The sequence below is a fragment of the Oncorhynchus kisutch genome, unplaced genomic scaffold (genome assembly GCF_002021735.2).
Source record: "Oncorhynchus kisutch isolate 150728-3 unplaced genomic scaffold, Okis_V2 scaffold1297, whole genome shotgun sequence".
Lineage (NCBI taxonomy): Eukaryota > Metazoa > Chordata > Actinopteri > Salmoniformes > Salmonidae > Oncorhynchus > Oncorhynchus kisutch.
Window position 1 is genome coordinate 1 of NW_022263242.1, and position 69,696 is coordinate 69,696.

General features: G+C 45.8%; 4 protein-coding genes and 1 pseudogene across 18 annotated transcripts; 3 read left to right on the forward strand and 2 right to left on the reverse strand.

Annotated features, from left to right (window-relative positions):
- Nucleotides 1-16,341: 16,341 nt before the first annotated feature.
- LOC116365834 (uncharacterized) lies at nt 16,342-45,300 on the reverse strand. 10 transcript variants are annotated; one of them, XM_031818213.1, is made up of 19 exons: nt 44,761-45,300; nt 43,903-43,961; nt 43,201-43,391; nt 42,497-42,553; nt 42,119-42,253; nt 41,711-41,914; nt 33,036-33,188; nt 31,748-31,806; nt 29,559-29,762; nt 24,855-24,937; nt 23,974-24,166; nt 23,596-23,883; nt 23,328-23,446; nt 22,896-22,932; nt 22,373-22,647; nt 17,651-21,258; nt 17,153-17,406; nt 16,725-16,812; nt 16,342-16,582 (listed from the first exon to the last, which is right to left on the reverse strand). In XM_031818213.1, the coding sequence occupies exons 7-19, from the start codon at nt 33,103-33,105 to the stop codon at nt 16,407-16,409; spliced, it is 5,454 nt and encodes a 1,817-aa protein (XP_031674073.1). In that variant the 5' UTR covers nt 33,106-33,188; nt 41,711-41,914; nt 42,119-42,253; nt 42,497-42,553; nt 43,201-43,391; nt 43,903-43,961; nt 44,761-45,300; the 3' UTR covers nt 16,342-16,406. The 10 variants fall into 10 exon arrangements, with proteins under 10 accessions (XP_031674073.1, XP_031674075.1, XP_031674072.1 ...); XM_031818215.1 differs by having other exon boundaries at nt 24,031-24,166; nt 42,119-42,553; XM_031818212.1 differs by having other exon boundaries at nt 42,119-42,553.
- On the forward strand, nt 33,657-35,006 carry LOC116365836 (polysialoglycoprotein-like). Its single transcript, XM_031818222.1, has 4 exons — nt 33,657-33,789; nt 33,964-34,029; nt 34,182-34,265; nt 34,401-35,006. Exons 1-4 carry the CDS (start codon nt 33,690-33,692, stop codon nt 34,916-34,918), a joined length of 768 nt encoding a protein of 255 aa, XP_031674082.1. The 5' UTR covers nt 33,657-33,689; the 3' UTR covers nt 34,919-35,006.
- An 81-nt stretch (nt 45,301-45,381) lies between the features above and the next one.
- Nucleotides 45,382-48,056, forward strand: LOC116365835 (polysialoglycoprotein-like; annotated as a pseudogene). Its single transcript, XR_004208195.1, has 5 exons — nt 45,382-45,514; nt 45,689-45,754; nt 45,907-45,990; nt 46,126-47,041; nt 47,227-48,056. The product of XR_004208195.1 is annotated as a polysialoglycoprotein-like (transcript).
- Nucleotides 48,057-54,457: 6,401 nt separating this feature from the next.
- Nucleotides 54,458-61,770, reverse strand: LOC116365838 (serine/threonine-protein phosphatase 6 regulatory ankyrin repeat subunit A-like). 5 transcript variants are annotated; one of them, XM_031818228.1, is made up of 6 exons: nt 61,231-61,770; nt 60,373-60,431; nt 59,671-59,861; nt 55,867-55,923; nt 55,489-55,623; nt 54,458-55,284 (listed from the first exon to the last, which is right to left on the reverse strand). In XM_031818228.1, exons 2-5 carry the CDS (start codon nt 60,405-60,407, stop codon nt 55,613-55,615), a joined length of 294 nt encoding a protein of 97 aa, XP_031674088.1. In that variant the 5' UTR covers nt 60,408-60,431; nt 61,231-61,770; the 3' UTR covers nt 54,458-55,284; nt 55,489-55,612. The 5 variants fall into 5 exon arrangements, with proteins under 5 accessions (XP_031674088.1, XP_031674087.1, XP_031674085.1 ...); XM_031818227.1 differs by lacking the exon at nt 54,458-55,284 and having other exon boundaries at nt 55,291-55,923; XM_031818225.1 differs by lacking the exons at nt 54,458-55,284; nt 55,489-55,623; nt 55,867-55,923; nt 59,671-59,861 and adding exons at nt 57,558-57,964; nt 58,181-58,384.
- Nucleotides 61,771-61,851: 81 nt separating this feature from the next.
- On the forward strand, nt 61,852-69,553 carry LOC116365837 (polysialoglycoprotein-like). Its single transcript, XM_031818223.1, has 6 exons — nt 61,852-61,984; nt 62,159-62,224; nt 62,377-62,460; nt 62,596-63,103; nt 63,248-64,099; nt 69,153-69,553. Exons 1-6 carry the CDS (start codon nt 61,885-61,887, stop codon nt 69,463-69,465), a joined length of 1,923 nt encoding a protein of 640 aa, XP_031674083.1. The 5' UTR covers nt 61,852-61,884; the 3' UTR covers nt 69,466-69,553.
- The last annotated feature ends 143 nt before the right edge of the window (nt 69,554-69,696 follow it).

The window sequence follows — 69,696 nt, forward strand, 5'->3', positions numbered from 1 at the left end:
AGAATTTGATTATTAGGAACATTTCCAGAGGCACTCGAATTGAGAACTTCAAGGTTTCCCCAGGGGTCGTGGAGAGGAGAGACGCAATCTCCTTTCTACAGGATTCCCAAAATTCTGGATCTACCCCCTCCCGCGCACCCCCGTGGATTGAAGGGCCTATCGCACCCTACGGAGGCGGCTGCCTGGCCAGGTTGCACCCAGGGCATTTGTCATAAATGTCTACGGTACCAGGACACTGTTCGCATCCTCTGCTGCTGCCCGAGCAAGTACGGAGATGCCAGAATCATGATCTTTCCGGATTTTTCTCCAACACTAAACAGAGAAGATGACTTTCTCCCCACTAAAGACTCCTCCTGCGTCAGGCTGGCTTGCATAACGGCCTGCCAGCCTGACACACATTGGTGCTCAGGACTTCCGGCGCCGACAGAGATGGCCGCCTCGCTTCGCGTTCCTAGGAACTATGCAGTTTTTGTTTTTGTTTTTTTACGTGTTATTTCTTACATTAGTACCCCAGGTCATCAGAACTACTGAATATAAGATCAGCGTCAACTCACCATCAGTACGACCAAGAATATGTTTTTCCGCGACGCGGATCCTGTGTTCTGCCTTACAAACAGACAAGGGAGTGGATTCCATGCAGCGACCCAAAAAATGACTCAGAAAAGAGGAAAACGAGGTGTTCTTCTGGTCAGACTCCGGAACGGGCACACCGTGCACCACTCCCTAGCATTCTTCTTGCCAATGTCCAGTCTCTTGACAACAAGGTTGATGAAATCCGAGCAAGGGTAGCATTCCAGAGGGACATCAGAGACTGCAACGTTCTTTGCTTCACAACGGAAACATGGCTCACGGGAGAGACGCTATCCGAGGCGGTGCAGCCAACGGGTTCTCCACGCATCCGCCGACAGAAACAAACATCTTTCTGGTAAGAAGGGGCGGGGCGTATGCCTGATGGCTAACGTGACATGGTGTGATGAAGAAACATACAGGAACTCAAATCCTTCTGTTCACCTGATTTAGAATTCCTCACAAAACAATGTAGACCGCATTATCTACCAGAGAATTCTCTTCGATTATAATCACACCGTATATATCCCCCCTCAAGCAGACACATCCGATGGCTACTGAACGAACTTTATTTAACTCTCTGCAAACTGGAAACGATTTATCCGGAGGCTGCATTCATTGTAGCTGGGGATTTTAACAAGGCTAATCAGAAAACAAGACTCCCTAAATTTTATCAGCATATCGATTGCGCAACCAGGGGTGGAAAGACCTTGGATCATTGTTACTCTAACTTCCGCGACGCATATAAGGCCCTGCCCCGCCCCCCTTTCTGAAAAGCTGACCACGACTCCATTTTGTTGATCCCTGCCTACAGACAGAAACTAAAACAAGAGGCTCCCATGCTGAGGTCTGTCCAACGCTGGTCCGACCAAGCTGACTCCACACTCCAAGACCGCTTCCATCACGTGGACTGGGACATGGTTCGTATTGCGTCAGATAACAATATTGACGAATACGCTGATACGGTGTGCGAGTTCATTAGAACGTGCGTTGAAGATGTCGTTCCCATAGCAACGATTAAAACATTCCCTAACCAGAAACCGTGGATTGATGGCAGCATTCGTGTGGAACTGAAAGCGCAAACCACTGCTTTTTAATCAGGGCAAGGTTTCTGGTAACATGACCGAATACAAACAGTGCAGCTATCAAACAAGCTAAGCGTCAGTACAGAGACAAAGTAGAATCTCAATTCAACGGCTCAGACACGAGGCATGTGGCAGGGTCTACAGTCAATCACGGACTACAGGAAGAAATCCAGCCCAGTCACGGACCAGGATGTCTTGCTCCCAGGCAGACTAAATAACTTTTTTGCCCGCTTTGAGGACAATACAGTGCCACTGACACGGCCTGCAACGAAACATGCGGTCTCTCCTTCACTGCAGCAGAGGTGAGTAAGACATTTAAACGTGTTAACCCTCGCAAGGCTGCAGGCCCAGACGGCATCCCCAGCCGCGCCCTCAGAGCATGCGCAGACCAGCTGGCCGGTGTGTTTACGGATATATTCAATCAATCCCTATACCAGTCTGCTGTTCCCACATGCTTCAAGAGGGCCACCATTGTTCCTGTTCCCAAGAAAGCTAAGGTAACTGAGCTAAACGACTACCGCCCCGTAGCACTCACATCCGTCATCATGAAGTGCTTTGAGAGACTAGTCAAGGACCATATCACCTCCACCCTACCTGACACCCTAGACCCACTCCAATTTGCTTACCGCCCAAATAGGTCCACAGACGATGCAATCTCAACCACACTGCACACTGCCCTAATCCATCTGGACAAGAGGAATACCTATGTGAGAATGCTGTTCATCGACTACAGCTCGGCATTCAACACCATAGTACCCTCCAAGCTCGTCATCAAGCTCGAGACCCTGGGTCTCGACCCCGCCCTGTGCAACTGGGTACTGGACTTCCTGACGGGCCGCCCCCAGGTGGTGAGGGTAGGCAACAACATCTCCTCCCCGCTGATCCTCAACACTGGGGCCCCACAAGGGTGCGTTCTGAGCCCTCTCCTGTACTCTCTGTTCACCCACGACTGCGTGGCCACGCACGCCTCCAACTCAATCATCAAGTTTGCGGATGACACAACAGTGGTAGGCTTGATTACCAACAACGACGAGACGGCCTACAGGGAGGAGGTGAGGGCCCTCGGAGTGTGGTGTCAGGAAAATAACCTCACACTCAACGTCAACAAAACTAAGGAGATGATTGTGGACTTCAGGAAACAGCAGAGGGAACACCCCCCTATCCACATCGATGGAACAGTAGTGGAGAGGGTAGCAAGTTTTAAGTTCCTCGGCATACACATCACAGACAAACTGAATTGGTCCACTCACACAGACAGCATCGTGAAGAAGGCGCAGCAGCGCCTCTTCAACCTCAGGAGGCTGAAGAAATTCGGCTTGTCACCAAAAGCACTCACAAACTTCTACAGATGCACAATCGAGAGCATCCTGCCGGGCTGTATCACCGCCTGGTACGGCAACTGCTCCGCCCTCAACCGTAAGGCTCTCCAGAGGGTAGTGAGGTCTGCACAACGCATCACCGGGGGCAAACTACCTGCCCTCCAGGACACCTACACCACCCGATGTTACAGGAAGGCCATAAAGATCATCAAGGACATCAACCACCCGAGCCACTGCCTGTTCACCCCGCTATCATCCAGAAGGCGAGGTCAGTACAGGTGCATCAAAGCTGGGACCGAGAGACTGAAAAACAGCTTCTATCTCAAGGCCATCAGACTGTTAAACAGCACGCACTAACATTGAGTGGCTGCTGCCAACACACTGACAATGACACTGACTCAACTCCAGCCACTTAATAATGGGAATTGATGGGAGATGATGTAAATATATCACTAGCCACTTTAAACAATGCTACCTTATATAATGTTACTTACCCTACATTATTCATCTCATATGCATACATATATACTGTACTCTATATCATCGACTGCATCCTTATGTAATACAATGTATCACTAGCCACTTTAACTATGCCACTTTGTTTACATACTCATCTCATATGTATATACTGTACTCGATATCATCTATTGTATCTTGCCTATGCTGCTCTGTACCATCACTCATTCATTATATCCTTATGTACATATTCTTTATCCCCTTACACTGTGTATAAGACAGTAGTTTTGGAATTGTTAGTTAGATACTTGTTGGTTATTACTGCATTGTCGGAACTAGAAGCACAAGCATTTCGCTACATTCGCATTAACATCTGCTAACCATGTGTATGTGACAATAAAATTTGATTTGATTTGATTTGAGCACACATTTGACTCTGTGAAGATGGCTGAAACATACATGAGGAAAGAACTTCCTAACTTGTTCATGTCTACTACACCCCAGGGAACTGTCTTTTGAACTTGGATACAGTGGATAGTGAACTGTTAGCACATAAGGAAACACACCGAAATTACTCATATGATCGACTGGCTGGCTGGCTAGCATGATAATGACTGGCGAGGTGAAGTTGGATCATAGCTAATATGGCTGAGCCATTTAACCAGCTCGCTAAGTTTACAAGGGTGTAAACTAGCTATAGCTCCTATACATCCTCACTATGCCAGGTAGTTACATTTTTGCTGTATACTTTTATTTTACGCAGAAAGGTCCAGTCGGGTTTGGTTAAATAGTTATGGTGGCTTTTGACTGGGTTTCCATCCTAACTATGTTGTTTATATTACTTCAGGGAATTTGAGCTATTATTACGTTTGCTGGCCTGTTTATTGTTAGAGATGTATGCTGGCATTATTGATACAGAGACAGGGATAAGCTACTCATTGGCTGGCCGCAGAATTGCCAGCTAGCTGATATGTATACACATACACAAGTGTAAAGCTGTGTGTGTGTATATATATATAATATTTTGGGGAGGGTGAAATCAGGATGGTTGGTGATTGTTTAACTACTTGTCCCTATTTTATATTTGAGAGATGATAGTTATCGTCTGGTAAAGGTCTTCATTTATACATCATAGTTTGATGTCTTTAATCCTGACCTGCTGGGGTGCGTTTGTGGTCATCGCTTTTGTCGCCGAGCGGCACAGGTTTCAGGGCGCTTTGGGGAATGCCGATTGGTTGACATTTGGGTGTGCGTGGGGGTAGGCTCGGTAGGTGACGATGAATGCACCAAAGTGTATTTTATCTAAAAAAGTTTAAAAATTGAGACATGCTCAAGTGGGGCTAATTAGTCCAGTCAATATTGTTTTAATCAAATTGTATTTTGTTACTTGACTAACAATATTTTCATGCTACAAGGAACAGTCAATGTACTTCTAATTCCATATACATTTGATTTAGAATGAACCTAATTTGAGTGATGCTATGCGTAGCAAGTACATCTAGCTTAAAGACTAGCGTCTAAGGATATGGGTTCTTTAACTCCCTCAGTTGGGGAGGGGGTTGGGTGGGTTTGTGGTAGGGTCAGGGCTTTGGCTCACGAGATGTTTACTACTTTATACTTTCATCATTTCATTTTGTACATGTGGTATTTACTCAAAGCTATTTTGTTTCTTTCCTTTTCACTATTTCTTATTTTCTTTAAAGATGTTGGCACCTAATAACTATACATTTATGACACTTAACATTACTAACATTACTAAATGCCCAGTCACTTAACATTAGGGGTATTAAATGCCCAGTCACTTAACATTAGGGGTACTAAATGCCCAGTCACTTAACATTAGGGGTATTAAATGCCCAGTCACTTAACATCAGGGGTACTAAATGCCCAGTCACTTAACATTAGGGGTATTAAATGCCCAGTCACTTAACATTAGGGGTATTAAATGCCCAGTCACTTAACATTAGGGGTACTAAATGCCCAGTCACCTAACCTTAGGGGAATTAAATGCCCAGTCACTTAACATTAGGGTACTAAATGCCCAGTCACTTAACATTAGGGGTACTAAATGCCCCAGTCACTTAACATTCGGGGTACTAAATGTCCAGTCACTTAACATTAGGGGTACTAAATGCCCAGTCACTTAACATTAGGGGTATTAAATGCCCAGTCACTTAACATTAGGGGTACTAAATGCCCAGTCACTTAACATTAGGGGTACTAAATGCCCAGTCACTTAACATTCGGGGTACTAAATGTCCAGTCACTTAACATTAGGGGTACTAAATGCCCAGTCACTTAACATTAGGGGTATTAAATGCCCAGTCACTTAACATTAGGGGTACTAAATGCCCAGTCACTTAACATTAGGGGTACTAAATGCCCAGTCACTTAACATTAGGGGTACTAAATGCCCAGTCAAGCGCAAACGCATTCTGAATGATCTAAAGCAGCATAAGTTTGATATAGCTCTTCTTCAGGAGACACATCTGACTGACTCTGGGCATGATAAACTGAAGAGAGAGTGGGTGGGTCAAGTGTACTATTCATCTTTCACCTCTCTGGCAAAATGGGTGGCCATACTCATTAATAAGCATTGTCCCTTTCAGATACAATCTCAGATTAAAGACAAAGGGGGTAGGTTTGTGATCATTCAAGGTTTCATTAACAATGAGCCCATTACCATCGTGAATGTGTATGAGCCTAACCATGATGATCCTACATTTTACCAAGACATCTTTTTGAAGTTAACGTGCCCATCATCAGAGATTTTAATGGCAGTGGATTTTAACTTGGTACTGGACCCTTCCAGTGATAGATCTTCCTCTAATAGTATCAGCCTCACACAGGCAGCTAAAATGTTAAAAGCAGAAATGAAACACTTTGGGACTTATGGAGATTTCACAACCAAAAGGTTAAAGAATACTCATTTTACTCCCCTGTCCATGACAGTTACTCTAGAATTGATTTATTTCTTATTCCTGCAGCCAATGGAAGCTTAACTACTGGGTGTAAGTACTTACCAAGATGTATATCAGATCATTCTGCCCTGCTGGCTTCAGTGCCAGTCAGTAGAGCACAGCCACCCTCAAGAAGATGGAGGTTTGGAACATACTTACTAAATAATCCCACATTTGTAACATTTCTGAACACTCATATAGACATATATTTCTAGCACCAATAACAACTCTGCCTCCCCCCTAATTTTATGGGAAGCTCTCCTTGCATATCATATCTTTTAGTTCAGGTGCTCGTAAGATGTATACGGCTCAAGTAAATTTGTTGGAGAATGAAATCAGAGATCTGGAAAATGAACATAGTGTAACATTTTACGACTCAACTCTACAAACATTTGACTCATTGGACTCATTGGAATATAACACCCTGACGACCCATAAAGGGGAAAATGCTCTTAGGAGAACAAAACAAAACTACTACGAACATGGAGATAAAGCTCCAGTTGCTTGCTTGGCAGATAAGACGAGAGGATTCTAGTAGAGTTATTAGCTCTATTAAGATACCCAATAACACAGTTGTTCACAGTCCTGAGGAAATTAAATCTAGTCTTCAGGGAGTTTTATGAAACATTGTACAAGTCTGAAGGGGATGTCCCTGCCACAATGCATGAGTTTGTGAACAAACTCAATGTACAAACTTTAACTGATGAGGATAGAGAGTACTTGGAGAAAAAGATTAGGGAATCCATTTTCAACACTGCTGGGGGAAAATCACCAGGATTAGACGGATTCCATATCGAATTCTATTGATCCTTTTCACCCAAACTAATTGAGCCTCTTTGCAGTATGTGTAATTATGCCATAGAGACACAAAAACTCCCAGACACACTTGAAAAGGCACTGATCACAGTTTTGTTAAAACCCGGGAAAGATCCTCTGCTTTGTGGGTTGTATAGACCAATATCTCTATTGAACACTTCATATAAGATTCTTGCGAAACTCATAGCTCTTAGACTGGATTAGGTTCTTCCGGACTTGGTTGATATGGACCAAACAGGCTTTGTAAGAAACCACTCATCTCCTGATAATATCAGAAGATTATTTAATATTATGCATTATGTAGAGAATGACCAAGAATCTGTAGTGGCGGCTTCATTAGATGCGGAAAAAGCTTTTGACCGCATAGAATGGACCTTTAAGTATTTATTGAAGACTCATCTCTGCAGTAGGTCCTATGATTGAGTGTAGTCTGGCCAGGACCCCTCCTGTCAGTATTTATGCTGCAATAGTTTATGTCGGGGGCTAGGGTCAGTCTGTTATATGTGGTGTATTTCTCCTGTCTTATCCGGTGTCCTGTGTGAATTTAAGTATGCGCTCTCTCTCTCTCTCTCTCTCAGGATCTGAGCCCTAGGATCATGCCTCAGGACTACCTGGCCTGATGACTCCTTGCTGTCCCCAGTCCACCTGGTCGTGCTGCTGCTCCAGTTTCAACTGTTCTGCCTGCGGCTATGGAACCCCGACCTGTTCACCGGACGTGCTACCTTGTCCCAGACCTGCTGTTTTCAACTCTCTAGAGACAGTAGGAGAAGTAGAGATACTCTGAATGATTGGCTATGAAAAGCCAACTGACATTTACTCCTGAGGTGCTGACCTGTTTCACCCTCTACAACCACTGTGATTAATATTATCTGACCCTGCTGGTCATCTATGAACATTTGAACATCTTGCCCATGTTCTGTTATAATCTCCACCCGGCACAGCCGGAAGAGGACTGGCCACCCTCATAGCCTGGTTCCTCTCTAGGTTTCTTCCTAGGTTTCGGCATTCCTAGGGAGTTTTTCCTAGCCACCGTGCTTCTACACCTGCATTGCTTGCTGTTTGGGGTTTTAGGATGGGTTTCTGTACAAAGCCTCTCTTGAACAAACTCAAGCATACAACTAGGGCTGTGACGGTCATGGGACTTCCGGTGTCGGTGATTGGCGTGCCGTACAGTGGGGCAAAAAAGTATTTAGTCAGCCACCAATTGTACAAGTTCTCCCACTTAAAAAGATGAGAGGCCTGTAATTTTCACCATAGGTACACTTCAACTGTGACAGACAAAATGAGGAAAAAAAATCCAGAAAATGACATTGTAGGATTTATAATTAATTTATTTGCAAATTGTGGTGGAAAATAAGTATTTGGTCACCTACAAACAAGCAAGATTTCTGGCTCTCACAGACCTGTAACTTCTTCTTTAAGAGGCTCCTCTGTCCTCCACTCGTTACCTGTATTAATGGCACCAGGTTTGAACTTGTTATCAGTATAAAAGACACCTGTCCACAACCTCAACAGTCACACCCCAAACACCACTATGGCCAAGACCAAAGAGCTGTCAAAGGACACCAGAAACAAAATTGTAGACCTGCACCAGGCTGGGAAGACTGAATCTGCAATAGGTAAGCAGCTTGGTTTGAAGAAATCAACTGTGGGAGCAATTATTAGGAAATGGAAGATATACAAGACCACTGATAATCTCCCTCGATCTGGGGCTCCACGCAAGATCTCACCCCGTGGGGTCAAAATTATCACAAGAACGGTGAGCAAAAATCCCAGAACCACACTGGGACCAAAGTAACAAAGCCTACCATCAGTAACACACTACGCCGCCAGGGACTCAAATCCTGCAGTGCCAGACGTGTCCCCCTGCTTAAGCCAGTACATGTCCAGGCCCATCTGAAGTTTGCTTGAGAGAATTTGGATGATCCAGAAGAAGATTGGGAGAATGTCATATGGTCAGATGAAACCAAAATATAACTAAAAAACACAACTCGTCGTGTTTGGAGGACAAAGAATGCTGAGTTGCATCCAAAGAACACCATACCTACTGTGAAGCATAGGGGTGGAAACATCATGCTTTGGGGCTGTTTTTCTGCAAAGGGACCAGGACGACTGTAAAGGAAAGAATGAATGGGGCCATGTATCGTGAGATTTTGAGTGAAAACCTCCTTCCATCAGCAAGGGCATTGAAGATGAAACGTGGCTGGGTATTTCAGCATGACAATGATCCCAAACACACTGCCCGGGCAACGAAGGAGTGGCTTCGTAAGAAGCATTTCAAGGTCCCGGAGTGGCCTAGCCAGTCTCCAGATCTCAACCCCATAGAAAATCTTTGGAGGGAGTTGAAAGTCCGTGTTGCCCAGCAACAGCCCCAAAACATCACTGCTCTAGAGGAGATCTGCATGGAGGAATGGGCCAAAATACCAGCAACAGTGTGTGAAAACCTTGTGAAGACTTTTGCCAACAAAGGGTATATAACAAAGTATTGAGATAAACTTTTGTTATTGACCAAATACTTATTTTCCACCACAATTTGCAAATAAATTCATGAAAAATCCTACAATGTGATTTTCTGGATTTTTTTCTTCTCATTTTGTCTGTCATAGTTGAAGTGTACCTATGATGAAAATAACAGGCTACTCATCTTTTTAAGTGGGAGAACTTGCACAATTGGTGGCTGACTAAATACTTTTTTGCCCCACTGTATGTACACAGTCATCGACATAACTGACAGCCGACGGACGGACGAAACATTAGCAAAGGAAAACAGTGTTTAGGCCTAACTGTCTTGCTCATAGGCGCGCGAGTCTCAAGTTAAGGGGAAGCTAATTTTCACCATAAATAACATATAAAGCATTCTATGCATCATCACATTTACAGACTTATGTAAGATAGCTATCTATTGCTAATGTGATTAGTAAATTGGATAGTCATCATTTAGACTATTTTTATTTTATTTTTTTATTTTACCTTTATTTAACCAGGTAGGCAAGTTGAGAACAAGTTCTCATTTACAATTGCGACCTGGCCAAGATAAAGCAAAGCAGTTCGACAGATAAAACGACACAGAGTTACACATGGAGTAAAAACAAACATACAGTCAATAATGCAGTATAAACAAGTCTATATACAATGTGAGGTGAGAAGGGAGGTAAAGGCAAAAAAGGCCATGATGGCAAAGTAAATACAATATAGCAAGTAAAATACTGGAATGGTAGTTTTGCAATGGAAGAATGTGCAAAGTAGAAATAAAAAATAATGGGGTGCAAAGGAGCAAAATAAATAAATAAATTAAAATTAAATACAGTTGGGAAAGAGGTAGTTGTTTGGGCTAAATTATAGGTGGGCTATGTACAGGTGCAGTAATCTGTGAGCTGCTCTGACAGTTGGTGCTTAAAGCTAGTGAGGGAGATAAGTGTTTCCAGTTTCAGAGATTTTTGTAGTTCGTTCCAGTCATTGGCAGCAGAGAACTGGAAGGAGAGGCGGCCAAAGAAAGAATTGGTTTTGGGGGTGACTAGAGAGATATACCTGCTGGAGCGTGTGCTACAGGTGGGAGATGCTATGGTGACCAGCGAGCTGAGATAAGGGGGGACTTTACCTAGCAGGGTCTTGTAGATGACATGGAGCCAGTGGGTTTGGCGACGAGTATGAAGCGAGGGCCAGCCAACGAGAGCGTACAGGTCGCAATGGTGGGTAGTATATGGGGCTTTGGTGATAAAACGGATTGCACTGTGATAGACTGCATCCAATTTGTTGAGTAGGGTATTGGAGGCTATTTTGTAAATGACATCGCCAAAGTCGAGGATTGGTAGGATGGTCAGTTTTACAAGGGTATGTTTGGCAGCATGAGTGAAGGATGCTTTGTTGCGAAATAGGAAGCCAATTCTAGATTTAACTTTGGATTGGAGATGTTTGATATGGGTCTGGAAGGAGAGTTTACAGTCTAACCAGACACCTAAGTATTTGTAGTTGTCCACGTATTCTAAGTCAGAGCCGTCCAGAGTAGTGATGTTGGACAGGCGGGTAGGTGCAGGTAGCGATCGGTTGAAGAGCATGCATTTAGTTTTACTTGTATTTAAGAGCAATTGGAGGCCACGGAAGGAGAGTTGTATGGCATTGAAGCTTGCCTGGAGGGTTGTTAACACAGTGTCCAAAGAAGGGCCGGAAGTATACAGAATGGTGTCGTCTGCGTAGAGGTGGATCAGGGACTCACCAGCAGCAAGAGCGACCTCATTGATGTATACAGAGAAGAGAGTCGGTCCAAGAATTGAACCCTGTGGCACCCCCATAGAGACTGCCAGAGGTCCGGACAGCAGACCCTCCGATTTGACACACTGAACTCTATCAGAGAAGTAGTTGGTGAACCAGGCGAGGCAATCATTTGAGAAACCAAGGCTGTCGAGTCTGCCGATGAGGATATGGTGATTGACAGAGTCGAAAGCCTTGGCCAGATCAATGAATACGGCTGCACAGTAATGTTTCTTATCGATGGCGGTTAAGATATCGTTTAGGACCTTGAGCGTGGCTGAGGTGCACCCATGACCAGCTCTGAAACCGGATTGCATAGCAGAGAAGGTATGGTGAGATTCGAAATGGTCGGTAATCTGTTTGTTGACTTGGCTTTCGAAGACCTTAGAAAGGCACGGTAGGATAGATATAGGTCTGTAGCAGTTTGGGTCAAGAGTGTCCCCCCCTTTGAAGAGGGGGATGACCGCAGCTGCTTTCCAATCTTTGGGAATCTCAGACGACACGAAAGAGAGGTTGAACAGGCTAGTAATAGGGGTGGCAACAATTTCGGCAGATAATTTTAGGAAGAAAGGGTCCAGATTGTCTAGCCCGGCTGATTTGTAGGGGTCCAGATTTTGCAGCTCTTTCAGAACATCAGCTGAATGGATTTGGGAGAAGGAGAAATGGGGAAGGCTTGGGCGAGTTGCTGTTGGGGGTGCAGTGCTGTTGTCCGGGGTAGGAGTAGCCAGGTGGAAAGCATGGCCAGCCGTAGAAAAATGCTTATTGAAATTCTCAATTATGGTGGATTTATCAGTGGTGACAGTGTTTCCTATCTTCAGTGCAGTGGGCAGCTGGGAGGAGGTGTTCTTATTCTCCATGGACTTTACAGTGTCCCAGAACTTTTTTGAGTTAGTGTTGCAGGAAGCAAATTTCTGCTTGAAAAAGCTAGCCTTGGCTTTTCTAACTGCCTGTGTATAATGATTTCTAGCTTCCCTGAACAGCTGCATATCACGGGGGCTGTTCGATGCTAATGCAGAACGCCATAGGATGTTTTTGTGTTGGTTAAGGGCAGTCAGGTCTGGGGAGAACCAAGGGCTATATCTGTTCCTGGTTCTAAATTTCTTAAATGGGGCATGTTTATTTAAGATGGTTAGGAAGGCATTTTTAAAAAATATCCAGGCATCCTCTACTGACGGGATGAGATCAATATCCTTCCAGGATACCCCGGCCAGGTCGATTAGAAAGGCCTGCTCGCAGAAGTGTTTCAGGGAGCGTTTTACAGTGATGAGTGGAGGTCGTTTGACCGCTGACCCATTACGGATGCAGGCAATGAGGCAGTGATCGCTGAGATCTTGGTTGAAGACAGCAGAGGTGTATTTAGAGGGGAAGTTGGTTAGGATGATATCTATGAGGGTGCCCGTGTTTAAGGTTTTGGGGAGGTACCTGGTAGGTTCATTGATTATTTGTGTGAGATTGAGGGCATCAAGTTTAGATTGTAGGATGGCTGGGGTGTTAAGCATGTTCCCGTTTAGGTCGCCTAGCAGCACGAACTCTGAAGATAGATGGGGGGCAATCAGTTCACATATGGTGTCCAGAGCACAGCTGGGGGCAGAGGGTGGTCTATAGCAGGCGGCAACGGTGAGAGACTTGTTTTTAGAGAGGTGGATTTTTAAAAGTAGAAGTTCGAATTGTTTGGGTACAGACCTGGATAGTAGGACAGAACTCTGCAGGCTATCTTTGCAGTAGATTGCAACACCGCCCCCTTTGGCAGTTCTATCTTGTCTGAAAATGTTGTAGTTTGGAATTAAAATGTCTGAGTTTTTGGTGGTCTTCCTAAGCCAGGATTCAGACACAGCTAGAACATCCGGGTTGGCAGAGTGTGCTAAAGCAGTGAATAGAACAAACTTAGGGAGGAGGCTTCTAATGTTAACATGCATGAAACCAAGGCTATTACGGTTACAGAAGTCGTCAAAAGAGAGCGCCTGGGGAATAGGAGTGGAGCTAGGCACTGCAGGGCCTGGATTCACCTCTACATCGCCAGAGGAACATAGGAGGAGTAGAATAAGGGTACGGCTAAAAGCTATGAGAATTGGTCGTCTAGAACGTCTGGAACATAGAGTAAAAGGAGGTTTCTGGGGGCGATAAAATAGCATCAAGGTATAATGTACAGACAAATGTATGGTAGGATGTGAATACAGTGGAGGTAAACCTAGGTATTGAGTGATGAAGAGAGAGATATTGTCTCTAGAAACATCGTTGAAACCAGGAGATGTCATTGCATGTGTGGGTGGTGGAACTAATAGGTTGGATAAGGTATAGTGAGCAGGACTAGAGGCTCTACAGTGAAATAAGCCAATAAACACTAACCAGAACAGAAATGGACAAGACATATTGACATTAAGGAGAGGCATGCTTAGTCGAGTGATCAAAAGGGTCCGGTGAGTGGAGAGGTTGGTTGGTGATTTAGACAGCTAGCCAGGGCATCGGTAGCAAGCTAGCATAGGATGGAGGTCTGTTGTTAGCCACCTCCTGCGCTCCGTCAGTAGATTAGTGGGGTTCCGTGTGGTAGAGGGGATCAATCCAAATCACACAACAACAACAAAAATAAAAACAATAGATATAGTTATAGAGGCCCAAGAAGAAAACATAATAATAATAATAAAATAAAATAAAAATTTTAAAAAAATTGTCCGATTGTCTATTCAGATAGCAGCCGGTAAGACAGCTAACGGTTAGCAGGCCGCAGATGGGCGTTCAGGTAACGTCGCGACGGAGGAGCCAGCCGAATAACCCCTTCGGGTAGATAACGTCGGCAGTCCAGTTGTGAAGGCCCGGTGGGGCTCCGAGAAGGCAGCAAAACGGGTCCGGATAGGCGACTGCAGCCCAGGTGCGATTGATGGAACTCAGGAGTGATTGACGGAGCTTGCTAGCTCCGGAACAATTGATGTTTGCTCCGGAATCGACGAAGGCCGATAGTCACACGGATAGCAGCTAGCTAGCTGTGAGATCCGGGCATGAATGTCCAGAGAGCAGTCGAAATCCAGGGACATGGAGAGAAAAATTGGTCCGGTATGCTCCGCTCCGAGCCGCGCTGCGCCGTACAGAACTGGCGATAGACTCTCGAGCCAAAGGATAGCCGATGACCACAAACCGTGGTTAGCTGAACACCAACGACTTACCAGTAAAGGAGCCAAACTAGCTTCTGAACTAGCTTCTGGATTAGCTTCTGGCTAGTTTCAGGCTAGCTTCTTGGAGTTTCTGGCTAGCTTCTTGGAGGATTACAGATCTGAGGTAAATAATACTTTTTTATAAATATACATTGGTGAGGCGGGTTGCAGGAGAGTGTTTTGAAGATGAGTTGATGGAAAATAAAAATAAAATGTATGTGAAAAAGTTGTAAATATATATATATATACAGGACACGACAAGACGAGGACAAAAGACGTCTGAACTGCTATGCCACCTTGGAGATAATAATAATAATAATATAACTCAATCACTGTTCGCAAAAAAAACGTCTGTTCAATGCAGCGCGTGGTGGAGTAAGCCTAGGCTAGGCTATATCAGATATGTTTCTATTTACAGGAAAACAAATTGGCCTTTTAAAAATATTTTTTATCATTTTTTTTATTTATTTCACCTTTATTTAACCAGGTAGGCTAGTTGAGAACAAGTTCTCATTTGAAACTGCGACCTGGCCAAGATAAAGCATAGCAGTGTGAGCAGACAACAAAGAGTTACACATGGAGTAAACAATTAACAAGTCAATAACACAGTAGAAACCTATATACAATGTGTGCAAAAGGCATGAGGAGGTAGGCAAATAATTACAATTTTGCAGATTAACACTGGAGTGATGAATGATCAGATGGTCATGTACAAGTAGAGATATTGGTGTGCAAAAGAGCAGAAAAGTAAATAAATAAAAACAGTATGGGGATGAGGTAGGTGAAAAAGGGTGGGCTATTTACCAATAGACCATGCAATTCTACTACACTTTATATGACTATAGAGATTAGCAGAATCTTTTTCAATATGACTTTCAAGTGGCACTGACCCAGGGATAAAGAAAGTGAGTATGCACACTCACCGGGGATATAGCCAGATGCCAAAAATACTGTTCGCTCAATTAAGTTCAGAATTTTGATAACTAAAAGACAGATTAGTCTTTTCATTGTCTTCTCTTTGAAGCAATAGCCAATTGCTTTCCAAACTATGTTAGCCTGAGATGGCGTTGTCTTTCGTGAGATGCACTGTCAGGCTCATGTAAGAAGTCATATTTACACTTGACCACGTCTGTGGTCAGTGCAAAAAAATGGACGTCCTTTAGCTGTCCGAACCTCCCCCTTCACCTTGAAAAAAAAGTTTGGTAAACCCTGCTTTAACTGGCTAAAACTATTTTAAACCGGTCTTATTTTGAGACAAACCAAGTCTGCTCCAGCCTATAAGAACGAGGAGGAATGTCATAAACTAAGTAGAACCAGATCATGAACTATAGTACTGTAAAGTGACAGATACTGAACAAGGTGCCTACGGCTGATGGAAGGAGGCATCTGTTCTTAAATTGCTAGAGCACAGAAAGGATGTGTCCAAAACACATCCTACCTTTCCCAATGATAAGTAAAGGCCGTTTGGCCTACCTTTCCCAATGATGAGTAAACTTGAGTGTATGCATTATAGATATGGGCTTCATAGAAAGTGTTACAAAGTGTTCTCTGTTCATCTTATACATCCAGGTTTGGCCGGGGTAGGCCGTCATTGTAAATAATAATTTGTTCTTAACTGACTTGCCTAGTTAAATGAAGGTTAAATAAAATAAAAAATATGAAGTGCTTCACTATAAATATGTTTGACGATGTGGTTTGAAGTACCATTATCTTGCACAAACAGTAAGACGACTATAGACAGAAATCAATGCAGTAATGTTTTATTAAATAAAGGCTCTGATTAAAATAGTAATAAAATCCGGCATTTGGCTAATTCTTCTTCCCAAAAGCTTTTCTGAATGGTTTGGAGACGGCTCTGGAGATAGCTCGTAACACCCTGACTATGAGAGGGCGTTTACGGGACTGGGACTCCTGGGGAGCAGGGGCCAGTGTGGTTGTCAGGGCCTCCTTGGGTGGGGAAGTGGATAGAACCTCACACTCAGCATCTGTGATAAGAATATTTCATAATCAGAAAATGAATGTGTGTATCTGTCTGCCTGTCTGTCCGCCTGTATCTGTAGTCACAGTTTTAACAAGCTGGCCATAGGGTGATACATCAATATGACATAATCAATGCTTATCACTTACCCTGTGAAATACGAGTCTCTCTGAGACGTTTGGTAGGCAGAGAATCCTGTTCAGGGTGGCTCTTCGGTTCCCCTTTTGTCTTGAATAGCTGGTGACAAAACACATCAGGACAACTGAGCCTGTGTAAAATATATGGCATGCATCCCAAAAGGCACCCTATTGGCTACGTAAGGCACTACTTTTGACAAGGGCATATAGAGCTCTGGTCAAAAGTAGTGCACTATATAGGGAATAGGATGCAATTTGGGACACAGCCATTGACTCTATCCCATGTATATTAGGATTGTATTACAGCGGCCTCACTCAACCTCCTAAAGACAATGACAACAGCATTGTTCTAATGCAGAGACAATAGGGGTTTAGTGAATCTGTAGGGTACATTTCAGCCCTGCCTTACAGAGGTAATCTAAAGACACTGAGCCCTCTACCTTAATCCTGATCTTTGGAATCTTGATAATTTTGGGTAGGAAATGCCACTTCCTGTTCTCCTTAGTCTCTTCCCCCCTGGCAGAGGGAAGGTGGGCCATGCCGTCAGCCTTTACATCAGCTGGGCTAAGGCCCCTGGCAGGGAATTCCTCAGTAGCATTAAGGTCAGCCACAACACCATGAGTGATGTCACTTGCGGCATGGCTGGTGTCTAAGTAAGAAGAGCAAGCTGGTGTGACCGACCTGGGTACAATAACTGGGAGAAGAGGACGCAACAATGGAAATCAGTCACTGTGTCCCAAAAGGCATTCTCTTCCCTTTATAGTGCACAACTTTTGAACAGGGCCCATAGGGTCTGGCTCTGGTCAAAAGTAGTGCACTAAATATGGAAGAAGGTGCCATTTTGGACGCAAACAGCAAAGTTCACATCATAAAACGCAATGTAGTGAGCATCATGTTACAATGAAGTCCTATGCAGATGAAGAGGTACTTTCACTTACCATCCTCCATTGCAGACTTGGACAGATCAGTCAGGCTGTCCATCACCATGTCTGTCATCAACTTGATGACCTGATCCAAAACCCTGTCAGCGGTGGGTGGCATAGGCCTACCCAAACACTGTCCCAGGAGTCTGCTAACAGAAGTCTGGGCAAAGCTGTAAATGAGCTCTGACGCATCGTCCTTTGACAGCTTCCTCAGTGCTGGCTTTGGCAGCGCTGGTTGAGAGAGGCTTCTGTGGCCAGTCGTGGATTGAAGCTGGCGGCTTATGGTTATCTCCTGAATGAGACCATGGACCTTTGCGATCAGGTTGCCAGACGCATCTTGAAGGGCTTCAATTGACAGGAGCCTATCCAGATTTTCTTCTGCTGTAGTCATCTCTGGGTCGTCTGTCTTCAATGTGTCCATTATAGTTTTCACTATGATACTGGTGTCAGATATGTTTATTTCTTGTTGACTCACAAGCGCTGACTGTGAACCTGTCTTGTCCATTGCGTTAGAGGTATGGCATTCTGTCCTTGTGATCTCATTGGCAGCACTCATGTCAGGCAACAGGTCAAGGCTCTCCAGTAGAGAGTCTAACATGTTAGTGGCTATCAGACACTCCTCACTTGCATTCTGCCCAACAGATGAACTCTCAGAGTTGGCCAATCTGCACTTGATCACATTTAGGATCAAGCTGAGCGTCTTCTTTGCAGTTTTGCTAAAGCCTTCTTGGCTGACTGCCACTGTTCCGTCTTGTAGAGCCACAAGAGGTTCACAACTTGCACTCAATCCACTACCATGGAGAGGAGAGGCTCTCTTCAAACTGGTGTCGCTCACAACTGACATACTCAGAGTGACATCCTCACTGCATGTGTCAATTACATGGTGGTCTGTGGAGGAGCCACTCGAAGACACAAGGGCTTTAGACCTTTTAGTCAAACTGACTTTTGAAAATGGCTTCTCACTTCTCACAGACGGAGGGCGGCTCCTGTCCTTAACAAGAGCAGTGTCAGGGGACTTTGAGCATCTGAGTGTCTCCACAGGGGTGGAGTCCAGCACATCTTTGGCTGTGGTGACTGACACGGGTGGAAAAGACAAAAAGACGTTCAGTCTGTCCTTTACTCTGTGGTACATGGTTTGAGCAGCATCCAATAAGGTGTCAAAGACAACTCTGGGATTGAGCTGGGACTGCAGCTTTTTCTCTCCTAGTGGGAAGGAGTCTGCGTCCTCCACTGTGTACTGGGATAGACTTTCAAGGTCTTGCATGATCATATTCACTATGTCTTCAGTTGTAGAAACCACATGGTGTGAGAAGGTGCTGCTAGGCATGCTCTGTGGCAAAGAACAGTTGGCTTCGCTAGCAGCTCTGAGAATGGCCTCACGCACAATCTGTTTGGCCGTAGCTCGGAACTCAGCACTGTGAAAGCTCTGGATGGAAATGTTAGAGGTTCTGCTGGCTACACTACGAGATCGCGTGAGCGTGGCAATCTTGGATGACTCACTCGAAATGGTGAGGCTCTCCAATTTCGAAATTATAGAGTCCAACTTCTGGTTGAAGTCGAAGGATGCATTTGACATGCTCTCGCATTTGACTTCCTTTGAAGTCTCCACCCTCAGCACCGAGATCACCTGTTTGATGACCCCTTTAGTGCAGGTGTCGAGGGTGAGCTGGTGGGCTGAGGACATTGAAGAGGTATTACTGTCTGTCTTCTGTACAGGAGATACCTCCACAGTGGTCTCAGTTACAAGTAGTCCAGTGTCATAGAACTCAATTTGCACAGGAGTATTTTTTCCCTCAGTGAGAAGGTGAGAGGTGAAAAGCTTCCTCAGTTTGTCCAGGGTTTTGGTATAAATCTTCTGGGAACCTGAACTCACTTCCATCCAGAACATTTTGCGACCTGATTTCGTACGCATGGAGGTCTTATTGACCTCAGATACCTCATGCAGGTCGGAAATAATTCCACCAAATAGATCAGAGGATGCATCCTCAATATTCTCCGCGGAAACGCAGATAGACAGAACTTCCGACAGTTTCCCACAAGTGTCGGTTTTATCCAGCATGCCAGTATATGTCACAGCTGCATCCTGAATGACCTGAGTGATGCATTGCTCAGCTTTGACGATATACCCCTCCACTGGTTGACCATGGAGGATGTCAACTTTATCAACAGGGAGCACATTCTGAATATTCACATTCTCCTCTGATGGGCGTGGGCTGTTGAAGATAATGCTCTCAGTGACCATGTTAGAGGAGGCGAGAGATGAGTCGAGAAGCAGAGACCTGTATATTGTCGAGGTGGACATCTCTGGGTGCTTAATCATAGCAGCCTCCTCCAAAATGGCCGACGGGCCCTGGAGGATGTCAGAAATATCCATGTCCTCAATGCTCTCTACCAGAGACGATAGTAGGTCTCTGGCTGACAGGTTTGTAGGTCTCTGGTTCTCGAGCTCCATTTTGATTGCTTGACAGACAGTTGCTGCAGCAACAGCAGAGCTACAACACAACTGCTTCAAGGTGGAGTCAGAAATAGATGATGACAGATCTGTCATGGACATGGTGGAGAGTTGACTCTCAGAGACAAAGGGTCTGAGTTTGACAGACACCTGTCTGACCAAGTCCCCAGCAAGAGCTCTCATATCTATTGCTCCATTAGCTGAGTTGTAGGAGCAGGCACTCTGTGGCCTTGACGGGCTCCTGCTATCCAAAAATCCTGTTATCCCAAAAACCTCAAGTACAAGATCCACAACATCGGATGACACTTCTGTCATTCTGTTGTGGGACAGAAATTGACTTGGATGAACGGTGCCTGCATTCAGAGTCCAGTCGCAAACAGAGTTGTTGGACTGACTCTGGACTAGTGGAACTAGACAGGTTTCACTTGGACCTTGGCCAAAGAGTTCTGCCATTTTGAGCAGAACTGATCTTAAGACCTTTGACTTGGAAACGTTCAGCAGTGGGTCGTTGTTGGACAGTCTGGTGGACGGTCTGCTAGCCGATCTCTGAACAACTAGGCTTTGTATTTCTGCTGAGATGGCAGTGAGAAAATAGGTCAAGGGGCTGGTCGCTCGTCCCTCGTTTCTTCCGTTGGCTTTAGCCTTAAAGATGCTATCTATGATGATGACTATAACCTGTCCAGCCAGAGGACCCAATATGGCCTCAAGCTCCCTCTCTAACTCAAGGGGAGACTTGTGGCCGTGCGCAATATGCTCTATGGCATGGGAATACATCTTAGCAGACACCATGCTTAGCATTTCTTGGGCAAACTGCTGACTTGCTGAGATACTACCAGACAGCGGACCTAGAGTTCCCTGACTGAAACTTCGCATTAGCTCAGCCAATCTGGAATTGAGAAGGTTCATTACCAACTCTACAATACCCATCATAAACCTGGTGTCCGTTGGTATTTTGACAGGTCTGTATTTCTCCCGTCTACTCCAACTGGACGACAGTACGATCTCACTCTGCGACTGGCCTCTCTGGACCATGTTGAAGACAGAATCCTCAGAGATTCCAAACACAGAACTCAGTGGTGCCGAGTGGGGTCTGTGTCTCATCTCTCTATCACCACCCTCAGGTGAGGAGACATATCGCTCTTCGTCAACACTCAGCAAAGAGGTCATGGAACTGCAGAATGCACAACAGAAATTAATAGTACATGATAACAAAATACAAAATATGATCCAAGAATTTGGAAGTACCTAAGTAGTATTTCTCTCTAGGTGGATCTGGAATGGATATTTGTACTTATAACAAGGGACATGGGAATAATGTTTTTAGAAAAACCTACAAGAAGAGGAGGGGAAAGGGGTAAGTACCTATGAGAGGAGGGGATAGGGGTAAGTACCTGTGAGAGGAGGGGATAGGGGTAAGTACCTATGAGAGGAGGGGATAGGGGTAAGTACCTATGAGAGGAGGGGATAGGGGGTAAGTACCTGTGAGAGGAGGGGATAGGGGTAAGCACCTATGAGAGGAGGGGATAGGGGTAAGTACCTGTGAGAGGAGGGGATAGGGGTAGGTACCTATGAGAGGAGGGGATAGGGGTAAGCACCTATGAGAGGAGGGGATAGGGGTAAGCACCTATGAGAGGAGGGGATAGGGGTAAGCACCTATGAGAGGAGGGGATAGGGGTAAGCACCTATGAGAGGAGGGGATAGGGGTAGGTACCTATGAGAGGAGGGGATAGGGGTAGGTACCTATGAGAGGAGGGGATAGGGGTAAGCACCTATGAGAGGAGGGGATAGTGGTAAGTACCTATGAGAGGAGGGGATAGTGGTAAGTACCTATGAGAGGAGGGGATAGGGGTAAGTACCTATGAGAGGAGGGGAAAGGGGTAGGTACCTGTGAGAGGAGGGGATAGTGGTAAGTACCTGTGAGAGGAGGGGATAGGGATAAGTACCTATGAGAGGAGGGGATAGGGGTAAGGACCTGTGAGAGGAGGGGATAGGGATAAGTACCTATGAGAGGAGGGGATAGGGGTAAGGACCTGTGAGAGGAGGGGATAGTGGTAAGTACCTATGAGAGGAGGGGATAGTGGTAAGTACCTATGAGAGGAGGGGATAGGGATAAGTACCTGTGAGAGGAGGGGATAGTGGTAAGTACCTATGAGAGGAGGGGATAGGGGTAGGTACCTGTGAGAGGAGGGGATAGGGGTAGGTACCTGTGAGAGGAGGGGATAGTGGTAAGTACCTATGAGAGGAGGGGGTAGGTACCTGTGAGAGGAGGGGATAGGGGTAGGTACCTGTGAGAGTAGGGGAAAGGCGTGGGAGTTTGTGTGCTGCAAGTAGTTCTTGAACTGGTGCGTCTACTGGGTCCACCACGAAAGCTGAATCTGACGCTGCGGCCAAGAGAGGTCACTTCTCTAGCCACATTGCTTCCTGATCCAGAAGAGCTTGACGAATCAGAGAGCCTGATCTGCATGGTGAGGTCAAGGGCGGGAACGACCACAGTGGATGTAGACTCCATTACCCAATTTGTAATATCCATGCACCTAGCACTAAACTCATCTCTGCTCATCTGAAATGTTAAAAGACCATACAGAGTTAGTTTGTTAACAGAGCTGCACTGCTGCACCATGTGTTTACTCAAGCTAGTCAATTAAAGCAGTGGTTCAGGATGTTCCACAATGCTGGAAAGGGGGGCCTGAGTGAAAAAGTTTGGAATTCCTCTGAATTAAAGGTCCTGCACGATTTCCACCAATAAGAGTTTGGAATGTTTGGTCCATCTTACCAACATGAACTACTTTAGAAGTGACTATAACTCACCCCGGAACGCATATTCTCACTCAGCAGATTCCAATGGCTGAAAAGTAAATAAAAAAAGGTACACAAATAAACTACATGATATTACCTCTATTCTCTTAGATTACGTTATGGATGGACCTCTACGGAAGTAGGCCACATCCAAACATCCCTGATTGGTCAGTTGGTCAGTTGAGTCCCTTGTATTTGCCCGAGACGAGACACCTTACCTCCTTCTCAAAACCCATTGGACGAGATGGACAAAAGGGAGGGCTTTCTCATCCAATGGGTTTTGAGAAGGAGGCGGGAAGAGAGAACTCTAGGAGAATGCAATTGAGATTGTCCCTATGGGTACGTCGCAAATGGCCCATATTCCTTAAATACGGAACTATTGTTGACCAAGGCTCTAATAGGGAACATATCTAGGGGATGCACGGGGAACCAAAGACAACTTACCCATCCTTCATGTCCTGCACAAAGGTGTGTAGGTCTGGGTAGCTTCTCTTTCCCCTGCTGAGGCTGGTCTGGGAGGCTGCAGCCTTGCGGGTCATGGTAGTGAAGGTCACCACTGCAGCCTGATGGGGACAACAGAAAGCAGACTTAGGCTGGAATTCAATCAAATTCGCCATAGCACTGTTAACGCAGTGTCTGTTTACGAACTACTGTCTGCGTGTACAAACAGACATGTACACACACACACACACTGTTATCTGGAAGCATTTACCTTTGCCACTCGTTCAGTCTCCTGGGATTGAGATGGCCCGGCTGTTTCTACATCATCACTCTCCTGCATCACACTCTCTCCTTCGACCTCCAGTGTCAGAGTTGATGTGGATGTCTTCAGATCAACCTGATTCAAATCACTCTCTCCTTCGACCTCCAGTGTCAGAGTTAATGTGGATGTCTTCAGATCAACCTGATTCAACTCACTCTCTCCTTCGACCTCCAGTGTCAGAGTTGATGTGGATGTCTTCAGATCAACCTGATTCAACTCACTCTCTCCTTTGGCCTCCTGGATTAGAAGACCTTTACTAGCTCAAGCTTGGTCAATTAATTTGTCATTTTAATCTTCAATGCGTCATTAAAGCACAAAACATCATACCTCCTGTGACTGAGATGGGATGACAATGGCCTCGTCCAACTCACTCTCTCCTTCAACCTCCTGTGACTGAGATGTGCCATCTGTCTTCAGATCAGCCTCCTGCATCTCAATCTCTCCATCAGCCTCTAGTGACAGAGTTGGGATATCTGTCTCTAGAACAGCCTCTTCCAACTTGGTCTGTCTCTCAACCTCTCTGTGATACAGAAAAAGGAATCTCTCTAAGGTCACTATAATGTGAGTGTGAGGATGTGTTCCAATTATAGAAGTAGAATCATAGAAGTAGAATGAATCCTTCTAGAATTAGGATAGAATCACTGGAATTCTATGGTTCCAATACTCTGAGATGACTCGGCCTATCCAGAGTTATATATTTAGAGAATTTGGCAAACTTTTAGAAAGGACTCCATGTTAGCGCCTTTGAGCCTTTCATTTACCCTTTCATTATAAGTCAATTATAAAATAGATGTTCAGGTACATATTAGTGTTTAAAATGTCAATATTGCGCATGGGGAGCCAGCGCTCATATGGATATCTTTGATTATACTGTGTCATGTAATGTATACATTTTGATGTAAATGCAACATAATCAAATCAAATTTATTTATATAGCCCTTCGTACATCAGCTGATATGTCAAAGTGCTGTACAGAAACCCAGCCTAAAACCCCAAACAGCAAGCAATGCAGGTGTAGAAGCACGGTGGCTAGGAAAAACTCCCTAGAAAGGAACATAATGCAGATAGATGTCCCATCTCTCTAAATACATGGCTCTGGGCCTACCTCTCCGTAGGCGGTGACCTTTGACCTACTACATAATCTGTATCTGTAGGCCTATGTGATCCTGTAACCAGTCACAAATGTGTCATTAGTGTAAATCACTTACCTGTCTTCCTTCATAACATCACCGTCAATGATGGGGTCACCCAGGTCTATGAGGGTGAGGTCATTCCCACTGACCTCTGACTCCTGAAAGACAGCAAGCACAAAGTCATGTTTAGATGTCACCTACTGTGTCGCCTTTGGCCGTGTTGAAAACAACGGACTTCCGACTTCAGAGTGTTCAAGACAACCGAAAAAGAAAAAAAAACTCAGACATGGAGAAATTGTTTTCAACAGTCATCCAACTTGGATTTCCAAGTCAGAAGCAGCACGGCTTGGCGGGTCATGTTTCGGAGGACTCCTGACTCGACCTTTGAGAAGTTGCAGCGATGAGACTAGATCGTAACTACCAATTGGATATAACAAAAAAATGACAAAAACTCTGGCAACTCTTTAGAGCTCCAAATTTCCGACCTAAAGATCACGGAAGTCATGATTTGACCAAGATCACTTGCCTTGAAAGCACCATTAACCCAACACTCCAATTGTCACATCATAATGCATCATATGCATAGAAATAGAATCATCAGAACATCATGTCAGGTGTACAGTTCAGTTTACCAGTCAAATTGCCGTGATCAGAGACTCTATCCTTTCTAGTGATTCTATTTCTATGGTCACATCATAATGCATCATATCTATGCTTGTGTCCGAAATAGCACCCTATTTCCAATATAATGCACTTATTTTGGCCGGAGCCCTATAGAGTGCCACAGGAATGAGTCATAATCCCCATAAAACATCCCCATAAAACATAGTAGTCAAACAGGGACTTTTCCCATAGTGGATTTTAGAAACACTTAAAATAAGGGCTGTGTTTCAGGTAGGCTTACCCTGGTGTGACATTTTGATAACTGTACATCTCTCTAGGACAAGGTGACTTTTATCAATATATTCGCCTGTATTTACCCCCCAAAAATGAAATGCTAATTATCTGCTAATGTGGCTATCATAAAGAACTACAAATGCCACGATGATCATGCTGATCGAGGCAAAGGTAAGAATCTCTTGATTAACTATCTAATGTTAGCTAAATGTAGTAATTAATAAATTGGCTACATTTCTTTAAATGGCCAATTCTGTGAAATGTTTAGTGCAAGTTTTAAATTGACACAAAACCTGTTAGCAAAGGTGTCAGCTAGAAATGACGTTTAGGAGCTTGCAGGGATTTGTAGTTTTGCATGTCTACTTTGATGCTAATTACAAATTTCGAATCTGAGAGTAAATAGAGCCAAATGTATTGCTAAAAGTCACCTTGTCCGTGAGAGATTTACATGGTTCTAAAAATGGCACACCAGGGTAAGCCTACATGAAACACAACCCTTATTTGATGTGTTTCTGAAATTGCCTATGGGAAAAATGAATGGGGGAAAAACGATTGGAACCATTTCCCTCCCTGTTTGACCGCAAGGTTTTATGGGTATTATGACACCTCCACCGTGGGGCTAAAAAGACGGGTTGGTTGTTTAGCAACAAAACTGGCATGTAACTAACTGGGTAAAATAGACAAAGTAAATAGACAGGGTTCGCTTAGAACGTTGACAACATGTAAACTATATTTAGTCTCTAAATGTTCATTGCAAACAAATACATTTGCATAATGAGCACTTGCTAGCTGAGGTTGAGTCATAACAAGATACACGCATTCCGGCCATTGATGAGCGCACGCATGTTTTTCAAGACCAGCCAACCAGTGTATGGATCTTAGTTAAAAGTAGTGCACTAGCCTACATAGGGAATAGGGTGCCATTTAGGACGTACATGTGAAGGTGGTGTCATAGCCTTTGACCCTAGACCCCCATTTGACCCACAACAGATTCTACTGTACCTTTAGCCAACTCTCATGACTCCCCGGCCATAGAATTTGTAGTTTGATATTACAGAATGAATAGCACATCATTTCATTTATTTAACAATATTTAATCCACAGTAATTAATATAAATGGGGATTTCAAAATAATTATAAACTGGTTGGATTGAGACCTGAATGCTGATTGGCTGAAAGCCGTGGTATATCAGACTGTATACCATGGGTATGACAAAACATGTATTTTTTACTGCTCTAATTAGGTTGGTAACCAGATTATAATAGCAATAAGGCACCTCGGGGATTCGTGATATATGGCCAATATACGTCGCCAGACCCACTGACTCCAGGTCATCTACAAGTCCATGCTAGGTAAAGCTCCGCCTTATCTCAGTTCACTGGTCACGATGGCAACACCCACCCGTAGCACGCTCTCCAGCAGGTGTATCTCACTGATCATCCCTAAAGCCAACACCTCATTTTGCCGCCTTTCGTTCCAGTTCTCTGCTGCCTGTGACTGGAACGAATTGCAAACATTGCTGAAGTTGGAGACTTTTATTTCCCTCACCAACTTCAAAAATCTGCTATCTGAGCAGCTAACCGATCGCTGCAGATGTACATAGTCTATCGGTAAATAGCCCACCCAAGTTTACCTACCTCATCCCCATACTGTTTATATTTATTTTATTTTATGCTCTTTTGCACACCAATATCTCTACCTGTACATGACCATCTGATCATTTATTTATCACTTCAGTGTTAATCTGCAAAATTGTAATTATTCGCCTACCTCATCATGCCTTTTGCACACAATGTATATAGACTTTTTTTCCTACTGTGTTATTGACTTGTTAATTGTTTACTCCATGTGTAACTCTGTCTGTTCACACTGCTATGCTTTATCTTGGCCAGGTCGCAGTTGCAAATGAGAACTTGTTCTCAACTAGCCTACCTGGTTAAATAAAGGTGAAATAAATCAAATAAATATACCATGGCTAAGGGCTGTGTCCTAGCACTTCGGGTTGTAAGAACAGCCCTTAGCCGTGGTATATTGACCATATACCACAACCGCTTGGGCCTTATTGCTTAAATAACATGCATACCTTGAACTCTTTCTTCTCCACGTCCTTGCAAAATCAGCACATTTCCTTGCCAAAATGAACGCTCCTCCAGCACTAGCGAGAATCAGACTGAACTGCTCCCGCGGTTTCTCATCAGTTTCAACATTTATCAGTGATGACGTAACAATGCTGTACAGATTTGACGCACTTCCGATCTCGTGCTGATGCAACGCCCTGAGCGGTTGAAAGCTCACGCATGGAAATCCTGCGAGTTGTTCACAAATGTAGGCTACTATTGCCCTTAAAAATGTAATGTTGTGGACGCAATGCAAAATAAAATAAAATATATAACCCACACCGATAACCCAGAGTTCATCATTAAATAACATTTATTACTCATAAAATATACAGCAAACTTCAGATACTGAAAGAATTCATGGGAGTTTCGAATTCAGTCACCATTTCATATGTACATGCTAGTTTCATCCGTTTAAAAGAAAGATCATCTCTTGTTGCTGATTTGGTGAACATAGCAAATGTATTGCACATATTTCCAGTTAAAATGATTTTCAAAAAGAGACAAAAACGGGGATATGAACATTCAATCACATACAATGATTGAGAGGTTTCATTTTAAAGTTAAAGCAAGCAAAACCTGTTAAAAAACATTGATTATAAGACCAAAGACAGATAATATAGATATTTATTTTCCAACAGAAGAAAATCTAAATGCTGTTGTCCTACCATTGGTGTACAGTGTTTCTCCTCTCCAAGGGAGACATGTTTTCCACCTCACATGCCTCGGGATAGTATCAGTGCTTTTCACAAACATTGTAGTACTTAGTGTGCATCATTGTTGTCGCTCATACAGGTGCCCCTACTCTCCTAACCTCCCCTCAGTAACTAACGAAGGCACAAAATGATGACATAAATATCACAAGAAAGAATACATTAATTAATCATTTACTTTCTAGAGGCCAAAGGACAGGTAGGTTTAATAATGTAATATGTCCCATCAAAAAGTCCTGTTGTTCACATACCAGCATCCTAAATGGCACTGCTTTTGACCAGAACCCTATGGACCCTGTTCAACAGTAGTGTACTATTCAGTATAGGGTTCCTTTTGGGATGCATTAAATCTTTACAATTACTCATCAGAGCAAATGCTACCATTTTTTTATTCCCACAGAGCTTAAGACATGAATGATTTTATAAAAATATTTGTTCATACAAAATGTATGATTTCCCCTCCTCCCACATGGATTACAGACAAGAGGCTAGGTGCGTTCTGACTGTCTTAGTGTGCGGATAAACATGACAATCACTCTCATGAAACTTAAATGAAACATCACTCCTTATGTCTTTTCTCAGCACAAACACTCAGCCCAATTTCTACAGTCAAAACAGGTTTTGAAAATGCTTCTTCCACATCTTTTGGTCCCTGTCTGTTTTGCTCTCAGTGAAGTGCTACTATCCCCTTGGACTACAGGTTATTGCCGTCATAAGGTGTGCGTCTGTCTGTTGGCCGGACACTTTCTACCGTTTAGGACCTTTGTGGGTAAAGGTAAAGATGGGGTATAGCAGCAGCAGTTCCTCTGAAGTGCAGTATCTGCTGGAAGGGAACCTGGTGGTATGAGAGGATGAGTGTGGGCCTGTTGTGCCTCCCCCTATCCCTCCCTCTTCTCTCTCTCTGTCTGAGGGACTCTTAAGGTTCCTGTGCGGACTGTCTCGGTTCGTGCCCTCCTGAAGCTGACTGTGGTGATTTAAGACACGCTATGTTTATGTGTGTATTTGTTTGTGGCCTCTGGCCCACTTCGCTGTCCCTCTGTCCAGTACATACCGTTGTAGCAGGCCAAGTGTAGTGGCGTGTAGCCCTGGTTGTCTGTGATGACGGGGAGGGTCCACACTGACTGGGCGGTGTGTAGGAGCCACCCCAGTATCCCGATGTGTCCGGACGCCGCCACCAGGTGGACATGGCTCCGCCCCTTACCTTCCCGAACCAGGAAGCTGGCACTGTGCTGCACTCCTCGTGAAAAGTCACCGCCTAGGAGGAAGGGAAGGGAGGGGAGACAAGAATGGATTTGAATAATTTATAATCAATTAAATAATAAGGAATCATAATAGGTATATTTGGGCATAATTTATATTCCATGCTAGATCCCACACCAAAGCCATCCCTAGTATTTCAATGGCCCCATCCCTAGATCAGAACAAGCCTCCCCCTCTCTTTCTGTGTGTGAGCGCGTACAGCCAACTCTCCTCACAACCCTTCTGTGTAGAGCTGTTCTGTGCCATTTGTCTTTGGCTTCTACGCTTGCTCCCTTGTTGAACAGGGAGTACACACAGTCTGTGTCCGCTCAGCACCGACAGCATCAGAGGGGTTCTGATACACAAGACAACAGGTCATATTACAAACTGGTAGTAACCAGGCTGAGTCCCAAATGGCAACCTATTCCCTATATGGTACACTACTCTTGACCTGAGCCCATAGGACTTTGGTTTAAAGTACTGTACCAAGTAGGGTACAGGTTGCCATTTTGGATGCAGCCCCAGTTTCAAAATCTCTTTATTTCAGGAATTGTATCCAAAACCCAAGTGACTATTCCGTCTTGAATGTCCACTGTACTCTGGATGTCAGCATTTCCAATCAGCAAACGCAAACACTCCGAATGTCCGTTGGTTGCTAGAGGAAGATAAACAGAGAGGATATAACAATGTGAGATGATTGACCTTCAGTAGCTAGAGATGGAAAAACTGAGAAGATATAAGAATGTGAGATGATTGACCATTGGTAGCGAGAGGAGGATAAACAGAGAGAATATAAGAATGTCTGATTGACCATTGGTAGCTAGAGGAGGATCAACAAGAGGATATAAGAATGTCAGATGATTGACCATTGGTAGCTAGAGGAGGATCAACAGAGAGGATATGAGCAGATTGCTGGACGACTATAACCTTCACATGAACAGACAGATTTCAAGAACAGTGGTGTTGGTAGATGACATCCTCATGATGTTAACACAGCAGATAATAAAGAATTTTGGGGCTGAGGCCATTGAAGCCTGTCACTTGCTAGCTGTGTACCTGGCTCTGGATAGAAGTCTCCCCTGTGCACTGATCTAGGATCAGCTTACCCTCCCTAGATCCTCAATCATTAGTGGAGAACATGACAAAAAATGACCTTAGATCAGTGTCTCGTGGGCATTTTCACACGATACCATCCCTAGAGTGGACATAGTCGTCCTAGCAACATGACCAAACAAATGGCCATCTTGGTCAGGAAAACTTTTTAATTACAGAAGCTCTATGTGATATCCTTATGTCTACCTGCAGCGTGGATGGGGGTCCTCTTCAGAGTGAAGTCTTTAACCAGGATGGAGGCTTCCTGGTTGATGAGGACGTCAACACACTCCACAAGGCTTTTTAAGGCAGCCAGGTCCAGAGGGGTGCGCCCCTGGCTGTCCCTCACGTCTAGATCCAGCAGAGACTGAACCAGGACCTCCATAGCATGGTGGTGACTGTGGTACGCATGAATAGATATTCACTCTTAATATAATCAATGTCCTAGAGTAGACCAGTGGTACACCTGAACAGAAATACAGTGCTAGACCTCTAAAGTAGACCAGAGTCTTTCAATCGGGAGCCCATTTTTGCTCCTGCCCAGCATAAACATCGGAGGTTCCTGCCAAGCGTGGGATTGAGAAACAAACACTCTACTTCTCCTCTGAGGTTGATTAACTCAAATGGCAAAATAAGGAAATCATCCTCATCATCACTGTGTAGAATATGCATGTATTTTACACTAATCAGGAATAGATCGGAATATGGTGTGTGAGTCTGTCTGGACAGTCAACTTCCTGTGGAAAATCTACACCATGCTTGCATCCCAGATAGCACCCTATTCCCTATGTAGTGAACTACTTTTGATCAGGGCCTATAAGGATCTGATCAAACGTAGTGTACTAAATAGGGAATAGGGTGCCATTTGTCATATGGAGACCACTACAGGAGCAGGTAGGCTTTACTCACAGCGAGGTGTAGAGGGCTGATGGGAGCTCTGACATCAGATTCGTTCAGGATGTCTGTCCCTGAGGTTTCAATTAGTCGAGGAAAGAGAAGAACGGCCAGTTCAGACTTGGAAAAAGAACATCAAGAGTGACGATGCGTCCACGACAAACATGCAGCCACACCTTAAAACCTACTGTTGGGTTCTGAGAATATGAAATCTACGAATTCATGTCACTGAGGGAGAGAGCTTAATGTATAACGTTTACATTATGTCAGGATATGTTTTTGTTAGCCATCAGGCATCCTATGGGTGGGATCCTCTGGGATGAGAAGAGACACAGTCTGGTACCAATCACCATGTCAGCCTTGAGTTGGGGAGGAGTGAGCACTTTGGGGTAGCGGTCAGGTCAGATGAAGTGAGGAAGAACAGATATCACTAAGGTTCTGTCTAGCAACAGAGATGCATTGACTGTTTAGATGTGTAGGAGGAGACTCAGCATAGGAGAGAGGATTAAATATCAGTGCTTGTGTGAATATGTTTTTTGTCTAATGCAGCTGTCTTGACCCTCTGGGAAGAATAAACTTGGTTCAAGCATTCATAGTGTCCGTCGAGTTTTTACTCTGAGAATTAGAACCTAACAGTTGGCACTGCGAGCAGGGTTCACCGCGATTTGCAGTCGAACTAGAGATTCCGAATCAGTGAAACAGAAACAAGGTAGGCACAGTTCCTACACCCGTTATCACTAATTCTGGCATCTTGGGGAGATGAGAGTCGTAGGCTGAACCAATTATAGGGTACGAACCTAGAAAGCCTGAGCTTATTCAGTAGTCCCATTGTATTACGACCGGTCGAGTCCCGGAATAGGTTGAGTCCCAGAAGGTAAGCCCGAGCAGGCAGGTACCTGCAAAGGGTAAGTCCTAGGGGGTAAGACCCGGGTGGGGTTGGTTACCTGCTATACCTGTAACGAGAGGGTGAAAGTCTCAGCCGCAGTGGCCATGCGGCAGTAGAGTGGGTGTGGATGGATAAAGTGACATGCTTGTGTACTAGGATAAAATGTTGCCATTCAGGGTTAGAAGAAAAGCAATAAGATACTCGAACGCTGTTGGATTTGGGTGTATTAGCAGTAGCAATAAAGAGAGGTTGGTTTTATGCCCTGTTGGGGTGGGGAACCATGACAGATTATGTGGAAATAGGAAGACAAGTGTGAATCATTTTGGTAATGTGTGTTATCAACAACAGTGATATTTGAACAGATTGGAGATGACTATCCATAACAATAAAATCCTTCATACAGTGAGGTTAGGTTACCATGCTTGTCCTGCCCCACAGCTGTAGACACAGCCTTCTCCAGGTCCTCAGACACTAGCTGGAGATCCATTACAGGATGTCTGTCACCTCACTGAGCCCCTATTGCAGGTTAGGGGTCACATCCACTTGAATGTCCTTCATATGACGAACCTCCTACAGAGCAAATGAGGAAAACATGATATATTAGGATTTATGTTAGTAGCAATAGAATATGGGAATTTTATCTCAACGCTACCTACAGCTATCATATTTATTTATGTATGTGATCTATGTAAATAAATAAATATATCACAGCTGTAAAACTGTGAAGGACTATAGGTGGAGGCCTACCCATTTCCCAGGAGCATTGTAAAACGTGGATTTGGGTACAGTGTTTATTTCCCCCTAATATCTTTGAAGATTACACCTAAAATAATTAGGCCTACTTCTTTCTACTGCTGATCTGAGACCATTAGGGTTAATCATTACAGATATAAATGCAATATATGGAGTAGAAAAGATTGCCTGCCCACCAACTTGATAAGAATCAACATGTGTTCTACATGGTCTATTTCTATCTGAACGTAACAACTCAATCAAGCTTGTTAATTGATCGTTAAGCCATGTTTGTCAGGTAAACGGTCATTAGTGGCCTATATAAGCCTCATACAGGCCATGGGAAGACATTACCTGTTGATAACACAGACTATTTTCATGATCATGGGAGGTGTGAGAGAATTGCTGCTCGTTGTGATGACTGTGGGGGTTGTCAAAGGTTGGTTCACTAATGTTTAAGGGATTTGTTTGGTAAATATGCTTAACTTTATAAGTTGGGTATTAATATTTGACTGTCTGTATCTTCCGCGTTGGTCATCTTTTATTCTTCACTGCTATTAATATATGTAGCTATTTTGTGTGAACTCAACTTCTGTCAACACTTTCTCCTCAGTTTCTTGTTACCCTGTTGGAAAGTCCCAGAAGCAAGATCAAGTCTCTCTGCAGAGGAGACTTGGAGGTAAGTGTTTCTTTCCACAACCCTTCTAGCTATGTTCTTTGTCACTGTCTATGGTGCTGCTGTGTTTGACACTCATTCAACAGCATAGAGTAACTCAGTCTAAATAATGTTGTCAAACCTTTTGCTTGTGTACCTAAACCTAAATTTTTCAGAGCTGTCATCAAATGACGTCTCCATTGTGCATGCCCTGGCCTTGCTCCGATCCATAGGGTCTGACGCGAAACAAACCAGAGAAGGTACGGCCTGAAACATATACTTTGAAAACTGTTGGCTTCATGTTGCTCAAAATTCGATTAGCAATTTGGCCTAGACCGTGTAGAACAGATGTGTTGCTGTAGAATACCCAACTGTTCCTTTTGTTTTTTCTCAAGAGTATTTAGAGACCAATGAAGTAGAATCCCAAGCTTCTCCAAACCATGGTAGTTCTCCGGCAAATGATGCCCTGTCCTCTGAGGAGAAGCTGAGGCACATGTCCTCTGACGACGCCACCTCTGAAGCTGCCACCGGCCCGTCCTCTGACGACGCCACCTCTGTAGCTGCCACCGGCCCGTCCTCTGACGACGCCACCTCTGTAGCTGCCACCGGCCCGTCCTCTGACGACGCCACCTCTGTAGCTGCCACCGGCCCGTCCTCTGACGACGCCACCTCTGTAGCTGCCACCGGCCCGTCCTCTGACGACGCCACCTCTGTAGCTGCCACCGGCCCGTCCTCTGACGACGCCACCTCTGAAGCTGCCACCGGCCCGTCCTCTGACGACGCCACCTCTGAAGCTGCCACCGGCCCGTCCGGCGACGACGCCACCTCTGAAGCTGCCACCGGCCCGTCCGGCGACGACGCCACCTCTGAAGCTGCCACCGGCCCGTCCGGCGACGACGCCATGGATATCTGACGTGGGACATGCAATAGTTAACGGGTACTCTAGTCCAGTGTGTAACTGCATTTGCTTGTTTTGGCTCAAATAAACATTAACTGTAATACTTGTGTCCTCTGTATTGTTTTGGTGGTTCCTACTTGGAGCTGAGGTCTATGACCTGACTTGAGTAACTGGGGTGATGGCAACATTTATTTTGCATTATATCCATGCGCCAGCAGTATTACTCTGACCCCTGTGTTTTAAATTACCATTTGACTTAAGCTACATTTGCTCAGTGTTGGTCCATTTATGCTAGTAGCATCACATGATACCTCACACAGCATTTTGACGCCATTTCCGGTCACAACTTGCAGACTTGTTTACGTGTTGCTGTGTTTTGTTGCCTACTTTGCTACATGACAACTTTACGGTTTTTACTTTATAATTACCGTTTATATTTTTGGTTTTTCCCCTCGTGTCAGGGTTGCGTCAATTCGAATCTGGTATCAGGAAAAATATAAAAATGAGGCACCGACGTATGCTATGTATTTTTTATTAGCTAAGCAGTAAGTGGTAAATGCAATTTTCGTATATACGGGCTCTCTGTCCCACCTCGCAGGGCAAAACAGAACTGACTTGTTCCTGACAAAGATATTTAATATACTCTGACAGAAGTAGTTCCTGCTTCCGAGCCGGCCTGTCAGAGTAGAGACTAGGCTGGGTGAGTCTAAACCACGCCCAATCGTTGATTGTTGGCGCAGAGGCTGGTCCCAGCCCTCTAAGCGCTTCAGCGGTCAGTCGTTGTAGATATGCAGTTATCAGGCACCTGGCTCCTGTTATCTAACAAGACTGTTCTCGCAACACTACGTTCTGAATGTGCCCCCCCCAACTCATTGCACAGGTCCGGCCTTCATGTTATGTATTTTTCCATCATGAGAAAGGCCCATGGCCCTGAAACTGTTAACAAGGGTTCAAGTCAGCTATGTTGCATAACACATACATACATCCACACAAGCCAACAGCAGATAATATTAAATCACATATGGTAACGGGCTATAGTGCATAACACAGAATCCTCATACTCCGGACGCTTTATCTGGACATGGTTCGTCAGGACCTCCAACAGCCGAAGCTAAGTAACATTAACATGATGCCTTCTAATTGCAGTCGCTGTACTCATACAGGAGAACGATCGCCTTACGGTGAGGATACAACTGTGCTACAAGCCCAGCTTCAGACGCAATCGTTAGGCAAGGGTAATTTCTGTGTAGGAAAGGATGAAACAGCGTCTGTGCCACCAGTAAGTACAGATAGTAACGTTAGTATAAATCCCCTCGCACGGTCCCCGCAGCCGGACAACTTTCTCACGGTTTCTGGAGGGTAATGCTGTAGGAATGCTCAACCGGTGTCGCTCATTCAGCCGACAAACTTTCAACCGGTTTTCCCCATTAAGCAACGAGTCGGAGTCAGAGGCCGAGCCTTCTCTTGTCTCTACTCCTCCCGTTACGGGGTCTGAGACGCCGAAGCTTCCCACCATTAGCTCTGACAAATTGAAAACTCTCGTCATTGGCGACTCCATTACCCGCAGTATTAGACTTAAAACGAATCATCCAGCGATCATACACTGTTTACCAGGCGGCAGGGCAACCGACGTTAAGGCTAATCTGAAGATGGTGCTGGCTAAAGCTCAAACTGGCGAGTATAGAGATATTGTTATCCACGTCGGCACCAACGATATTAGGATGAAACAGTCAGAGATCACCAAGCGCAACATAGCTTCAGCGTGTAAATCAGCTAGAAAGATGTGTCGGCATTGAGTAATTGTCTCTGGCCCCCTCCCAGTTAGGGGGAGTGATGAGCTCTACAGCAGAGTCTCACAACTCAATCGCTGGATGAAAACTGGTTTCTGCCCCTCCCAAAAGATAGAATTTTGTATATAATTGGCCCTCTTTCTGGGACTCACCCACAAACAGGACCAAGCCTGACCTGCGGAGGAGTGACGGACTCCATCCTAGCTGGAGGGGTGCTCTCATCTTATCTACCAACATAGACAGGGCTCTAACTCCTCTAGCACCACAATGAAATAGGGTGCAGGCCAGGCAGCAGGCTGTTAGCCAGTCTGCCACTAGCACAGTCAGTGTAGTCAGCTCAGCTATCTCCATTGAGACCGTGTCTGTGCCTCGACCTAGGTTGGACAAAACTAAACGTGGCGGTGTTCGCCTTAGCAATCTCACTAGGATAAAGACCTCCTCCATTCCTGTCATTATTGAAAGAGATCATGATACCTCACATCTCAAAATAGGGCTACTTAATGTCATATCCCTTACTTCAAAGGCAATTATAGTCAATGAACTGATCATAATCTTGATGTGATTGGCCTGATTGAAACATGGCTTTAGCCTGATGAATTTACTGTGTTAAATGAGGCCTCACCTCCTGGCTACACTAGTGACCATATCCCTCGTGCATCCCGCGGAGGTGTTGCTAACATTTACGATAGCAAATTGAAATGTACAAACAAACAAAAAAGACGTTTTCATCTTTTGAGCTTCTAGTCATGAAATCTATGTAGCCTACTCAATAACTTTTTTTTAGCTACTGTTTACAGGCCTCCTGGGCCATATACAGCGTTCCTCATTGAGTTCCCTGAATTCCTATCGGACCTTGTAGTCATAGCAGATAATATTCTAATTTTTGGTGACTTTAATATTCACATGAAAAAGTCCACAGACCCACTCCAAAAGGCTTTCATCATCGACTCAGTGGGTTTTGTCCAACATGTCTCTGGACCTACTCACTGTCACAGTCATACTCTGGGCCTAGTTTTGTCCCATGGGATAAATGTTGTGGATCTTAATGTTTTTCCTCATAATCCTGGACTATCGGACCACCATTTTATTACATTTGCAATTGCAACGAATAATCTGCTCAGACCGCAACCAAGGAACATCAAAAGTCGTGCTATAAATTCACAGATGACACAAAGATTCTTTGATGTCCTTCCAGACTCCCTCTGTCTACCCAAGGATGCCAGAGGACAAAAATCAGTTAACCACCTAACTGAGGAACTCAATTTAACCTTGCGCAATACCCTAGATGCAGTTGCAACCCTAAAAACTAAAAACATTTCTCATAAGAAACTAGCTCCCTGGTATACAGAAAATACCCGAGCTCTGAAGCAAGCTTCCAGAAAATTGGAACGGAAATGGCGCCACAACAAACTGGAAGTCTTCCGACTAGCTTGGAAAGACAGTACCGTGCAGTATCGAAGAGCCCTTGCTGCTGCTCGATCATCCTATTTTTCCAACTTAATTGAGGAAAATAAGAACAATCCGAAATTCCTTTTTGATACTGTCGCAAAGCTAACTACAAAGCAGCATTCCCCAAGAGAGGATGGCTTTCACCTCAGCAGTAATAAATTCATGAACTTCTTTGAGGAAAAGATGATTATTAGAAAGCAAATTACGGACTCCTCTTTAAATCTGCGTATTCCTTCAAAGCTCATTTGTCCTGAGTCTGCACAACTCTGCCAGGACCTAGGATCAAGAGAGACACTCAAGTGTTTTAGTACTATATCTCTTGACACAACGATGAAAATTATCATGGCCTCTAAACCTTCAAGATCCATACTGGACCCTATTCCAACTAAACTACTGAAAGAGCTATGTTGAACATAATAAACAGATCTCTATCCACCGGATGTGTACCAAACTCACTAAAAGTGGCAGTAATAAAGCCTCTCTTGAAAAAGCCAAACCTTGACCCAGAAAATATAAAAAACTATCGGCCTATATCGAATCTTCCATTCCTCTCAACATTTTTAGAAAAGGCTGTTGCGCAGCAACTCACTGCCTTCCTGAAGACAAACAATGTATACGAAATGCTTCAGTCTGGTTTTAGACCCCATCATAGCACTGAGACTGCACTTGTGAAGGTGGTAAATGACCTTTTAATGGCATCAGACCGGGGCTCTGCATCTGTTCTCGTGCTCCTAGACCTTAGTGCTGCTTTTGATACCATCGATCACCACATTCTTTTGGAGAGATTGGAAACCCAAATTGGTCCATACGGACAAGTTCTGGCCTGGTTTAGATCTTATCTGTCGGAAAGATATCAGTTTGTCTCTCTGAATTGTTTGTCCTCTGACAAATCAACTGTAAATTTCGATGTTCCTCAAGGTTCTGTTTTTAGGACCACGATTGATTTCACTATATATTTTACCTCTTGGGGATGTCATTCGAAAACATAATGTTAACTTTCACTGCTATGCAGATGACACACAGCTGAACATTTCAATGAAACATGGTGAAGCCCCAAAATTGCCCTCGCTAGAAGCATGTGTTTCAGACATAAGGAAACGTTCTACTTTTAAACTCGGACAAAACAGAGATGCTTGTTCTAGGTCCCAAGAAACAAAGAGATCTTCTGTTGAATCTGACAATTAATCTTAATGGCTGTACAGTCGTCTCAAATAAAACTGCGAAGGCCCTCGGCGTTACTCTGGACCCTGATCTCTCATTTGAAGAACATATCAAGACTGTTTCAAGGACAGCTTTTTTCCATCTACGTAACATTGCAAAAATCAAACTTTCTGTCCAAAAATTATGCCGAAAAATGTAGCCATGCTTTTGTCACTTCTAGGTTAGACTACTGCAATGCACTACTGCTCTACTTTCCGGCTACCCGGATAAAGCACTAAATAAACTTCAGTTAGTGCTAAATAGGATCCTGACTAGAACCCCAAAAATATATCATATTACTCCAGTGCTAGCCTCCCTACACTGGCTTCCTGCCTCTAACCCTATGAACAGGGGCTGAGTTACTGGCTTACTAGGGCTCTTTCATACCGTGCCTAGGAGGGGTGATGTGATCTTCCTGTCTGGGTTGGCGCCCTCCCTTGGGTTGTGCCGTGGCGGAGATCTTTGTGGGCTACACTCGGGCCTTGTCTCAGGATGGTAAGTTGGTGGTTGAAGATATCCCTCTAGTGGTGTGGGGGCTGTGCTTTGGCAAAGTGGGTGGGGTTATATCCTTACTGTTTGGCCCTGTCCGGGGGTGTCATCGGATGGGGCCACAGTGTCTCCTGACCCCTCCTGTCTCAGCCTCCAGTATTTATGCTGCAGTAGTTTATGTGTCGGGGGGCAAGGGTCAGTTTGTTATATCTGGAGTATTTATCCTGTCCTATCCGGTGTCCTGTGTGAATTTAAGTATGCTCTCTCTAATTTTCTCTTTCTCTCTTTCTTTCTCTCTCTCGGAGGACCTGAGCCCTAGGACCATGCTTCAGGACTACCTGGCATGATGACTCAACTGTTCTGCCTGTGATTATTATTATTTGACCATGCTGGTCATTTATGAACATCTTGGCCATGTTCTGTTATAATCTCCACACGGCACAGCCAGAAGAGGACTGGCCACCCCACATAGCCTGGTTCCACTCTAGGTTTCTTCCTAGGTTTTGGCCTTTCTAGGGAGTTTTTCCTAGCCACCGTGCTTCTACACCTGCATTGCTTGCTGTTTGGGGTTTTAGGCTGGGTTTCTGTACAGCACTTTGAGATATCAGCTGATGTACGAAGGGCTATATAAATACATTTGATGTTATTTTGATTTGACATGATGTGGAATGGGTTCTAGTTCATTTTAACTTGATGGTTGTGTAACTGAGTGTTTGGGGTTGGTACATATGAGGATGTTGCTAGAATCGGGGTATGGTGTCAGTGCTAACTAATATCACGGTTGACAACTTGCATTTCAATTACTCTGCTGGGTGTCTACTAGTCTTCTCTCCTAACTGACTTGGTTTCCTATTAGTGAATGCTTACATGTAAAACCAGCTCTCGTCACTCATACAGGTGCCCCTACTCTCCTAACCTCCCCTCAGTAACTAACGAAGGCACAAAATGATGACATAAATATCACAAAAAAGAATACATTAATGAATCATTTACTTTCTAGAGGCCAAAGGACAGGTAGGTTTAATAATGTAATATGTCCCATCAAAAAGTCCTGTTGTTCACATACCAGCATCCTAAATGGCACTGCTTTTGACCAGAACCCTATGGACCCTGTTCAACAGTAGTGTACTATTCAGTATAGGGTTCCTTTTGGGATGCATTAAATCTTTACAATTACTCATCAGAGCAAATGCTACCATTTTTTTATTCCCACAGAGCCTGTGGGAATAAAAAAAGACATGAATGATTTTATAAAAATATTTGTTCATACAGAATGTATGATTTCCCCTCCTCCCACATGGATTACAGACAAGAGGCTAGGTGCGTTCTGACTGTCTTAGTGTGCGGATAAACATGACAATCACTCTCATGAAACTTAAATGAAACATCACTCCTTATGTCTTTTCTCAGCACAAACACTCAGCCCAATTTCTACAGTCAAAACAGGTTTTGAAAATGCTTCTTCCACATCTTTTGGTCCCTGTCTGTTTTGCTCTCAGTGAAGTGCTACTATCCCCTTGGACTACAGGTTATTGCCGTCATAAGGTGTGCGTCTGTCTGTTGGCCGGACACTTTCTACCGTTTAGGACCTTTGTGGGTAAAGGTAAAGATGGGGTATAGCAGCAGCAGTTCCTCTGAAGTCCAGTATCTGCTGGAAGGGAACCTGGTGGTATGAGAGGATGAGTGTGGGCCTGTTGTGCCTCCCCCTATCCCTCCCTCTTCTCTCTCTCTGTCTGAGGGACTCTTAAGGTTCCTGTGCGGACTGTCTCGGTTCGTGCCCTCCTGAAGCTGGCTGTGGTGATTTAAGACACGCTATGTTTATGTGTGTATTTGTTTGTGGCCTCTGGCCCACTTCGCTGTCCCTCTGTCCAGTACATACCGTTGTAGCAGGCCAAGTGTAGTGGCGTGTAGCCCTGGTTGTCTGTGATGACGGGGAGGGTCCACACTGACTGGGCGGTGTGTAGGAGCCACCCCAGTATCCCGATGTGTCCGGACGCCGCCACCAGGTGGACATGGCTCCGCCCCTTACCTTCCCGAACCAGGAAGCTGGCACTGTGCTGCACTCCTCGTGAAAAGTCACCGCCTAGGAGGAAGGGAAGGGAGGGGAGACAAGAATGGATTTGAATAATTTATAATCAATTAAATAATAAGGAATCATAATAGGTATATTTGGGCATAATTTATATTCCATGCTAGATCCCACACCAAAGCCATCCCTAGTATTTCAATGGCCCCATCCCTAGATCAGAACAAGCCTCCCCCTCTCTTTCTGTGTGTGAGCGCGTACAGCCAACTCTCCTCACAACCCTTCTGTGTAGAGCTGTTCTGTGCCATTTGTCTTTGGCTTCTACGCTTGCTCCCTTGTTGAACAGGGAGTACACACAGTCTGTGTCCGCTCAGCACCGACAGCATCAGAGGGGTTCTGATACACAAGACAACAGGTCATATTACAAACTGGTAGTAACCAGGCTGAGTCCCAAATGGCAACCTATTCCCTATATGGTACACTACTCTTGACCTGAGCCCATAGGACTTTGGTTTAAAGTACTGTACCAAGTAGGGTACAGGTTGCCATTTTGGATGCAGCCCCAGTTTCAAAATCTCTTTATTTCAGGAATTGTATCCAAAACCCAAGTGACTATTCCGTCTTGAATGTCCACTGTACTCTGGATGTCAGCATTTCCAATCAGCAAACGCAAACACTCCGAATGTCCGTTGGTTGCTAGAGGAAGATAAACAGAGAGGATATAAAAATGTGAGATGATTGACCTTCAGTAGCTAGAGATGGAAAAACTGAGAAGATATAAGAATGTGAGATGATTGACCATTGGTAGCGAGAGGAGGATAAACAGAGAGAATATAAGAATGTCAGATGATTGACCATTGGTAGCTAGAGGAGGATCAACAAGAGGATATAAGAATGTCAGATGATTGACCATTGGTAGCTAGAGGAGGATCAACAGAGAGGATATGAGCAGATTGCTGGACGACTATAACCTTCACATGAACAGACAGATTTCAAGAACAGTGGTGTTGGTAGATGACATCCTCATGATGTTAACACAGCAGATAATAAAGAATTTTGGGGCTGAGGCCATTGAAGCCTGTCACTTGCTAGCTGTGTACCTGGCTCTGGATAGAAGTCTCCCCTGTGCACTGATCTAGGATCAGCTTACCCTCCCTAGATCCTCAATCATTAGTGGAGAACATGACAAAAAATGACCTTAGATCAGTGTCTCGTGGGCATTTTCACACGATACCATCCCTAGAGTGGACATAGTCGTCCTAGCAACATGACCAAACAAATGGCCATCTTGGTCAGGAAAACTTTTTAATTACAGAAGCTCTATGTGATATCCTTATGTCTACCTGCAGCGTGGATGGGGGTCCTCTTCAGAGTGAAGTCTTTAACCAGGATGGAGGCTTCCTGGTTGATGAGGACGTCAACACACTCCACAAGGCTTTTTAAGGCAGCCAGGTCCAGAGGGGTGCGCCCCTGGCTGTCCCTCACGTCTAGATCCAGCAGAGACTGAACCAGGACCTCCATAGCATGGTGGTGACTGTGGTACGCATGAATAGATATTCACTCTTAATATAATCAATGTCCTAGAGTAGACCAGTGGTACACCTGAACAGAAATACAGTGCTAGACCTCTAAAGTAGACCAGAGTCTTTCAATCGGGAGCCCATTTTTGCTCCTGCCCAGCATAAACATCGGAGGTTCCTGTCAAGCGTGGGATTGAGAAACAAACACTCTACTTCTCCTCTGAGGTTGATTAACTCAAATGGCAAAATAAGGAAATCATCCTCATCATCACTGTGTAGAATATGCATGTATTTTACACTAATCAGGAATAGATCGGAATATGGTGTGTGAGTCTGTCTGGACAGTCAACTTCCTGTGGAAAATCTACACCATGCTTGCATCCCAGATAGCACCCTATTCCCTATGTAGTGAACTACTTTTGATCAGGGCCTATAAGGATCTGATCAAACGTAGTGTACTAAATAGGGAATAGGGTGCCATTTGTCATATGGAGACCACTACAGGAGCAGGTAGGCTTTACTCACAGCGAGGTGTAGAGGGCTGATGGGAGCTCTGACATCAGATTCGTTCAGGATGTCTGTCCCTGAGGTTTCAATTAGTCGAGGAAAGAGAAGAACGGCCAGTTCAGACTTGGAAAAAGAACATCAAGAGTGACGATGCGTCCACGACAAACATGCAGCCACACCTTAAAACCTACTGTTGGGTTCTGAGAATATGAAATATACGAATTCATGTCACTGAGGGAGAGAGCTTAATGTATAACGTTTACATTATGTCAGGATATGTTTTTGTTAGCCATCAGGCATCCTATGGGTGGGATCCTCTGGGATGAGAAGAGACACAGTCTGGTACCAATCACCATGTCAGCCTTGAGTTGGGGAGGAGTGAGCACTTTGGGGTAGCGGTCAGGTCAGATGAAGTGAGGAAGAACAGATATCACTAAGGTTCTGTCTAGCAACAGAGATGCATTGACTGTTTAGATGTGTAGGAGGAGACTCAGCATAGGAGAGAGGATTAAATATCAGTGCTTGTGTGAATATGTTTTTTGTCTAATGCAGCTGTCTTGACCCTCTGGGAAGAATAAACTTGGTTCAAGCATTCATAGTGTCCGTCGAGTTTTTACTCTGAGAATTAGAACCTAACAGTTGGCACTGCGAGCAGGGTTCTCGAACGCTGTTGGATTTGGGTGTATTAGCAGTAGCAATAAAGAGAGGTTGGTTTTATGCCCTGTTGGGGTGGGGAACCATGACAGATTATGTGGAAATAGGAAGACAAGTGTGAATCATTTTGGTAATGTGTGTTATCAACAACAGTGATATTTGAACAGATTGGAGATGACTATCCATAACAATAAAATCCTTCATACAGTGAGGTTAGGTTACCATGCTTGTCCTGCCCCACAGCTGTAGACACAGCCTTCTCCAGGTCCTCAGACACTAGCTGGAGATCCATTACAGGATGTCTGTCACCTCACTGAGCCCCTATTGCAGGTTAGGGGTCACATCCACTTGAATGTCCTTCATATGACGAACCTCCTACAGAGCAAATGAGGAAAACATGATATATTAGGATTTATGTTAGTAGCAATAGAATATGGGAATTTTATCTCAACGCTACCTACAGCTATCATATTTATTTATGTATGTGATCTATGTAAATAAATAAATATATCACAGCTGTAAAACTGTGAAGGACTATAGGTGGAGGCCTACCCATTTCCCAGGAGCATTGTAAAACGTGGATTTGGGTACAGTGTTTATTTCCCCCTAATATCTTTGAAGATTACACCTAAAATAATTAGGCCTACTTCTTTCTACTGCTGATCTGAGACCATTAGGGTTAATCATTACAGATATAAATGCAATATATGGAGTAGAAAAGATTGCCTGCCCACCAACTTGATAAGAATCAACATGTGTTCTACATGGTCTATTTCTATCTGAACGTAACAACTCAATCAAGCTTGTTAATTGATCGTTAAGCCATGTTTGTCAGGTAAACGGTCATTAGTGGCCTATATAAGCCTCATACAGGCCATGGGAAGACATTACCTGTTGATAACACAGACTATTTTCATGATCATGGGAGGTGTGAGAGAATTGCTGCTCGTTGTGATGACTGTGGGGGTTGTCAAAGGTTGGTTCACTAATGTTTAAGGGATTTGTTTGGTAAATATGCTTAACTTTATAAGTTGGGTATTAATATTTGACTGTCTGTATCTTCCGCGTTGGTCATCTTTTATTCTTCACTGCTATTAATATATGTAGCTATTTTGTGTGAACTCAACTTCTGTCAACACTTTCTCCTCAGTTTCTTGTTACCCTGTTGGAAAGTCCCAGAAGCAAGATCAAGTCTCTCTGCAGAGGAGACTTGGAGGTAAGTGTTTCTTTCCACAACCCTTCTAGCTATGTTCTTTGTCACTGTCTATGGTGCTGCTGTGTTTGACACTCATTCAACAGCATAGAGTAACTCAGTCTAAATAATGTTGTCAAACCTTTTGCTTGTGTACCTAAACCTAAATTTTTCAGAGCTGTCATCAAATGACGTCTCCATTGTGCATGCCCTGGCCTTGCTCCGATCCATAGGGTCTGACGCGAAACAAACCAGAGAAGGTACGGCCTGAAACATATACTTTGAAAACTGTTGGCTTCATGTTGCTCAAAATTCGATTAGCAATTTGGCCTAGACCGTGTAGAACAGATGTGTTGCTGTAGAATACCCAACTGTTCCTTCTGTTTTTTCTCAAGAGTATTTAGAGACCAATGAAGTAGAATCCCAAGCTTCTCCAAACCATGGTAGTTCTCCGGCAAATGATGCCCTGTCCTCTGAGGAGAAGCTGAGGCACATGTCCTCTGACGACGCCACCTCTGAAGCTGCCACCGGCCCGTCCTCTGACGACCTCACCTCTGAAGCTGCCACCGGCCCGTCCTCTGACGACGCCACCTCTGAAGCTGCCACCGGCCCGTCCTCTGACGACGCCACCTCTGAAGCTGCCACCGGCCCGTCCGTCTGACGACGCCACCTCTGAAGCTGCCACCGGCCCGTCCTCTGACGACGCCACCTCTGAAGCTGCCACCGGCCCGTCCGGCGACGACGCCACCTCTGAAGCTGCCACCGGCCCGTCCGGCGACGACGCCACCTCTGAAGCTGCCACCGGCCCGTCCGGCGACGACGCCACCTCTGAAGCTGCCACCGGCCCGTCCGGCGACGACGCCACCTCTGAAGCTGCCACCGGCCCGTCCGGCGACGACGCCACCTCTGAAGCTGCCACCGGCCCGTCCGGCGACGACGCCACCTCTGAAGCTGCCACCGGCCCGTCCGGCGACGACGCCACCTCTGAAGCTGCCACCGGCCCGTCCGGCGACGACGCCACCTCTGAAGCTGCCACCGGCCCGTCCGGCGACGACGCCACCTCTGAAGCTGCCACCGGCCCGTCCGGCGACGACGCCACCTCTGAAGCTGCCACCGGCCCGTCCGGCGACGACGCCACCTCTGAAGCTGCCACCGGCCCGTCCGGCGACGACGCCACCTCTGAAGCTGCCACCGGCCCGTCCGGCGACGACGCCACCTCTGAAGCTGCCACCGGCCCGTCCGGCGACGACGCCACCTCTGAAGCTGCCACCGGCCCGTCCGGCGACGACGCCACCTCTGAAGCTGCCACCGGCCCGTCCGGCGACGACGCCACCTCTGAAGCTGCCACCGGCCCGTCCGGCGACGACGCCACCTCTGAAGCTGCCACCGGCCCGTCCGGCGACGACGCCACCTCTGAAGCTGCCACCGGCCCGTCCGGCGACGACGCCACCTCTGAAGCTGCCACCGGCCCGTCGGCGACGACGCCACCTCTGAAGCTGCCACCGGCCCGTCCGGCGACGACGCCACCTCTGAAGCTGCCACCGGCCCGTCCGGCGACGACGCCACCTCTGAAGCTGCCACCGGCCCGTCCGGCGACGACGCCACCTCTGAAGCTGCCACCGGCCCGTCCGGCGACGACGCCACCTCTGAAGCTGCCACCGGCCCGTCCGGCGACGACGCCACCTCTGAAGCTGCCACCGGCCCGTCCGGCGACGACGCCACCTCTGAAGCTGCCACCGGCCCGTCCGGCGACGACGCCACCTCTGAAGCTGCCACCGGCCCGTCCGCGACGACGCCACCTCTGAAGCTGCCACCGGCCCGTCCTCTGACGACGCCACCTCTGAAGCTGCCACCGGCCCGTCCTCTGACGACGCCACCTCTGAAGCTGCCACCGGCCCGTCCGGCGACGACGCCACCTCTGAAGCTGCCACCGGCCCGTCCGGCGACGACGCCACCTCTGAAGCTGCCACCGGCCCGTCCGGCGACGACGCCACCTCTGAAGCTGCCACCGGCCCGTCCGGCGACGACGCCACCTCTGAAGCTGCCACCGGCCCGTCCGGCGACGACGCCACCTCTGAAGCTGCCACCGGCCCGTCCGGCGACGACGCCACCTCTGAAGCTGCCACCGGCCCGTCCGGCGACGACGCCACCTCTGAAGCTGCCACCGGCCCGTCCGGCGACGACGCCACCTCTGAAGCTGCCACCGGCCCGTCCGGCGACGACGCCATGGATATCTGACGTGGGACATGCAATAGTTAACGGGTACTCTAGTCCAGTGTGTAACTGCATTTGCTTGTTTTGGCTCAAATAAACATTAACTGTAATACTTGTGTATTGTTTTGGTGGTTCCTACTTGGAGCTGAGGTCTATGACCTGACTTGAGTAACTGGGTTGATGGCAACATTTATTTTGCATTATATCCATGCGCCAGCAGTATTACTCTGACCCCTGTGTTTTAAATTACCATTTGACTTAAGCTACATTTGCTCAGTGTTGGTCCATTTATGCTAGTAGCATCACATGATACCTCAAACAGCATTTTGACGCCATTTCCGGTCACAACTTGCAGACTTGTTTACGTGTTGCTGTGTGTTTTGTTGCCTACTTTGCTACATGACAACTTTACGGTTTTTACTTTATAATTACCGTTTATATTTTTGGTTTTTCCCCTCGTGTCAGGGTTGCGTCAATTCGAATCTGGTATCAGGAAAAATATAAAAATGAGGCACCGACGTATGCTATGTATTTTTTATTAGCTAAGCAGTAAGTGGTAAATGCAATTTTCGTATATACGGGCTCTCTGTCCCACCTCGCAGGGCAAAACAGAACTGACTTGTTCCTGACAAAGATATTTAATATACTCTGACAGAAGTAGTTCCTGCTTCCGAGCCGGCCTGTCAGAGTAGAGACTAGGCTGGGTGAGTCTAAACCACGCCCAATCGTTGATTGTTGGCGCAGAGGCTGGTCCCAGCCCTCTAAGCGCTTCAGCGGTCAGTCGTTGTAGCTGTGTAGATATGCAGTTATCAGGCACCTGGCTCCTGTTATCTAACAAGACTGTTCTCGCAACACTACGTTCTGAATGTGCCCCCCCCAACTCATTGCACAGGTCCGGCCTTCATGTTATGTATTTTTCCATCATGAGAAAGGCCCATGGCCCTGAAACTGTTAACAAGGGTTCAAGTCAGCTATGTTGCATAACACATACATACATCCACACAAGCCAACAGCAGATAATATTAAATCACATATGGTAACGGGCTATAGTGCATAACACAGAATCCTCATACTCCGGACGCTTTATCTGGACATGGTTCGTCAGGACCTCCAACAGCCGAAGCTAAGTAACATTAACATGATGCCTTCTAATTGCAGTCGCTGTACTCATACAGGAGAACGATCGCCTTACGGTGAGGATACAACTGTGCTACAAGCCCAGCTTCAGACGCAATCGTTAGGCAAGGGTAATTTCTGTGTAGGAAAGGATGAAACAGCGTCTGTGCCACCAGTAAGTACAGATAGTAACGTTAGTATAAATCCCCTCGCACGGTCCCCGCAGCCGGACAACTTTCTCACGGTTTCTGGAGGGTAATGCTGTAGGAATGCTCAACCGGTGTCGCTCATTCAGCCGACAAACTTTCAACCGGTTTTCCCCATTAAGCAACGAGTCGGAGTCAGAGGCCGAGCCTTCTCTTGTCTCTACTCCTCCCGTTACGGGGTCTGAGACGCCGAAGCTTCCCACCATTAGCTCTGACAAATTGAAAACTCTCGTCATTGGCGACTCCATTACCCGCAGTATTAGACTTAAAACGAATCATCCAGCGATCATACACTGTTTACCAGGCGGCAGGGCAACCGACGTTAAGGCTAATCTGAAGATGGTGCTGGCTAAAGCTCAAACTGGCGAGTATAGAGATATTGTTATCCACGTCGGCACCAACGATATTAGGATGAAACAGTCAGAGATCACCACATAGCTTCAGCGTGTAAATCAGCTAGAAAGATGTGTCGGCATTGAGTAATTGTCTCTGGCCCCCTCCCAGTTAGGGGGAGTGATGAGCTCTACAGCAGAGTCTCACAACTCAATCGCTGGATGAAAACTGGTTTCTGCCCCTCCCAAAAGATAGAATTTTGTATATAATTGGCCCTCTTTCTGGGACTCACCCACAAACAGGACCAAGCCTGACCTGCGGAGGAGTGACGGACTCCATCCTAGCTGGAGGGGTGCTCTCATCTTATCTACCAACATAGACAGGGCTCTAACTCCTCTAGCACCACAATGAAATAGGGTGCAGGCCAGGCAGCAGGCTGTTAGCCAGTCTGCCACTAGCACAGTCAGTGTAGTCAGCTCAGCTATCTCCATTGAGACCGTGTCTGTGCCTCGACCTAGGTTGGACAAAACTAAACGTGGCGGTGTTCGCCTTAGCAATCTCACTAGGATAAAGACCTCCTCCATTCCTGTCATTATTGAAAGAGATCATGATACCTCACATCTCAAAATAGGGCTACTTAATGTCATATCCCTTACTTCAAAGGCAATTATAGTCAATGAACTGATCATAATCTTGATGTGATTGGCCTGATTGAAACATGGCTTTAGCCTGATGAATTTACTGTGTTAAATGAGGCCTCACCTCCTGGCTACACTAGTGACCATATCCCTCGTGCATCCCGCGGAGGTGTTGCTAACATTTACGATAGCAAATTGAAATGTACAAACAAACAAAAAAGACGTTTTCATCTTTTGAGCTTCTAGTCATGAAATCTATGTAGCCTACTTCAAATTTTTGGTGACTTTAATATTGACATGGAAAAGTCCACAGACCCATTCCAAAAGGCTTTCATCATCGACTCAGTGGGTTTTGTCCAACATGTCTCTGGACCTACTCACTGTCACAGTCATACTCTGGGCCTAGTTTTGTCCCATGGGATAAATGTTGTGGATCTTAATGTTTTTCCTCATAATCCTGGACTATCGGACCACCATTTTATTACATTTGCAATTGCAACAAATAATCTGCTCAGACCGCAACCAAGGAACATCAAAAGTCATGCTATAAATTCACAGATGACACAAAGATTATTTGATGTCCTTCCAGACTCCCTCTGTCTACCCAAGGACGCCAGAGGACAAAAATCAGTTAACCACCTAACTGAGGAACTCAATTTAACCTTGCGCAATACCCTAGATGCAGTTGCAACCCTAAAAACTAAAAACATTTCTCATAAGAAACTAGCTCCCTGGCATATAGAAAATACCCGAGCTCTGAAGCAAGCTTCCAGAAAATTGGAACGGAAATGACGCCACACCAAACTGGAAGTCTTCCGACTAGCTTGGAAAGACAGTACCGTGCAGTATCGAAGAGCCCTTGCTGCTGCTCGATCATCCTATTTTTCCAACTTAATTGAGGAAAATAAGAACAATCCGAAATTCCTTTTTGATACTGTCGCAAAGCAAAGCTAACTACAAAGCAGCATTCCCCAAGAGAGGATGGCTTTCACCTCAGCAGTAATAAATTCATGAACCTCTTTGAGGAAAAGATGATTATTAGAAAGCAAATTACGGACTCCTCTTTAAATCTGCGTATTCCTTCAAAGCTCATTTGTCCTGAGTCTGCACAACTCTGCCAGGACCTAGGATCAAGAGAGACACTCAAGTGTTTTAGTACTATATCTCTTGACACAACGATGAAAATGATCATGGCCTCTAAACCTTCAAGATCCATACTGGACCCTATTCCAACTAAACTACTGAAAGAGCTGCTTCCTGTGCTTGGCCCTCCTATGTTGAACATAATAAACAGATCTCTATCCACCGGATGTGTACCAAACTCACTAAAAGTGGCAGTAATAAAGCCTCTCTTGAAAAAGCCAAACCTTGACCCAGAAAATATAAAAAACTATCGGCCTATATCGAATCTTCCATTCCTCTCAACATTTTTAGAAAAGGCTGTTGCGCAGCAACTCACTGCCTTCCTGAAGACAAACAATGTATACGAAATGCTTCAGTCTGGTTTTAGACCCCATCATAGCACTGAGACTGCACTTGTGAAGGTGGTAAATGACCTTTTAATGGCATCAGACCGGGGCTCTGCATCTGTTCTCGTGCTCCTAGACCTTAGTGCTGCTTTTGATACCATCGATCACCACATTCTTTTGGAGAGATTGGAAACCCAAATTGGTCCATACGGACAAGTTCTGGCCTGGTTTAGATCTTATCTGTCGGAAAGATATCAGTTTGTCTCTCTGAATTGTTTGTCCTCTGACAAATCAACTGTAAATTTCGATGTTCCTCAAGGTTCCGTTTTTAGGACCACGATTGATTTCACTATATATTTTACCTCTTGGGGATGTCATTCGAAAACATAATGTTAACTTTCACTGCTATGCAGATGACACACAGCTGAACATTTCAATGAAACATGGTGAAGCCACAAAATTGCCCTCGCTAGAAGCATGTGTTTCAGACATAAGGAAGTGGATGGCTGCAAACTTTCTACTTTTAAACTCGGACAAAACAGAGATGCTTGTTCTAGGTCCCAAGAAACAAAGAGATCTTCTGTTGAATCTGACAATTAATCTTAATGGCTGTACAGTCGTCTCAAATAAAACTGCGAAGGCCCTCGGCGTTACTCTGGACCCTGATCTCTCTTTTGAAGAACATATCAAGACTGTTTCAAGGACAGCTTTTTTCCATCTACGTAACATTGCAAAAATCTAACTTTCTGTCCAAAAATGATGCCGAAAAATGTATCCATGCTTTTGTCACTTCTAGGTTAGACTACTGCAATGCACTACTGCTCTACTTTCCGGCTACCCGGATAAAGCACTAAATAAACTTCAGTTAGTGCTAAATAGGATCCTGACTAGAACCCCAAAAATATATCATATTACTCCAGTGCTAGCCTCCCTACACTGGCCTCCTGTCAAGGCAAGGGCTGATTTCAAGGTTTTACTGCTATCTCTCTGATTTGGTCCTGCCATACATACCTACACGGTCACAAGACGCAGGCCTCCTAATCGTCCCTAGAATTTCTAAGCAAACAGCTGGAGGCAGGGCTTTCTCCTATAGAGCTCCATTTTTATGGAATGGTCTGCCTACCCATGTGAGAGACGCAAACCCGGTCTCAACCTTCTCTTCAGTGGGTCATATGATGGAGTGTAGTCTGGCCCAGGAGTGTGAAGGTGAACGGAAAGGCTCTGGAGCAACGAACCGCCCTTGCTGTCTCTGCCTGGCCGGCTCCCCTCTTTCCACTGGGATTCTCTGCCTCTAACCCTATTAACAGGGGCTGAGTTACTGGCTTACTAGGGCTCTTTCATACCGTGCCTAGGAGGGGTGATGTGATCTTCCTGTCTGGGTTGGCGCCCTCCCTTGGGTTGTGCCGTGGCGGAGATCTTTGTGGGCTACACTCGGGCCTTGTCTCAGGATGGTAAGTTGGTGGTTGAAGATATCCCTCTAGTGGTGTGGGGGCTGTGCTTTGGCAAAGTGGGTGGGGTTATATCCTTACTGTTTGGCCCTGTCCGGGGGTGTCATCGGATGGGGCCACAGTGTCTCCTGACCCCTCCTGTCTCAGCCTCCAGTATTTATGCTGCAGTAGTTTATGTGTCGGGGGGCAAGGGTCAGTTTGTTATATCTGGAGTACTTCTCCTGTCCTATCCGGTGTCCTGTGTGAATTTAAGTATGCTCTCTCTAATTTTCTCTTTCTCTCTTTCTTTCTCTCTCTCTCTCGGAGGACCTGAGCCCTAGGACCATGCTTCAGGACTACCTGGCATGATGACTCCTTGCTGTCCCCAGTCCACCTGGCCGTGCTGCTGCTCCAGTTTCAACTGTTCTGCCTGTGATTATTATTATTTGACCATGCTGGTCATTTATGAACATCTTGGCCATGTTCTGTTATAATCTCCACACGGCACAGCCAGAAGAGGACTGGCCACCCCACATAGCCTGGTTCCACTCTAGGTTTCTTCCTAGGTTTTGGCCTTTCTAGGGAGTTTTTCCTAGCCACCGTGCTTCTACACCTGCATTGCTTGCTGTTTGGGGTTTTAGGCTGGGTTTCTGTACAGCACTTTGAGATATCAGCTGATGTACGAAGGGCTATATAAATACATTTGATGTTATTTTGATTTGACATGATGTGGAATGGGTTCTAGTTCATTTTAACTTGATGGTTGTGTAACTGAGTGTTTGGGGTTGGTACATATGAGGATGTTGCTAGAATCGGGGTTAATGGTGTCAGTGCTAACTAATATCACGGTTGACAACTTGCATTTCAATTACTCTGCTGGGTGTCTACTAGTCTTCTCTCCTAACTGACTTGGTTTCCTATTAGTGAATACTTACATGTAAAACCAGCTCTCGTCGCTCATACAGGTGCCCCTACTCTCCTAACCTCCCCTCAGTAACTAACGAAGGCACAAAATGATGACATAAATATCACAAGAAAGAATACATTAATGAATCATTTACTTTCTAGAGGCCAAAGGACAGGTAGGTTTAATAATGTAATATGTCCCATCAAAAAGTCCTGTTGTTCACATACCAGCATCCTAAATGGCACTGCTTTTGACCAGAACCCTATGGACCCTGTTCAACAGTAGTGTACTATTCAGTATAGGGTTCCTTTTGGGATGCATTAAATCTTTACAATTACTCATCAGAGCAAATGCTACCATTTTTTTATTCCCACAGAGCCTGTGGGAATAAAAAAAGACATGAATGATTTTATAAAAATATTTGTTCATACAGAATGTATGATTTCCCCTCCTCCCACATGGATTACAGACAAGAGGCTAGGTGCGTTCTGACTGTCTTAGTGTGCGGATAAACATGACAATCACTCTCATGAAACTTAAATGAAACATCACTCCTTATGTCTTTTCTCAGCACAAACACTCAGCCCAATTTCTACAGTCAAAACAGGTTTTGAAAATGCTTCTTCCACATCTTTTGGTCCCTGTCTGTTTTGCTCTCAGTGAAGTGCTACTATCCCCTTGGACTACAGGTTATTGCCGTCATAAGGTGTGCGTCTGTCTGTTGGCCGGACACTTTCTACCGTTTAGGACCTTTGTGGGTAAAGGTAAAGATGGGGTATAGCAGCAGCAGTTCCTCTGAAGTGCAGTATCTGCTGGAAGGGAACCTGGTGGTATGAGAGGATGAGTGTGGGCCTGTTGTGCCTCCCCCTATCCCTCCCTCTTCTCTCTCTCTGTCTGAGGGACTCTTAAGGTTCCTGTGCGGACTGTCTCGGTTCGTGCCCTCCTGAAGCTGGCTGTGGTGATTTAAGACACGCTATGTTTATGTGTGTATTTGTTTGTGGCCTCTGGCCCACTTCGCTGTCCCTCTGTCCAGTACATACCGTTGTAGCAGGCCAAGTGTAGTGGCGTGTAGCCCTGGTTGTCTGTGATGACGGGGAGGGTCCACACTGACTGGGCGGTGTGTAGGAGCCACCCCAGTATCCCGATGTGTCCGGACGCCGCCACCAGGTGGACATGGCTCCGCCCCTTACCTTCCCGAACCAGGAAGCTGGCACTGTGCTGCACTCCTCGTGAAAAGTCACCGCCTAGGAGGAAGGGAAGGGAGGGGAGACAAGAATGGATTTGAATAATTTATAATCAATTAAATAATAAGGAATCATAATAGGTATATTTGGGCATAATTTATATTCCATGCTAGATCCCACACCAAAGCCATCCCTAGTATTTCAATGGCCCCATCCCTAGATCAGAACAAGCCTCCCCCTCTCTTTCTGTGTGTGAGCGCGTACAGCCAACTCTCCTCACAACCCTTCTGTGTAGAGCTGTTCTGTGCCATTTGTCTTTGGCTTCTACGCTTGCTCCCTTGTTGAACAGGGAGTACACACAGTCTGTGTCCGCTCAGCACCGACAGCATCAGAGGGGTTCTGATACACAAGACAACAGGTCATATTACAAACTGGTAGTAACCAGGCTGAGTCCCAAATGGCAACCTATTCCCTATATGGTACACTACTCTTGACCTGAGCCCATAGGACTTTGGTTTAAAGTACTGTACCAAGTAGGGTACAGGTTGCCATTTTGGATGCAGCCCCAGTTTCAAAATCTCTTTATTTCAGGAATTGTATCCAAAACCCAAGTGACTATTCCGTCTTGAATGTCCACTGTACTCTGGATGTCAGCATTTCCAATCAGCAAACGCAAACACTCCGAATGTCCGTTGGTTGCTAGAGGAAGATAAACAGAGAGGATATAACAATGTGAGATGATTGACCTTCAGTAGCTAGAGATGGAAAAACTGAGAAGATATAAGAATGTGAGATGATTGACCATTGGTAGCGAGAGGAGGATAAACAGAGAGAATATAAGAATGTCAGATGATTGACCATTGGTAGCTAGAGGAGGATCAACAAGAGGATATAAGAATGTCAGATGATTGACCATTGGTAGCTAGAGGAGGATCAACAGAGAGGATATGAGCAGATTGCTGGACGACTATAACCTTCACATGAACAGACAGATTTCAAGAACAGTGGTGTTGGTAGATGACATCCTCATGATGTTAACACAGCAGATAATAAAGAATTTTGGGGCTGAGGCCATTGAAGCCTGTCACTTGCTAGCTGTGTATATCCTTACTGTTTGGCCCTGTCCGGGGGTGTCATCGGATGGGGCCACAGTGTCTCCTGACCCCTCCTGTCTCAGCCTCCAGTATTTATGCTGCAGTAGTTTATGTGTCGGGGGGCAAGGGTCAGTTTGTTATATCTGGAGTACTTCTCCTGTCCTATCCGGTGTCCTGTGTGAATTTAAGTATGCTCTCTCTAATTTTCTCTTTCTCTCTTTCTTTCTCTCTCTCTCTCGGAGGACCTGAGCCCTAGGACCATGCTTCAGGACTACCTGGCATGATGACTCCTTGCTGTCCCCAGTCCACCTGGCCGTGCTGCTGCTCCAGTTTCAACTGTTCTGCCTGTGATTATTATTATTTGACCATGCTGGTCATTTATGAACATCTTGGCCATGTTCTGTTATAATCTCCACACGGCACAGCCAGAAGAGGACTGGCCACCCCACATAGCCTGGTTCCACTCTAGGTTTCTTCCTAGGTTTTGGCCTTTCTAGGGAGTTTTTCCTAGCCACCGTGCTTCTACACCTGCATTGCTTGCTGTTTGGGGTTTTAGGCTGGGTTTCTGTACAGCACTTTGAGATATCAGCTGATGTACGAAGGGCTATATAAATACATTTGATGTTATTTTGATTTGACATGATGTGGAATGGGTTCTAGTTCATTTTAACTTGATGGTTGTGTAACTGAGTGTTTGGGGTTGGTACATATGAGGATGTTGCTAGAATCGGGGTTAATGGTGTCAGTGCTAACTAATATCACGGTTGACAACTTGCATTTCAATTACTCTGCTGGGTGTCTACTAGTCTTCTCTCCTAACTGACTTGGTTTCCTATTAGTGAATACTTACATGTAAAACCAGCTCTCGTCGCTCATACAGGTGCCCCTACTCTCCTAACCTCCCCTCAGTAACTAACGAAGGCACAAAATGATGACATAAATATCACAAGAAAGAATACATTAATGAATCATTTACTTTCTAGAGGCCAAAGGACAGGTAGGTTTAATAATGTAATATGTCCCATCAAAAAGTCCTGTTGTTCACATACCAGCATCCTAAATGGCACTGCTTTTGACCAGAACCCTATGGACCCTGTTCAACAGTAGTGTACTATTCAGTATAGGGTTCCTTTTGGGATGCATTAAATCTTTACAATTACTCATCAGAGCAAATGCTACCATTTTTTTATTCCCACAGAGCCTGTGGGAATAAAAAAAGACATGAATGATTTTATAAAAATATTTGTTCATACAGAATGTATGATTTCCCCTCCTCCCACATGGATTACAGACAAGAGGCTAGGTGCGTTCTGACTGTCTTAGTGTGCGGATAAACATGACAATCACTCTCATGAAACTTAAATGAAACATCACTCCTTATGTCTTTTCTCAGCACAAACACTCAGCCCAATTTCTACAGTCAAAACAGGTTTTGAAAATGCTTCTTCCACATCTTTTGGTCCCTGTCTGTTTTGCTCTCAGTGAAGTGCTACTATCCCCTTGGACTACAGGTTATTGCCGTCATAAGGTGTGCGTCTGTCTGTTGGCCGGACACTTTCTACCGTTTAGGACCTTTGTGGGTAAAGGTAAAGATGGGGTATAGCAGCAGCAGTTCCTCTGAAGTGCAGTATCTGCTGGAAGGGAACCTGGTGGTATGAGAGGATGAGTGTGGGCCTGTTGTGCCTCCCCCTATCCCTCCCTCTTCTCTCTCTCTGTCTGAGGGACTCTTAAGGTTCCTGTGCGGACTGTCTCGGTTCGTGCCCTCCTGAAGCTGGCTGTGGTGATTTAAGACACGCTATGTTTATGTGTGTATTTGTTTGTGGCCTCTGGCCCACTTCGCTGTCCCTCTGTCCAGTACATACCGTTGTAGCAGGCCAAGTGTAGTGGCGTGTAGCCCTGGTTGTCTGTGATGACGGGGAGGGTCCACACTGACTGGGCGGTGTGTAGGAGCCACCCCAGTATCCCGATGTGTCCGGACGCCGCCACCAGGTGGACATGGCTCCGCCCCTTACCTTCCCGAACCAGGAAGCTGGCACTGTGCTGCACTCCTCGTGAAAAGTCACCGCCTAGGAGGAAGGGAAGGGAGGGGAGACAAGAATGGATTTGAATAATTTATAATCAATTAAATAATAAGGAATCATAATAGGTATATTTGGGCATAATTTATATTCCATGCTAGATCCCACACCAAAGCCATCCCTAGTATTTCAATGGCCCCATCCCTAGATCAGAACAAGCCTCCCCCTCTCTTTCTGTGTGTGAGCGCGTACAGCCAACTCTCCTCACAACCCTTCTGTGTAGAGCTGTTCTGTGCCATTTGTCTTTGGCTTCTACGCTTGCTCCCTTGTTGAACAGGGAGTACACACAGTCTGTGTCCGCTCAGCACCGACAGCATCAGAGGGGTTCTGATACACAAGACAACAGGTCATATTACAAACTGGTAGTAACCAGGCTGAGTCCCAAATGGCAACCTATTCCCTATATGGTACACTACTCTTGACCTGAGCCCATAGGACTTTGGTTTAAAGTACTGTACCAAGTAGGGTACAGGTTGCCATTTTGGATGCAGCCCCAGTTTCAAAATCTCTTTATTTCAGGAATTGTATCCAAAACCCAAGTGACTATTCCGTCTTGAATGTCCACTGTACTCTGGATGTCAGCATTTCCAATCAGCAAACGCAAACACTCCGAATGTACGTTGGTTGCTAGAGGAAGATAAACAGAGAGGATATAACAATGTGAGATGATTGACCTTCAGTAGCTAGAGATGGAAAAACTGAGAAGATATAAGAATGTGAGATGATTGACCATTGGTAGCGAGAGGAGGATAAACAGAGAGAATATAAGAATGTCAGATGATTGACCATTGGTAGCTAGAGGAGGATCAACAAGAGGATATAAGAATGTCAGATGATTGACCATTGGTAGCTAGAGGAGGATCAACAGAGAGGATATGAGCAGATTGCTGGACGACTATAACCTTCACATGAACAGACAGATTTCAAGAACAGTGGTGTTGGTAGATGACATCCTCATGATGTTAACACAGCAGATAATAAAGAATTTTGGGGCTGAGGCCATTGAAGCCTGTCACTTGCTAGCTGTGTACCTGGCTCTGGATAGAAGTCTCCCCTGTGCACTGATCTAGGATCAGCTTACCCTCCCTAGATCCTCAATCATTAGTGGAGAACATGACAAAAAATGACCTTAGATCAGTGTCTCGTGGGCATTTTCACACGATACCATCCCTAGAGTGGACATAGTCGTCCTAGCAACATGACCAAACAAATGGCCATCTTGGTCAGGAAAACTTTTTAATTACAGAAGCTCTATGTGATATCCTTATGTCTACCTGCAGCGTGGATGGGGGTCCTCTTCAGAGTGAAGTCTTTAACCAGGATGGAGGCTTCCTGGTTGATGAGGACGTCAACACACTCCACAAGGCTTTTTAAGGCAGCCAGGTCCAGAGGGGTGCGCCCCTGGCTGTCCCTCACGTCTAGATCCAGCAGAGACTGAACCAGGACCTCCATAGCATGGTGGTGACTGTGGTACGCATGAATAGATATTCACTCTTAATATAATCAATGTCCTAGAGTAGACCAGTGGTACACCTGAACAGAAATACAGTGCTAGACCTCTAAAGTAGACCAGAGTCTTTCAATCGGGAGCCCATTTTTGCTCCTGCCCAGCATAAACATCGGAGGTTCCTGTCAAGCGTGGGATTGAGAAACAAACACTCTACTTCTCCTCTGAGGTTGATTAACTCAAATGGCAAAATAAGGAAATCATCCTCATCATCACTGTGTAGAATATGCATGTATTTTACACTAATCAGGAATAGATCGGAATATGGTGTGTGAGTCTGTCTGGACAGTCAACTTCCTGTGGAAAATCTACACCATGCTTGCATCCCAGATAGCACCCTATTCCCTATGTAGTGAACTACTTTTGATCAGGGCCTATAAGGATCTGATCAAACGTAGTGTACTAAATAGGGAATAGGGTGCCATTTGTCATATGGAGACCACTACAGGAGCAGGTAGGCTTTACTCACAGCGAGGTGTAGAGGGCTGATGGGAGCTCTGACATCAGATTCGTTCAGGATGTCTGTCCCTGAGGTTTCAATTAGTCGAGGAAAGAGAAGAACGGCCAGTTCAGACTTGGAAAAAGAACATCAAGAGTGACGATGCGTCCACGACAAACATGCAGCCACACCTTAAAACCTACTGTTGGGTTCTGAGAATATGAAATATACGAATTCATGTCACTGAGGGAGAGAGCTTAATGTATAACGTTTACATTATGTCAGGATATGTTTTTGTTAGCCATCAGGCATCCTATGGGTGGGATCCTCTGGGATGAGAAGAGACACAGTCTGGTACCAATCACCATGTCAGCCTTGAGTTGGGGAGGAGTGAGCACTTTGGGGTAGCGGTCAGGTCAGATGAAGTGAGGAAGAACAGATATCACTAAGGTTCTGTCTAGCAACAGAGATGCATTGACTGTTTAGATGTGTAGGAGGAGACTCAGCATAGGAGAGAGGATTAAATATCAGTGCTTGTGTGAATATGTTTTTTGTCTAATGCAGCTGTCTTGACCCTCTGGGAAGAATAAACTTGGTTCAAGCATTCATAGTGTCCGTCGAGTTTTTACTCTGAGAATTAGAACCTAACAGTTGGCACTGCGAGCAGGGTTCTCGAACGCTGTTGGATTTGGGTGTATTAGCAGTAGCAATAAAGAGAGGTTGGTTTTATGCCCTGTTGGGGTGGGGAACCATGACAGATTATGTGGAAATAGGAAGACAAGTGTGAATCATTTTGGTAATGTGTGTTATCAACAACAGTGATATTTGAACAGATTGGAGATGACTATCCATAACAATAAAATCCTTCATACAGTGAGGTTAGGTTACCATGCTTGTCCTGCCCCACAGCTGTAGACACAGCCTTCTCCAGGTCCTCAGACACTAGCTGGAGATCCATTACAGGATGTCTGTCACCTCACTGAGCCCCTATTGCAGGTTAGGGGTCACATCCACTTGAATGTCCTTCATATGACGAACCTCCTACAGAGCAAATGAGGAAAACATGATATATTAGGATTTATGTTAGTAGCAATAGAATATGGGAATTTTATCTCAACGCTACCTACAGCTATCATATTTATTTATGTATGTGATCTATGTAAATAAATAAATATATCACAGCTGTAAAACTGTGAAGGACTATAGGTGGAGGCCTACCCATTTCCCAGGAGCATTGTAAAACGTGGATTTGGGTACAGTGTTTATTTCCCCCTAATATCTTTGAAGATTACACCTAAAATAATTAGGCCTACTTCTTTCTACTGCTGATCTGAGACCATTAGGGTTAATCATTACAGATATAAATGCAATATATGGAGTAGAAAAGATTGCCTGCCCACCAACTTGATAAGAATCAACATGTGTTCTACATGGTCTATTTCTATCTGAACGTAACAACTCAATCAAGCTTGTTAATTGATCGTTAAGCCATGTTTGTCAGGTAAACGGTCATTAGTGGCCTATATAAGCCTCATACAGGCCATGGGAAGACATTACCTGTTGATAACACAGACTATTTTCATGATCATGGGAGGTGTGAGAGAATTGCTGCTCGTTGTGATGACTGTGGGGGTTGTCAAAGGTTGGTTCACTAATGTTTAAGGGATTTGTTTGGTAAATATGCTTAACTTTATAAGTTGGGTATTAATATTTGACTGTCTGTATCTTCCGCGTTGGTCATCTTTTATTCTTCACTGCTATTAATATATGTAGCTATTTTGTGTGAACTCAACTTCTGTCAACACTTTCTCCTCAGTTTCTTGTTACCCTGTTGGAAAGTCCCAGAAGCAAGATCAAGTCTCTCTGCAGAGGAGACTTGGAGGTAAGTGTTTCTTTCCACAACCCTTCTAGCTATGTTCTTTGTCACTGTCTATGGTGCTGCTGTGTTTGACACTCATTCAACAGCATAGAGTAACTCAGTCTAAATAATGTTGTCAAACCTTTTGCTTGTGTACCTAAACCTAAATTTTTCAGAGCTGTCATCAAATGACGTCTCCATTGTGCATGCCCTGGCCTTGCTCCGATCCATAGGGTCTGACGCGAAACAAACCAGAGAAGGTACGGCCTGAAACATATACTTTGAAAACTGTTGGCTTCATGTTGCTCAAAATTCGATTAGCAATTTGGCCTAGACCGTGTAGAACAGATGTGTTGCTGTAGAATACCCAACTGTTCCTTTTGTTTATTCTCAAGAGTATTTAGAGACCAATGAAGTAGAATCCCAAGCTTCTCCAAACCATGGTAGCTCTCCGGCAAATGATGCCCTGTCCTCTGACGACGCCACCTCTGAAGCTGCCACCGGCCCGTCCTCTGACGACGCCACCTCTGAAGCTGCCACCGGCCCGTCTGGCGACGACGCCACCTCTGAAGCTGCCACCGGCCCGTCTGGCGACGACGCCACCTCTGAAGCTGCCACCGGCCCGTCCTCTGACGACGCCACCTCTGAAGCTGCCACCGGCCCGTCCTCTGACGACGCCACCTCTGAAGCTGCCACCGGCCCGTCCTCTGACGACGCCACCTCTGAAGCTGCCACCGGCCCGTCCTCTGACGACGCCACCTCTGAAGCTGCCACCGGCCCGTCCTCTGACGACGCCACCTCTGAAGCTGCCACCGGCCCGTCCTCTGACGACGCCACCTCTGAAGCTGCCACCGGCCCGTCCTCTGACGACGCCACCTCTGAAGCTGCCACCGGCCCGTCCTCTGACGACGCCACCTCTGTAGCTGCCACCGGCCCGTCCTCTGTAGCTGCCACCGGCCCGTCCTCTGGCGACGCCACCTCTGTAGCTGCCACCGGCCCGTCCTCTGGCGACGACGCCACCTCTGAAGCTGCCACCGGCCCGTCTGGCGACGACGCCACCTCTGAAGCTGCCACCGGCCCGTCCTCTGACGACGCCACCTCTGTAGCTGCCACCGGCCCGTCCTCTGACGACGCCACCTCTGAAGCTGCCACCGGCCCGTCCGGCGACGACGCCACCTCTGAAGCTGCCACCGGCCCGTCCTCTGACGACGCCACCTCTGTAGCTGCCACCGGCCCGTCCTCTGACGACGCCACCTCTGAAGCTGCCACCGGCCCGTCCTCTGACGACGCCACCTCTGAAGCTGCCACCGGCCCGTCCTCTGACGACGCCACCTCTGAAGCTGCCACCGGCCCGTCCTCTGACGACGCCACCTCTGAAGCTGCCACCGGCCCGTCCTCTGACGACGCCACCTCTGACGCTGCCACCGGCCCGTCCTCTGACGACGCCACCTCTGACGCTGCCACCGGCCCGTCCTCTGACGACGCCACCTCTGACGCTGCCACCGGCCCGTCCTCTGACGACGCCACCTCTGACGCTGCCACCGGCCCGTCCTCTGACGACGCCACCTCTGTAGCTGCCACCGGCCCGTCCTCTGACGACGCCACCTCTGTAGCTGCCACCGGCCCGTCCTCTGACGACGCCACCTCTGTAGCTGCCACCGGCCCGTCCTCTGACGACGCCACCTCTGTAGCTGCCACCGGCCCGTCCTCTGACGACGCCACCTCTGTAGCTGCCACCGGCCCGTCCTCTGACGACGCCACCTCTGTAGCTGCCACCGGCCCGTCCTCTGACGACGCCACCTCTGTAGCTGCCACCGGCCCGTCCTCTGACGACGCCACCTCTGTAGCTGCCACCGGCCCGTCCTCTGACGACGCCACCTCTGAAGCTGCCACCGGCCCGTCCGGCGACGACGCCACCTCTGAAGCTGCCACCGGCCCGTCCGGCGACGACGCCATGGATATCTGACGTGGGACATGCAATAGTTAACGGGTACTCTAGTCCAGTGTGTAACTGCATTTGCTTGTTTTGGCTCAAATAAACATTAACTGTAATACTTGTGTCCTCTGTATTGTTTTGGTGGTTCCTACTTGGAGCTGAGGTCTATGACCTGACTTGAGTAACTGGGGTGATGGCAACATTTATTTTGCATTATATCCATGCGCCAGCAATATTACTCTGACCCCTGTGTTTTAAATTACCATTTGACTTAAGCTACATTTGCTCAGTGTTGGTCCATTTATGCTAGTAGCATCACATGATACCTCACACAGCATTTTGACGCCATTTCCGGTCACAACTTGCAGACTTGTTTACGTGTTGCTGTGTTTTGTTGCCTACTTTGCTACATGACAACTTTACGGTTTTTACTTTATAATTACCGTTTATATTTTTGGTTTTTCCCCTCGTGTCAGGGTTGCGTCAATTCGAATCTGGTATCAGGAAAAATATAAAAATGAGGCACCGACGTATGCTATGTATTTTTTATTAGCTAAGCAGTAAGTGGTAAATGCAATTTTCGTATATACGGGCTCTCTGTCCCACCTCGCAGGGCAAAACAGAACTGACTTGTTCCTGACAAAGATATTTAATATACTCTGACAGAAGTAGTTCCTGCTTCCGAGCCGGCCTGTCAGAGTAGAGACTAGGCTGGGTGAGTCTAAACCACGCCCAATCGTTGATTGTTGGCGCAGAGGCTGGTCCCAGCCCTCTAAGCGCTTCAGCGGTCAGTCGTTGTAGCTGTGTAGATATGCAGTTATCAGGCACCTGGCTCCTGTTATCTAACAAGACTGTTCTCGCAACACTACGTTCTGAATGTGCCCCCCCCAACTCATTGCACAGGTCCGGCCTTCATGTTATGTATTTTTCCATCATGAGAAAGGCCCATGGCCCTGAAACTGTTAACAAGGGTTCAAGTCAGCTATGTTGCATAACACATACATCCACACAAGCCAACAGCAGATAATATTAAATCACATATGGTAACGGGCTATAGTGCATAACACAGAATCCTCATACTCCGGACGCTTTATCTGGACATGGTTCGTCAGGACCTCCAACAGCCGAAGCTAAGTAACATTAACATGATGCCTTCTAATTGCAGTCGCTGTACTCATACAGGAGAACGATCGCCTTACGGTGAGGATACAACTGTGCTACAAGCCCAGCTTCAGACGCAATCGTTAGGCAAGGGTAATTTCTGTGTAGGAAAGGATGAAACAGCGTCTGTGCCACCAGTAAGTACAGATAGTAACGTTAGTATAAATCCCCTCGCACGGTCCCCGCAGCCGGACAACTTTCTCACGGTTTCTGGAGGGTAATGCTGTAGGAATGCTCAACCGGTGTCGCTCATTCAGCCGACAAACTTTCAACCGGTTTTCCCCATTAAGCAACGAGTCGGAGTCAGAGGCCGAGCCTTCTCTTGTCTCTACTCCTCCCGTTACGGGGTCTGAGACGCCGAAGCTTCCCACCATTAGCTCTGACAAATTGAAAACTCTCGTCATTGGCGACTCCATTACCCGCAGTATTAGACTTAAAACGAATCATCCAGCGATCATACACTGTTTACCAGGCGGCAGGGCAACCGACGTTAAGGCTAATCTGAAGATGGTGCTGGCTAAAGCTCAAACTGGCGAGTATAGAGATATTGTTATCCACGTCGGCACCAACGATATTAGGATGAAACAGTCAGAGATCACCACATAGCTTCAGCGTGTAAATCAGCTAGAAAGATGTGTCGGCATTGAGTAATTGTCTCTGGCCCCCTCCCAGTTAGGGGGAGTGATGAGCTCTACAGCAGAGTCTCACAACTCAATCGCTGGATGAAAACTGGTTTCTGCCCCTCCCAAAAGATAGAATTTTGTATATAATTGGCCCTCTTTCTGGGACTCACCCACAAACAGGACCAAGCCTGACCTGCGGAGGAGTGACGGACTCCATCCTAGCTGGAGGGGTGCTCTCATCTTATCTACCAACATAGACAGGGCTCTAACTCCTCTAGCACCACAATGAAATAGGGTGCAGGCCAGGCAGCAGGCTGTTAGCCAGTCTGCCACTAGCACAGTCAGTGTAGTCAGCTCAGCTATCTCCATTGAGACCGTGTCTGTGCCTCGACCTAGGTTGGACAAAACTAAACGTGGCGGTGTTCGCCTTAGCAATCTCACTAGGATAAAGACCTCCTCCATTCCTGTCATTATTGAAAGAGATCATGATACCTCACATCTCAAAATAGGGCTACTTAATGTCATATCCCTTACTTCAAAGGCAATTATAGTCAATGAACTGATCATAATCTTGATGTGATTGGCCTGATTGAAACATGGCTTTAGCCTGATGAATTTACTGTGTTAAATGAGGCCTCACCTCCTGGCTACACTAGTGACCATATCCCTCGTGCATCCCGCGGAGGTGTTGCTAACATTTACGATAGCAAATTGAAATGTACAAACAAACAAAAAAGACGTTTTCATCTTTTGAGCTTCTAGTCATGAAATCTATGTAGCCTACTCAATAACTTTTTTTTAGCTACTGTTTACAGGCCTCCTGGGCCATATACAGCGTTCCTCATTGAGTTCCCTGAATTCCTATCGGACCTTGTAGTCATAGCAGATAATATTCAAATTTTTGGTGACTTTAATATTCACATGAAAAAGTCCACAGACCCACTCCAAAAGGCTTTCATCATCGACTCAGTGGGTTTTGTCCAACATGTCTCTGGACCTACTCACTGTCACAGTCATACTCTGGGCCTAGTTTTGTCCCATGGGATAAATGTTGTGGATCTTAATGTTTTTCCTCATAATCCTGGACTATCGGACCACCATTTTATTACATTTGCAATTGCAACGAATAATCTGCTCAGACCGCAACCAAGGAACATCAAAAGTCGTGCTATAAATTCACAGATGACACAAAGATTCTTTGATGTCCTTCCAGACTCCCTCTGTCTACCCAAGGATGCCAGAGGACAAAAATCAGTTAACCACCTAACTGAGGAACTCAATTTAACCTTGCGCAATACCCTAGATGCAGTTGCAACCCTAAAAACTAAAAACATTTCTCATAAGAAACTAGCTCCCTGGTATACAGAAAATACCCGAGCTCTGAAGCAAGCTTCCAGAAAATTGGAACGGAAATGGCGCCACAACAAACTGGAAGTCTTCCGACTAGCTTGGAAAGACAGTACCGTGCAGTATCGAAGAGCCCTTGCTGCTGCTCGATCATCCTATTTTTCCAACTTAATTGAGGAAAATAAGAACAATCCGAAATTCCTTTTTGATACTGTCGCAAAGCAAAGCTAACTACAAAGCAGCATTCCCCAAGAGAGGATGGCTTTCACCTCAGCAGTAATAAATTCATGAACTTCTTTGAGGAAAAGATGATTATTAGAAAGCAAATTACGGACTCCTCTTTAAATCTGCGTATTCCTTCAAAGCTCATTTGTCCTGAGTCTGCACAACTCTGCCAGGACCTAGGATCAAGAGAGACACTCAAGTGTTTTAGTACTATATCTCTTGACACAACGATGAAAATTATCATGGCCTCTAAACCTTCAAGATCCATACTGGACCCTATTCCAACTAAACTACTGAAAGAGCTGCTTCCTGTGCTTGGCCCTCCTATGTTGAACATAATAAACAGATCTCTATCCACCGGATGTGTACCAAACTCACTAAAAGTGGCAGTAATAAAGCCTCTCTTGAAAAAGCCAAACCTTGACCCAGAAAATATAAAGAACTATCGGCCTATATCGAATCTTCCATTCCTCTCAACATTTTTAGAAAAGGCTGTTGCGCAGCAACTCACTGCCTTCCTGAAGACAAACAATGTATACGAAATGCTTCAGTCTGGTTTTAGACCCCATCATAGCACTGAGACTGCACTTGTGAAGGTGGTAAATGACCTTTTAATGGCATCAGACCGGGGCTCTGCATCTGTTCTCGTGCTCCTAGACCTTAGTGCTGCTTTTGATACCATCGATCACCACATTCTTTTGGAGAGATTGGAAACCCAAATTGGTCCATACGGACAAGTTCTGGCCTGGTTTAGATCTTATCTGTCGGAAAGATATCAGTTTGTCTCTCTGAATTGTTTGTCCTCTGACAAATCAACTGTAAATTTCGATGTTCCTCAAGGTTCCGTTTTTAGGACCACGATTGATTTCACTATATATTTTACCTCTTGGGGATGTCATTCGAAAACATAATGTTAACTTTCACTGCTATGCAGATGACACACAGCTGAACATTTCAATGAAACATGGTGAAGCCCCAAAATTGCCCTCGCTAGAAGCATGTGTTTCAGACATAAGGAAGTGGATGGCTGCAAACGTTCTACTTTTAAACTTGGACAAAACAGAGATGCTTGTTCTAGGTCCCAAGAAACAAAGAGATCTTCTGTTGAATCTGACAATTAATCTTAATGGCTGTACAGTCGTCTCAAATAAAACTGCGAAGGCCCTCGGCGTTACTCTGGACCCTGATCTCTCTTTTGAAGAACATATCAAGACTGTTTCAAGGACAGCTTTTTTCCATCTACGTAACATTGCAAAAATCAAACTTTCTGTCCAAAAATGATGCCGAAAAATGTATCCATGCTTTTGTCACTTCTAGGTTAGACTACTGCAATGCACTACTGCTCTACTTTCCGGCTACCCGGATAAAGCACTAAATAAACTTCAGTTAGTGCTAAATAGGATCCTGACTAGAACCCACGACGACGCCACCTCTGAAGCTGCCACCGGCCCGTCCTCTGACGACGCCACCTCTGTAGCTGCCACCGGCCCGTCCTCTGTAGCTGCCACCGGCCCGTCCTCTGGCGACGCCACCTCTGTAGCTGCCACCGGCCCGTCCTCTGGCGACGACGCCACCTCTGAAGCTGCCACCGGCCCGTCTGGCGACGACGCCACCTCTGAAGCTGCCACCGGCCCGTCTGGCGACGACGCCACCTCTGAAGCTGCACCGGCCCGTCTGGCGACGACGCCACCTCTGAAGCTGCCACCGGCCCGTCTGGCGACGACGCCACCTCTGAAGCTGCCACCGGCCCGTCCTCTGACGACGCCACCTCTGTAGCTGCCACCGGCCCGTCCTCTGACGACGCCACCTCTGAAGCTGCCACCGGCCCGTCCGGCGACGACGCCACCTCTGAAGCTGCCATCGGCCCGTCCGGCGACGACGCCACCTCTGAAGCTGCCACCGGCCCGTCCTCTGACGACGCCACCTCTGAAGCTGCCACCGGCCCGTCTGGCGACGACGCCATGGATATCTGACGTGGGACATGCAATAGTTAACGGGTACTCTAGTCCAGTGTGTAACTGCATTTGCTTGTTTTGGCTCAAATAAACATTAACTGTAATACTTGTGTCCTCTGTATTGTTTTGGTGGTTCCTACTTGGAGCTGAGGTCTATGACCTGACTTGAGTAACTGGGTGATGGCAACATTTATTTTGCATTATATCCATGCGCCAGCAATATTACTCTGACCCCGTGTTTTAAATTAC

What these genes read in the sequence shown, in the direction of transcription:
- LOC116365834 (XM_031818214.1), bottom strand. Translation starts at nt 33,105, where the DNA reads ATGGATCTCCAGCTAGTGTCTGAGGACCTGGAGAAGGCTGTGTCTACA. An exon ending in TCAGCCCTCTACACCTCGCT is followed by an intron (nt 29,763 to 31,747) that starts GTGAGTAAAGCC and finishes CCTTCCTCCTAG; the next exon opens with GCGGTGACTTTTCACGAGGA. An exon ending in CAAGTCTGCAATGGAGGATG is followed by an intron (nt 17,407 to 17,650) that starts GTAAGTGAAAGT and finishes CTCTTCTCCCAG; the next exon opens with TTATTGTACCCAGGTCGGTC.
- LOC116365836 (XM_031818222.1), top strand. Translation starts at nt 33,690, where the DNA reads ATGGGAAGACATTACCTGTTGATAACACAGACTATTTTCATGATCATG. An exon ending in TCTGCAGAGGAGACTTGGAG is followed by an intron (nt 34,030 to 34,181) that starts GTAAGTGTTTCT and finishes TAAATTTTTCAG; the next exon opens with AGCTGTCATCAAATGACGTC. An exon ending in CGCGAAACAAACCAGAGAAG is followed by an intron (nt 34,266 to 34,400) that starts GTACGGCCTGAA and finishes TTTTTTCTCAAG; the next exon opens with AGTATTTAGAGACCAATGAA.
- LOC116365838 (XM_031818224.1), bottom strand. Translation starts at nt 61,300, where the DNA reads ATGGATCTCCAGCTAGTGTCTGAGGACCTGGAGAAGGCTGTGTCTACA. An exon ending in TGTGGGGCAGGACAAGCATG is followed by an intron (nt 60,432 to 61,230) that starts GTAACCTAACCT and finishes TTGAAACCTCAG; the next exon opens with GGACAGACATCCTGAACGAA. An exon ending in TCAGCCCTCTACACCTCGCT is followed by an intron (nt 58,385 to 60,372) that starts GTGAGTAAAGCC and finishes CCTTCCTCCTAG; the next exon opens with GCGGTGACTTTTCACGAGGA.
- LOC116365837 (XM_031818223.1), top strand. Translation starts at nt 61,885, where the DNA reads ATGGGAAGACATTACCTGTTGATAACACAGACTATTTTCATGATCATG. An exon ending in GACTGTGGGGGTTGTCAAAG is followed by an intron (nt 61,985 to 62,158) that starts GTTGGTTCACTA and finishes CTTTCTCCTCAG; the next exon opens with TTTCTTGTTACCCTGTTGGA. An exon ending in TCTGAAGCTGCCACCGGCCC is followed by an intron (nt 64,100 to 69,152) that starts GTCCGGCGACGA and finishes CCACCTCTGAAG; the next exon opens with CTGCACCGGCCCGTCTGGCG.